A 72,089-nucleotide genomic window follows, 5' to 3' on the forward strand; every position below is an offset into this window, starting at 1 on the left:
CGGATGGACTCTCTGGAGCATCGGTCTGTGTGGTTAGATGTTTATGTTCTGCAATTAGGCTTCATGTTGCAGCTCTTGAGTTGTTGCACAAACACTGTTATTTACGCCGTGACACAGACCCAGTTCACACAGCAGTTGAAGAATGTGCTGAAATTTCCCTTTATTTCTATTCTTCAATTCATTCAATGCTGAGAAGCAAACCCACCAACACGGCATCTCTCGCCTTACACTGCCAGTGAAACTGCTCATCACCAGCCAGCCTCACCCTGATATGCCATCCTTGTATGACAAGGAGTGACGGTCGGCGGCCACCTTGTGTTATGTGTGTTTGTGTGTAGATAGGGTGAGGTGGGGGGGGGGGGGGGGAGGCCGGGCCGGGGGTGCGGGGCCAAGAGGTGACACCAGGAGGAGCAGCAGCCACCGCAGAGAGAACTGTTGCGGCGTCTGGCGACCGGGAGGAGGAGGAACGTCAGCAGCCAGGGTGGCGCAGTAGACTGGAAAAGGACTCAAAAGTAATAAATCCACTGACACAGCATTTGTTTTACTTTTATCAAAAATATTCAAACACCGAAGTTTACGATTTGGATTTGGATTTGTTTATTGTCACGTGTACCGAATGCAGTGAAAAGTATTTTTCTACGAGCAGCTCAACAGATCATTAAGTGCATGAAAAGAAAAGGAAATAAAAGAAAATAAATAATAGGGCAACACAAGGTACAGAATGGAACTACATAATTCCGGCATCGGGTGAAGCATACAGGGGTGTAGCGTTAATCGGGCCAGTCCAAAAGAGAGTCGTTTAGGAGTCTGGTATCTGCGGAGAAGAAGCTGTTTTTTAGTCTGTTTGTGCGTGTTCTCGGAGTTTTGTATCTCCTGCCCGATGGAAGAAGTTGGAAGAGTGAGTAAGCCGGATGGGAGGGGTCTTTGATTATGCAGCCCGCTTTCTCCAGGCAGCGGCAGGTGTAGACCGACTCAATGGATGGGAGGCAGATTCGTGTGGTGAACAGGGCGGTGTTCACGACTCTCTGAAGTGTCTTGCGGTCTTGGTCCGAGCAGTTACAATACCAGGCTGTGATGCAACAAGATAGGATGCTCTCTCTGGTGAATCTGTAAATGTTGGTAAGAGTTAATGTGGACATGCCGAATTTCGTTAACTTCCTGAGGAAGTATAGGCGCTGTTGTGCGTTATTCGTGGTAGCATCAACGGGGGTGGCCCAGGACAGATTTTTGGTGATGTGGACGTCTTGGAATTTGACACGGTTAACCATCTCCACCTCGGCCCCAGGGTGTGTACAGTACTTTGCTTCCTGAAGTCAATGACCAGCTCTTTAGTTTTGCTGGCATTGAGGGATAGATTATTGTCGCTTCACTACTCCATGAGGTTCTCTACGTCCCTGCGGTATTCTAATTCGTCATTGTTCGAGATTCTGCCCACTATGGCCGCATCGTCAGCAAAACTGTAGATGGAGTTGGAACCAAATTTTATTACGCAGTCATGTGTGTACAGGGAGTATAGTGCGGGCTAAGTACGCAGCCTTGCAGCGCCACGGTATTGAGTACTATTATGGAGGTGGTGTTGTTGTTCATTCTTACTGATTGTGGTCTGTGGGTCAGAAAGTCGAGGATCCAGGTGAAGAGTGAGGATCCAAGTCCTAGGTTTTGGAGCTTTAATATGAACTTGGCTGGGATTATGGTGTTAAAGGCGGAGCTGTCGTCAGTCAAAAGGAGTCTGATGTAGTAGTCCTTGTCAATATGCTCCAGGGATGAGTGTAGGGCTAGGGAGATGGCGTCAACTATGGACTCGTTGCGGTAGTATGCAAATTGCAGTCGATCAAGGCGTTCTGGGCATATAGAGGTGATGCGCTTCATGACCAACCACTCAAAGCACTTCATTACGACTTAAGTCAGCGCCACCAGACGGTAATCATTGAGGCACGTTGCCTGGTTCTTCTCTGGCACTGGTATGATGGTGGTCTTCTTGAAGCAGGTGTGGGATTCGGAGCAGCATAGGGACAGGTTAAAGATGTCCGCGAACACATCTGCCAGCTGGTCCATGCACGTTCTGAGTGCACGACCAAGGATCGCCTTCCGAGGGTTCACTTTCTGGAAGGCCGATCTGACTTCGGAAGCTATGATGGTGGCTATGGGTGTGTTATGGGCCGCTGGGGAACTCGACAGCGATCATTGGTTTCCTGGTCGAACTGAGCATCGAATGAATTGAGTTCATTGGGGAGGGGTGCGCTGCTCCTGGTGATACCGCTTCGCTTCGCTTTGTGTCCCGTTATGTTGTTTAGGCCAGGAGAGATGGAGAGATGGAGAAATGGATAGACGGAGAAATGGAGAGATGGAGAAATGGAGAAATGGAGAATTGAAGAAAGATGGAGAGAGATGGAGAGATGGAGAGAGAGGCGGGGCGAGGCGGTGCGAGGCGGGGAGTGGCGGGGAGAGGCGGGGCGAGGTGAGGAGTGGCGGGGAGACGCGGGGAGAGGCGGGGAGAGGCGGGAAGATGCTGGGAGAGGGGAGAGGCAGAACATCTGAACATCAGAACCAGCCGTGGTGCCACTGATATGGCTGATGTTGTTTTCCCCTGATAGGCTACACCCCCAACAGTATTCAAAGCGTTTACATGTTCGAGAGGGGGGCAACCACAGGGGCTTCCTGCACTGACTGTCTGCCCCTTCAGGTGGTCACCCATCTCTCTGCCTGTACCCTGGGTGTGACCACGTCTCTATAACTCCTATCTATGACACTTGCCGCCACCTGCATGACACTAAGTGCATCGAATTGCTGCTTCAACCAAACCACGCGGTCTGTGACGAGCTGACATTGGTTACACTCGCTGCAGAAGTAGTCGGCCGGAACGCTGGAAGCGTCACGTGTCTGCCACATGTCAAAGTCGGAGCACTGCACCCCGCTGAGTGACATTTAAGCACTAATTAATTCATTTAAAATAAATACTTGAATTATTGTTACAAATAACTATTTGGCCCTGCCGCTAGATGATCTTTACTGTAAACTTAAATGCTAAATATCGATCACTGCCCGCAGGTTTAGTTACTCCACTATCTAGTTAATCAATTAGATTTATTGGCGATCATTCTTTTTCAAATTTAACAGATTCCCAACCAGCCAATCAGGTCACAGCTTTACGTGATCCCACACAATTTGAAAAGGAAATAAGAATCACTTAGCTTCTCAGGATGCTCTCTGGTTCCCTCCCTGAAGATTAACAGTGACAAGCCAGGAGAAGGGGAACAAAACATAGAACATAGAACAATACAGCGCAGTACAGGCCCTTCAGTCCACAATGTTGCACCGAAACAAAAGCCATCTAACCTACACTATGCCATTATCATCCATATGTTTATCCAATAAACTTTTAAATGCCCTCAATGTTGGCGAGTAGGGAAAAAGCACCTTCTCCCACTCCGCACCGAATTACCTTACTGCACCAAATTACCAAGTTCCAATTCCCACTCTGGATGTGTCTCACTCACTCAGGAGATGTCTCCTTAGCCTGCGCAAAGCTTACTGAGTGCGCTTTCTGTCTGTCTTTTATACAGACCCCAGCTAACCAGGGTGACTCACATTGCTTAAGCTTCAAACAGAAGAATACAATGTATAACCTTGTGCCACTAAACAGGCCTCAGGTGACTGACAGAGAACTGCCTCTCAGCAATTAGGGTGAGGGCAGTTTCAGCCAATCAGACACTAAGCTACACACTGCACTTTAAATGAAATACAGCAAAATTAGACTTAACACTTACCTTTCCTGAGTCCCTCACTGCAGCAAATTATCAAGTTCCAATTACCACTCTGGGTGTGCCTCATTCAGGATGTGTCTCCTTCACCTGCGCAAAGCTTACTAAGTGAGCTTTCTGTCTGTCTTTTATCCAGACATCAGCTAACCAGGGTGACTCACACCGTACACTGCTGTAAACCGAGTAAATGTATACACTGCCCTACAGTAAGCAGTGATGATGTGAACCGTACACTGCTGTAAACAGGGTCTATGTAGACAGTGCCCGACAGTAAGCAGCGTTTATGGAAAACGTACTCTGCCGTCAATAGAGTTTATATAAATAGCGCTACAGTAAACAGTGTTTATGTAACACGTACACTGCTGTCAACAGAGTCTATGTAAACAGCGTCCTACAGTAAACACTGTTTTTTAAACCGTACACTGCTGTGAACAGAGTCTATGCAAAGAGTGCCCTAAAGTAAACAGTGTTGATATAAACCATAAACTGCTGTAAACAGAGTCTATATAAGCAGTGTCCTCCAGTAAACAGTGTTTATATAAACCGTACACAGTTGCAAACTTAATTTATGTAAACAGTGTCCTATAGTAGCAGTGCTTATGTAAATCGCGCACAACTATAAACAGATTCTATTTAAAAAGTGAGCTACAGTAAACAGTGTCTATGTCAACAGTGTCTTAGAGTAAACAATGTTTACGTGAACCGTACACTGCTGTAAATAGTGTCTATGTAAACAGTTTCCTACAGTGAACAGTGACTGTGTAAACATTACACTGCTGCATTGTCTCTGTAAACTGTAGCCTGCTGTAACAGAGTTTATGTAAACGGTACCCGACAGTAAACATATTTTTTAAAAACCGTGCACCACTGTCAACAAAGTTTTTGTAAACAATGCCCTGCAGTTAACAGTGTTTGTGTAAACCGATCCTCCTTTAAACTGAGTGTATGAAAACAGTGCCCGATAGTAAGCAGTCAACCATACTCTGCTGGTAATAGTGTTTATTTAAAAAGCGCTGTAGTAAGGAGTCTGTTTCATCAGTGCCCTCGTAATGAGTCTGTTAGAGTTGAAAATATTCACACGTACGCCTTTTTGAGTGAGTAAAGAAGCAGTTTATTATATCAGATCTGGGAGACAGGCCTGCGGCTCCGCATTATTTAGAAACCACTCTTCCTCACTATAGCTAAGTTCGCACGGGGTTAATACACAGATTCTAAAGCGAAATCAGATTGTAATCTCATTTTCATACAGCCAATCACCTTTATTCGCGTCACAATTCATTACATGCAACTAATTAATCCTCCATAATCTCAGCCCATGCCATAAATGGTTATTAGTATGTAATCTGCAGCCTTTTCCTGTTGTTCCTAATTCTTCAGCTTACATTTAGCCGGGCAGGCACAAATAACTTAAGGCATTCAGACCTTGGGCAAAGTTTGTTAATCGTCCATTATCTTTGAGTGTGCACCTGGCGATGAGTCATTTGTTTTGCACACAGGGCTGCTATTACAGCAGCAGACACAGAAAGTACACCGAACTGCAGGGTTAGATATAATGCGCAACATTGTTAAGAATTAGGTATATATTGTAAAAAGCTGAATTGTCCCACATGAATGTCCCACAATCATATAATGTGAGAGACAGAATTGTCAACCAAATTCCCTCCTGTTGGCCATGGAAGATGTTTACCAAATCGCACATGACCACAATGAGTCAATATGAGGGCTGCAGGGTGTGTTTTAAAGATATACGGCCTTTGGGGCATGTAACCTCCCAGTTGTTCCGGACATTCACCGTGTATGTGATTCAAAGATCACCCCTCAAACGAACCCATGTATGTCACATTTAATACCTTGATATCAATCATCCCTGCCTCCCTGATTAACTCTGCTGTCTGTCAGTAAATGCTGCCATTCATTCCAGTTTTCAAGTAAACTAATCTAACAGTCCCACACTCTCTGCCACCAACTTTCACTCCGAAGTAGATCCTCTGTGTGTTTTGTTTTCATAGCAGGTTACAAACTCAATCTGGGCAGAAGGGAGGCATTCCCAGTGAAACCCAAACCGGAGTGGGGGGGGGGGGGGGGGGGCTGGAGGGACCCGTTCAAAATAGCACAAAACTGATTCCGGAACCTGGGGATCCAGATAACAGTGCCACAAATGGAACACTACCAGCCTGGTGGAGGAGGAACTGTAAAAAGATGTACAGAGGTGGGACTCATTCTCACCCTACCTGGCAGGGAGAGTGCGGACGATGAAAATGAACGTGCTGTCGAGGTTCCCCTTCCTGCTTAGGTCCTTACACATTTTCATCCCCAAGGCCATCTTCCAGAACCTAGACAGCTTAATTAAAATCTTTTCTCTGTGTGTCTATGTTGAGGGTGGGAGTGGAGGAGGCAAAAATCCAAGAGTGTTCAAATCATTACTGCAAATTAAAGCCGAAAGAGTGCGGGGATGGTTGCACGAGCACAACTCGTAGTGGTTCCAGATGGAGGAGGCCTCCTGCAAGGGAACGATACTCCGGGACCTAACCACGGCAGCACTCCAATCCTCCTCGGCATAATAGACATCGAGCCCAGTGGTAGCAGCCATACTGAAAACGTGGGGCCCATTTCGGGCGAACTGGTATGTTCCTCCATGGCCCCCATCTGTGGCAACCACAGATTCCCACCAGCTATGCTGGACGCAACGTTTAAATAATGGAGACAGGAGGGAGGAACGCTGGCAGTTAGGGACTTCCACGTAGGGCACAGACTAGCGACGATAAATGAACTGACGGAGGAATGGTTGTTGACAAAACGACTGGATATTACAAATAAATCATTTTCTCGGCAGAAACAGTAGGATACCCCAGGCCTCCGGAGACTGCACTATCAGAGGACCTGATGACCACGGACAGTAAGGAGGGGGAATTGTGTGCGAAAATATACGGTCAGTTACTGGACAGAGCCCGAACACCACTGGTCGAGACCAGACGGAAATGGGAGGGCCAACTGGGAACAGACGCGGGGTCGGCACTCTGGAGTGAAGCACTGATAAGGGCAATCTTCACCTCCTCCTGCGCAAGGCTCAGCCTCATGCAGTTCAATGTCGCACACAGAGAACACTTGACCAGAACCCGAATGAACAGCTTCTTCCCGGTGGTGGTGGATAAATGTGAACTGTGCCAAAAGGGGCAGACCAACCATACCCACATGTTCTGGGTTTGTCCCGAAATTGCTGGGTTCTGGACAGCCTTCTCGGAGGCAATGTCCAATGTTGTGGGGGTAAGGGTGAAGCCATGCCCAATAGTGGCGATCTTCGGTGTATCAGAGCAGCCTGCGTTACACATGGGGAAGAAGGCCGACGCCCTCGCTTTTACTTCCCTAATCGCACGCCGGAGAATCCTGCTTGGCTGGCGATCAGCAGCACCACCCACAGCTGCAGACTGGCTCGCTGACCTCTCGGTATTTCTCCACCTGGAGAATATCAAATACGCCAACCGAGGGTCAGAGTAAGACTTCCTGACTGCATGGGGGCAATTTGTCTGTCTGTTCCAAAACGTGTTTGTGGCCAACAACAACCAAGAGAGTGAGAACTGGAAAGATTAGAGGGAAATGTTGCTAAATTTTGGTGGCTTAAATTTGGCGGTTAATAATGTCGCTCGTTGCATCTTTACTGAATTCGCTCTGTTTTATAACCTTTGCTCTAGAGTCGCCAGGTATCTTTATGATACCACCACGAGGTTCAAGTTCAAATGCTGATCAATAACTCAATACACCAGTTAGTAAGTTTCAAATCAAAACACATTTATTATACACAGGCAATCACTACTCATGCATAAAACTCTACTTACTAGACTATCTCTAACACTAAAGGACTATACTTATCTTTGGACCTGGCCCACCAGGTCAGGGGAACAAATGGCCTTTCGTTTGATTCTGAGGCTGCAGGCTTCCAAGCTGGTATAGACTGGTAGCTAGGAGCGCCTATCTCGTAGCGTGCGTTGACTGGAGACTTACTTGGCTGAAGCAGGTCACGTTCAAGGGTTGATTCGAGCTGCTGAGACACCCTGCCAAGAAGGGCGAATTGAACTTGGAGACTCTATTTTATAGTCCCCAGGGGCTTCGCGCCCTTTTGGGCGGACCCCGCACCTGGTTCCAAGTGATTGGACTGACTTCTGATCACTGGGATCGATTTCTCCAATACTGGAGCTGTTCCCTGATCACTGGGCTGTCCCTAAGTGTCCGTTGGCCTTCCCTTGTCTTGGCTTCTGCTGGCGCCGAGGAGCCTGGCTTGGCCTTGTTTACCTTAAATGTTTCCAATTGTTCCCGGAGATCGCTCATTAATATGTAGATGGTTGTTGGTTTCAGTGCTGTCTGGGTTCCTGCAGATTCTGATAAACCGGAAACTTTGCACCTGCTTGTTTTCCTGTGCCTGACTGAATTTTCCTGCATTCTTAGAGGATCTCCATTTTAAGTCGGGAAGTTGCCAACGCAGGTGGCTACACTTCATCCTTGTGATCCCTAACGCAAAGCGTGAAGGATCACAGAACTGCGTCGTCTTCACTCCCTGACCCAGCGAGCACTCTTCCATGGCCTCTACACTGACCATAAGTATGCACAATTTTTTTTAACTGACAGTTCTAAGTGGCGCTATGTCACAACAGAGACATGCACTACAACATAAAAAAACGGTACGTCTAACTATCGTCCATAAACTACACTCACTTAAACATCCAATCATAATAAATTCCTAACAATACAAACATAATAGCAGCATTCACATTTTCCTCTGGCTTGGCGGTCACGCATAGAGTTGTACAATCTTTCAGTTGCAAAATGAGACATAGTTCTTAATTTACAAATGACGCAAAACAAATGTCCTTCATTGTAGATCAAGGGGTTCGGGGGCCTGGTGGAAACCGAAAATAGGGGATCTCATCCTGTATACCGGGGTGTGAGAGCGGTAGGCTCTCCTTCGCCATTTTCTCATGCGGATAGTCTGCACGATGCTGCAGAATATCGCCAATGCTAAAAGGGATTCAATTACGTATGAAAGGGAGTACCACGTTATAAAGCTATCACACCATGATGGTGTGTTGTTACTTGTCACTGGGCTCTGGGTGCTATGGGGAAGTGAATCATTGACGGCCGGGGGGGGGGGGGGGGGGGTTGGGGGGGGGGGGGGGGGGTCAGGGGGTTCGCGTTCACGCATAACCGAATACAAATCACAATGATAACAAAAGGCACGTATGGTGTCTTCATTGTTCTCATCTTCCTTCTCTCTTCCTTTTTGTCTCTTCTCTCTTCCTGGAGCTTCTGGAATACAGTGAATCAAGCATAGTTTCTGTTACTATCTTGTTTAATATCTTGTACATTAGCATTTCTGTCTTTTAGTGCCAATTTCCCTTTATAATTGGTCACCATGTGTGACTCCCTCATTTTTTTTTTAACCGAATATTTGAACTAGACATCTAAGAAAATACTTCCGTACTGCGAGCCGTCTCGCCAGTGTTTGAGGATGTAAATAGCAGAGGGAAGCAACCATAGGTTGCCAAAACCAAACAAAATAATTTTGAACGTAAGAAGCCAAAATGGGGTCCCTACGGACCGCGGCGGGTAAGATTTGGATGGAATCCCCCGGCAGGATGGTGATCAATGCCGTATGTGCTCTACCCGAGCGTAGCTGACCAGAGTGGGGTCCTCAGGCAGGATCGGGACCAATGCCGTTTCTCCACTGCCAGAGCAACCGGCAAGAACGGGTGAGAATGTGGTCGTCATGGGTGGCTGCCTCTGGAATTTCGGAGAACAGCTAAGAGTCGAGTTCAGTGGACAGACTAGTTCCTCTGAACTATTGTCTGGGACAAACTAGATCCTCTAACAGTCATTGGCCGTCAAAGAGGGTGGTGACGTGGGGCCGTGAAAAAACTTTCCAAGTTTACACACAACATTTAACGATAACACTAACGAACAAACATTCAAAAAACATGGTGCAGTTCCATCAGAAAGGACACCGTATCTTTCCATCGGTTCCTTTTTTTCTCCATCACCAGGGCACCTCAGTTATCAGCTGCGAACAGGGTCGCAAAGGGGTTCTCGTTTTGGGAGTCAGACTCGATGTCATCATCTTCTCCCGGTTGCCATACTCTTGAATGGATGAGGATTGCTGAAGCTGCATGGTGTGACTTAGGGTCCATCTCGTCGTTTCGGACGAGCCTGTACGAATTGTCACGGTGCCAAATAGTGGTGTCTAATTCTGTGGGGAGGGAGTCGGGGTCGTCATCGTAGGGCGGTGGTCTTTGGTGAGGTTTGTTAAGGCATGTGATCAGGAAGGGATCACTCGAATCGTGTTCAGATTCGCTGGATCTGGGGCCTGTTGCATGGGGATAGTAGGGAGGCATGTGGCTACCGTCTGTGTCACAGTCACAGTCGCTGTCGCTGCTGTTGCTGTCTGTGGGCGTTCCGGGGCGGAGTCTAGATTTCGGGGGTGGAGTCGAGGACGAGTCCGTGGATGGGGTGGGCGTGTTGTGGGAGGGGTGGGATACGTTGACTGTGGGCGGGGCGTGGTCTGCTGCGTCGAGCATGACGTGGTGTGCGTGGTTGGACTGCGAGCCATATGCCTTGAGCTGGTTAATATGAAACCACGCGGTCTTCCCGTTGGGGTACTTAATCTTATAAACGGAGCGGCTTACTTTGTTCGCAATGGAGTACGGACCCGAATACTTAGGTGACAGGAACGTGCTAGGGTTGTAAATGGAGAGCACAACCAGCTGTCCTACATCAAACCCAGTCGCATGCACTGTCTTGTCAAAACAGACCCTGCTCTGTTTCTTCCTGGTGCCCAATTTTACTGCGGCTGCTAGCTGAGCCGTTTTTACATTCTTTACTAATTGATTCACTGCCTTCTCGTGTGTGAGGCCCGTCACTTCTGGGCTGGTCAAGTCAAGTCTTAATAAAACTTCTGTGCCTTTCATGGGGCGTCCGGTCATGAGAGCGTGTAGGGTGTATCCTGTGGATGTCGAAACAGTGTTACACAAAAAGATTAGTGCAAAAGGGAGGACTGAATCCCAAGTGGTGCTGTTTTGTTGGACCATCTTCCTGAGGGTTGCTTTTAGGGTCAGATTCATTCGCTCCACGATAGCACTTGACTGGGGGTGGTATGCGATGTGGAATTTTTGGGTAATAACAAATATCGTGAGGATGTTCTTTATGACACGTAAAATGGGAACCTTGGTCGGATTCAATGCTGCGGGGGAGTCCCCGTCTCGGAAAGATGTGGTGGGTTAAGATCTTGGTTATTGTCTTTGCCGTGTTAGTTCTGGATGGGAATGCCTCTACGCATTTCGTAAAAGTGTCTATGACGACTAATACGTACTTGTAACGATTCCTGCAAGGGGGCAATCGTCCTATAAAATCAATCTGGAGGTTAGTCCAGGGGCCATTAACGGGGCGGGTGTGGCTAAATTGAGATTTCTTTGCGGATTGTCCGGATTGTTTTGGGCACAGATAAGGCAATTCTCAACGTAGTGCGTTCCGTCTTCTTTTAAAATTGGCCACCAACAGAGCTGCCTGAGGTGGGCTGTAGTGGGATCAATTCCCTCATGCCCATGGCTGTCATGGAACAAACAAATAAGCTGATTCCTGTCCTGTTCAGGAACCACAGAAAGGGTGTATTTTAGGACCACACCGTCATGTGTTGTTAGTGCGTTTTTAAATCTATCTTCAGTTGCTGGAAATGTTTCTTTCAAAATCTCCCTGAGATTGCTATCTTGCTTCTGGGCCTGTACTAAATCCTCGACATTAGTCTGTGAGACCTGAACTGCATTCACTGGGGCGCTTTCGGGAGGTGTCCAAATATATACACGCCTGGAACCTGCTTTAGCCAGTGCGTCGGCTTTTACATGTCCAGGTGGGGAGGAACGCAGGTGACTTCGAACTTCAACAATTCCAAATGTCCTGTCCTGTGCTTTCTCGAAAATGTGGTGGAGCAATGGGGCTGAAGGGAGGGGTTTTCCATCTGCGGAAACAAATCCTCTTGCTTTACACACGGGTAGGAATTCTGTAAGGCTGTTGCAGACACGGAGGCTGTCCAAGTATATGTCTGCTGGGCTGGGGAAGGAATCTGGGTGATCCACAATGTATGCCGCCTGCGTGCCTAAATGTCCTCGTAGTTTTAATGAGACCTCTTCTAGGGCGCGTACCTGCGCGTCCTCAACATAGATGCCACGTCCTGTAATACGCTTCCCGTCTAATACAATGGAAGAACCATCCACATATATCATTAAGGATTCGCACATGTCTGTGCGCTGGGGGCTCTGGGGTGAACTACCTATTTTTTGGGGGCGTGTTGTTGCGATAAAGTGGCCTGTGTTGTGGTGCGGTGAGATGATTTCACATTCGTTGGGGGGGGGGGGGGGGGGGGGGGGGGGTTGGGGGGGGGGGTGCCTGGGTATTGAAGGTTGTCGGCTAGTAAAGTGTGGGTCTTGGTCCTTTTTACAGTGATGTCCCGTCCCTGCAAAAGCAGGGTCCACGTGGCTGCTCTAATCTGGCTTACGATACCGTCCTTAAGTCCGCCTAGTAAAAGTTGGGTGGGCGGGGGTGTTCCGTGAGGATTGTGATGGGGTTTAGTCCGGTTATGTAGGAAAAATACTGAACCGCCCAGAAAACTGTGAGCAGGTGCCTTTCACAGGCCGAAAATCCCTGCTCCACAGGATCTAAAACTCTGGAGGCATAGGCCACGGGTCTTAACTGTTCGTGCCGTTCCTGGAGGAGCACGGCCGAAAGGGTACGGTCTGTGCTAGCTATCTCTATAGCATAGGGAGAAAGCGGGTCTGCAACCTGTAGTGCGGGGGCTGCAATGAGGGCTCTTTTCAAAGCATCCACAGCATCCGTATGCTGCGGAAGCCATTCCCAAGGGGCTCCTTTCTTTAGGAGGTCTGAGAGGGGAGCTGCCTTGGTGGCGAAACCGTCAATATGGATTCGGCCGTAGCCAACCAGTCCTAAAATCGACCGGAGTGCTGAAACATTCTGGGGAAGGGGCAATTTGACAAGCGAGTCAATTATTTTATGCTCGATCTCACGTTTACCATGCGTGATAATCGTACCCAAATACTTCACTTTGTTTTCCAAAATGTGGGCCTTTTGGGGGTTCTCTTTGCATCCAATTTGCTGTTGGAGTTCCAGGAGTTCGGACAGAAGCTCGATGTGCTCTGCCTTGGTGGCTGTCTGCAGTAATAGGTCGTCCATATACTGGACCAGACGTTCGGGGAGAGAAAAGTTTGATAATCCATTTGCCAGCTGTCGGTGGAAAATGGAGGGGGAGTTGTGGAATCCTTGTGGAAGGCATGTCCACGTGTGCTGCTGACCTTAAAAGTGAACGCAAACTTGTATTGGCACGCTTTTGTCAATGGAATCGACCAGAATCCGTTACTGACGTCCAAAACCGTAAAACATCGTGAATTGAGTCCCTGTTTCAGCATGGTGGCGGGACTTGTGGCTACAGTGGGGGCTTGTGCGAGGGGGACTTTGTTGAGTTCCCGGTAATGGATGGTCAGTTGCCATGATCCATCGGGCTTTCTCACTGGCCAAATCGGGGCATTATTAATAGACGCTACCGATTTAAGTACGCCCGACTCGAATAAGCTTTCGATAACTTTGGAGATTTTCCCCTCTGCCTCTTCGGGAAATCCGTATTGCTTTTGGGGTCTAGGGTCAGGTCCTGTGATTTGAACGGAACCAGTCATCCGGTCACAGTCGTGTTTGTGGGTCGCAAATGCTGTCCTGTGCTTCTACAGAACTGCCCTAACCTCCTTGTCTCTGATAATCGTGGTCGGGTCAAACCAGAAATCGCCGACTGCGCGAATCTTGTTTGCATACTCACCTACTGTGAGCGTTGCGGGGGCTCTTGCGGATTTTTGCCATTTTCCAGACACATTGCTTTACTGGATCAAATGAAAGGTGTTGGGAGTTCATAAAATCAATGCCCAAAATGTGTTCTGCTGTGTGGGGTAGATCGACTAAAACTATGGGATGCCTTGTCGTAATATTGCCAATTTGAATGGGTACAGGCCTGTGATGTGTCCCTGCTGTGAGTGGCCTGTGAAGCCGCTGAGGTTGATTGTGGATGTAGTGGGCCACGTGTCTTTTTGGAATATGGTGGAGGAATTTATTGTGGTGCGGGACCCTCCTGTGTCCCAGAGAAATTCGATGGGCTGTCCCCGTACTTTTGTTGCAACTACTGGTTGGCCGGACCTATCCTAAAGTGTGTCGCAGACCCAGGTGGGGAAGCCCGAACACCGTCAGTCAGTCCCGTTCATGTCTGTCTGGTCTGAACGGGTGCTCAAACTATGTATGGGCTCTGTTCTATTCTTATTCAGAGTGACTGCCCGCTGGGCTCTCTGTGGCTTTCGTGGGGCATTGCATTCTCGTGCAAAGTGTCCTAATTGTCCACAGTTGTAACACTGCTGTGGCTTTTGTCGGGGGCTGTTCATGCCTTCGTTCACCCATGCGGGGTTCTGGTGCGTCTTAACTGCGTGGATATATGCCTCTGTCTGCTGTTCTTCGGGTTACTTAATTACGGGTTTGTTTTGGACAGATTGGTCCCAGGCACGGGATAGTCTTTTTAAAACCCACTTTTCGTTGTGCGCTTCTTCTGAGGGGTCATAGTTTGTATAGGCCTTTTGTCCTGCTTCTGTGGCATGGGAGATAAGGGCGCGGGTCCATTTGGCCATACCGTCTTGGGACAAATGGACGCGGTCTAAATTGCCGAAAACTGCTGTAAAATGGATCTTCAGGCGACCAGCAAACGCTGTGGGGTGTTCTGTCCTTTTTCTGCCTGCACTTATTCAGGCCTTCAATAGGGTCACCTCTGTTGTAACCGATCGGTTCTAGGATCGCTGTGTGCATCTCTGCAAGGGTGCCTCCTCCTACATTCTGTGGGTCGCGAAGGGCTGCTACGACCGAAGGGTCTAAACTCAAAACTGTGAGCTTCACTTGCTCACGCTCATCCTGGCCGTACATGGTCGCCTGCTGCTTCACTCTAGCAAAGAAGTGGTGGGGGTCTGAGGTGGGGAGGAACGGTGTGATCTTTTTGCACACGTCCCGTAATTGGGTCACGGTTAAGGGGGTGGTGTAAAGGAATTCTGCGTCTCCTTCCGATGTGACTGTGCGGTGGATAGTGACTGGATTCATGGGTGCCTGATCTATCTGTTCTGTAAGGGGTTGGGGTGCTTTTCTCTTTTGGGGCTTTCCTTGTGCACATGTTCCCTGAACATACCTATGCGCGGTTTCATTTAATTCTTGCCAATCAGGGCCGTCTTCCTCATCTAATTGGGATCCAAAGGTGCTCTGAAACCCATTTTGCACTGAAAGCAAAGACTGCAGTTCTGCAATCTGCTTCCTGCATTTAGCATGATCTAATGAGCTTTGCCTGTGCGCCGTGTTGGCATCATGGAGTGCTGTTAACGCTGCTTTTAAATCGTTGCACTGCCTTTGCAATGCCTCTACCTGTTTCTCTGTCTCTTCTCTCACCAGGACTGCACGTTGCGTGTCCTGATAGGCCTTCTCATATTGGGTTTGGCAGTTGCTTAGATGCGCTAGACAAGACTGGTGTTCCCACTTGGCATCATCCACCTCTCCGTCCTTTGCTGCCAACTTACTTTTTAATTCTATATTCTCTTTCTCGCTCTCGCTAACATCGACCTTGCTCATTCGATGTGTCTCCTCTATCTCTTTGCGGAGTGTCCGAACTGTGCCTCGCAATTGTGCCAGACAGGACACAATTGCCATCGGCTTGCGAGCTTTTCCCAAGCTTTTCTTATGGATCTCAGATAGGTTCTCCCACCAAGTATGTCCGAGACTCCCGGGTCCTGTTTCCTTGTTATCACAGAATTCACTCCATAGGGGCCATCCTTTCCCTTTGAGATATTTCCTGATCACTTCTTCCCAAACGGGGCACTGTCCTACTCTGCTGCTGGTCGCTCCGACCACGAATTCTTTAGGGTTCATGAGGCGTTGCATTGCCTCATTGCCATCTTTCCTCTCTTAAAATTTGGAACGAGGGGCACTAAGGCGGTGCTGTAATTACGGGTACGGCTTTTGCTATTTTCCGGAATACAAACTCCCGACAGTTTCTTCGCAACAAAAATCTATCAGTTTTACCGTATAGCCCTGTTAGTTACGCAAGCATTAACACGCTTCCGAATTACGAGGATTGAGCAGAACTGCTTGAACACTTGTGGTTTTTCTGTTCCCAATTGGATTCTAATTCAAATTTTGGGTTCTCCCGGAGTGGTTATGCCACTTCTAAGTCGGGTCCCGTCAGGCTGTCGCCAGTAAATGTTGCTAACTTTTGGTTGGCTCTTAAATGTTGCCCGTTGTATCTTTACTTAATTTGCTCTGTTTTTATGACCTTTGCTCTAGAGTCGCCAGGTATCTTTCTGATACCGCCACGAGGTTCAAGTTCAAGTACTGATCAATAACTGAACACACCAATTAGTAAGATTCAAACCAAAACACATTTATTATCCACAGTCAATCACTACTCATGCATAAACTACTTACTAGACTATTCTCTATCACTAAAGGCCTATACTTAGCTTCGGAAATTGCCCACCAGGTCAGGGGAACAAATGGCCTTTCGTTCGATCTGAGTCTGCAGGATTCAAAAGCTGGTATGGACAGGTAGATAGGCGCGCCTATCTCGTAGCGTGCGTTGACTGGAGACTTACTTGGTTGATGCGATAGCTTGTCAGTTCACTCTCAAGGGCTGATTCGCTGCTGAGTGACCCTGCCAAGATGGGCGATTTGAACTTGGGGACTTTACTTTATAGTCCCCAGGGGATTCACGCCACTTTGGGTCGGACCCCGTATCTGGTTCCAAGTGATTGGACTACGTTCCTATCACTTGGATCTATTTCTCCAATAATGGAGCCGGTCCCTGATCGCTGGGTGGACCCTAGGTGTCCGTTGTCCTTCCTTTGTCTTGGCTCCTGCTGGCGCCGAGGAGTCTCGCTCGGCCTTATTCACCTTAAATGTTTCGATTGTTCCCGGGGATCGCTTATTAGTATGCAGATGGCTGTGAGTTTCAGTGCTGTCTGGGCTTTTGCAAGTTCTAATACACATGATATTTGCACTTGTTAGTTTTTGCCTGTGTTGGCTGAATTTCCCTGAGGAGGTCCATTTTAAGTGGGAAAGAGGCCAACCCAGATGGCTACAAGGTTCACTGCACCGACCCTGCCCAGCACCCTCGCTGGGGAGAGCCCTGAGGGTTCCCTGCACATACACTGCCCAGCACACTCGCTGGGGAGAGCCCTGAGGGTTCACTGCACAGACTCTGCCCAGCACACTCGCTGGGGAGAGCCCTGAGGGTTCGCTGCACGTACCCTGCCCAGCACACTCGCTGGGGAGAGCCCTGAGGGTTCACTGCACAGACACTGACCGGCACACTCGCTGGGGAGAGCCCTGAGGGTTCACTGCACAGACCCTGCACAGCACACTCGCTGATCAGAGCCCTGAGGGTTCACTGCACAGACACTGCCCAGCACACTCGCTGGGGAGAGCCCTGAGGATTCACTGCACAGATCCTGCCCGGCATACTCACTGGGGAGAGCCCTGAGGTTTCACTGCACAGACCCTACCCAGCACACTCGCTGGGGGGGAGCCCTGAGGGTTCACTGCACAGACCCTGCCCAGCACACTCGCTGGGGAGAGCCCTGAGGGTTCACTGCACAGATCGTGCCCAGCACATTCGCTGGGGAGAGCCCTGAGAGTTCACTGCACAGACCCTGCCCAGCACACTCGCTGATCAGAGCCCTGAGGCTTCTCTGCACAGGAACGACCAGCAGACCAATGGAAGCCCTACATTTCCAGTGCCTTCTGCTTTCTCGCGAGGGCTCACCTAGTGTCTCCTTGTTCGGTTATGTCTTTCTCTGAGCTACCTGTCGGGCAGGCACGATGGCTCAGTGGTTACCACTGCTGCCTCACAGCGCCAAGGACCAGGGTTCAATTCCGACCCAGGATGAGACCGCTTGTATGTTTTCCAGATGCTCTGGTTTCCTCCCACAGTCCAAGGATGTGAAGGTTCTGCCTCTGGATTGGCCGCTCTTTCGATGTCAACAAATAGTGAAAGAAACAAACTTAGGCATAACGCCACAACGTGCCTCTCCTGTTAGGGGTACTGCCCGAACGTAACGAATATCAATGGGAACATATAAAAATTAAAGACGAGGGCAGCTAAAGTGCTCAATAGAGCACCCCAACAGCTGTGGAGCCCACGGGCCATGAAAGGCCTCGATGGTGCCCGTGGACACCGCATGCTCCCTTTCTAGGACACGTGACCGTCAATTAAGCCGCGGAAGAGGTAAAGGCAGTCTGGATGGGCGACCCCCTCTGTCGCCCGGTGCCTGGACCAATACATGGCGAGCTTGCCCAGGCCCAGGAATAGGTTCACAAGGAGGACCCCACCTTCCCTAGCCCCCTCCGCAAAGGTTCCCATAGATCAGGAGCGTGGGGCTGAAGTGCGAACAAAACTTCGGTAAATGTTTTGTTGTGGGCAAGGCGTTTTCAGAACCCCAAAATGTATCATGGAGTTCAACCAACCTCTCCCTTTAATGGATTTGTTGCTTTTCCGAGCACGCGGCTTTTTCCCTCGGTGTGGGATTACAATTATGGACACGTGGGTTTTTAAACACAAAACTGTTTATTCCATGAACTCAACTTAACATCTTAAATAAACATTGGATCTCTTAACACCCCTTACTTCAAAGATAACTCAGAAAATATTGCCACAGTAAATAATTCCCAAAAATGTTCCTTCAAACTTCCAAGAGACTTAACACCTTTAAACAGGATCACATCAGGTTAAAGGACATATATATACTCTGTACAATGGCAGAGCCATATTAGCTTGGTTAACTTCAGGTCGATTACCTTGCTTTCTTGCTGCAAACTGCAAAACACAGACACACACACAGCTCTTTTCAAAACTGGCTTCTCCCTTCAGGCTACTCACAGCAAACCAGAACTTCTCAAGCTGCTGTCTCAAACTGACTTTCTCCTTTTAAACAGCTCACAGCAAAACAGCCAGGCACTTTGAAGCTGCTCTCAGCAAAACCAGCCGGGCACTTTTTTAAACTGAAACTACAAAACTAAACTGCAAAACCAAACTACAAAATGGCTGAACTGAGCTGAGCTCCACCCACTCTCTGACATTACTATTTTCTTAAAGGTACATTGCTTACACATCCATTTCTTAAAGGGACTCTCACATGACAGTTTGGTCAGAAAGCGAAGGAGTGTGCAGCTGAAGTGGGAAATGGTTCAGAAGGGCACTTGGCACAGAAGATGGTAGCCTGACTCATAAGATGGAGACACAGAGAATAAAGCAGACATAACTGATGCCTGGAGCCCAGCGGGGTGCCAGTGGGACAGATAGGAACAGATCCAGGACAAAGGGAGCCAGACAGGAAGATTAAGAAATACATAAATGCGGGACACCGCTTGAATAAAGCTGACTTCAGCCAAGGTGTACACAATGATATGCTAATACGAATGGCTTGGGCCATTTCCTAAAACAAAGGGACAATCGATACTACCTTCCTGCTGCTGCCTGTAACCTGTAAAACCTCTTTGACTATAACCATGTGTAAATGGCAAAACGCTTACAAATAGCGATGTACAATCTATAAAATGTATAAAGATAACAAGGTGATAATTGTTTTGTATCTGGACTCATTGTGAACCCAAAGTATAAAATGAATGAATGCCATTCAAACCACGAGAAAGGTTGGCTACCGTACCGCGGGGGTACGTACGCTTTCTCCCGAAGCTTCGTGTAACAATAAACTGCACTGATTGAACACAGCAAGTCTGACTCCCGAAGTGGTTGATTTTCCCACAACACACCCTATAACACAGAGACACGGTTAATGGACTCCACATTGCCGCAACAATGGCAGTGTTCCGGGGAGTCGGAGAACATGTACAATCAATGGCTGTACAACACTGCCGCATGCAACACCCTCCACCCCAGGATCCGTATGATGTGTGAGGGTAAGGAATGACGTTCTTGCAGCAGCAGCCGGTCCATGAAACCACTTCGTGCAGGCCAGAAACCATGGAGGGCATTTCTGCGAGACAGCCAGGATTGTGGAGCACCAGCCCCGAGGGAGGAGGGAAGTGGTATTCCCTACTCTCCACCCAGAAAGTTAGCGGAGTAGCGAGGACAGGGAGGGGAGACAGAGCAAGGAACACGGCGGGAGGAGGAGGATGGCTCACAGGAGGGTGGGACATGTGGCTGGGATAGAGCCGGTGACTGGAGACTCCTGTCCAGCTGGTGGACGGGAGGATAGGGGAACAAAAGTAGATGTTCAGCAAGGAAGGGGCCGAGCAGATAGACGGTCCGGACTTCCTCTCTAGGACGTCTACACCAATGAAAAGCATAGGCCCTCACCATGCACAGGAGCACCTGGGGTGCGAGGTCCTCAGCCCGGAAGGGAATCAGAAAACACACTGTCTACCAGATCCCCACCCGGGAGCAAGCACATCTGACAGAATAACAACAAATGCTTCCTCCTCGCTGAAAGGCAGTTGTTGATTGTTGGGTGGTGGGGGGGGGGGGGGGGCTGGGGGGGTGCGGGCCGTGCAGGACCATCAGCTGGGAGGTTCCCATCAAATAAGCAGTTCCGCGGGCTTGCTCCCTTCACGGCCTTGAAAGTATCCCTCTTCTACTTCTCTCTTTCCATCTCTCCTCCCCCATTCTGCAGTCAGGCAGTCAGCACAGCACCAAACATGTTATGGGAACAGGCACCACCAATATGAGCAGGAGCAGTCAGAGACAGAGTGACTGAGAGAGAGAAAGGGAGAGAAAGAAAGAGAGATAGAGAGCGCGCGCGAGAGAGAGAAGCATAACAGAGGGGGAGAGAGAGACAGTAACAGAGGGAGAGAGAGCGAGAAACAGTAACAGAGGGAGAGAGAGAGAGAGAAAACAGTAACAGAGGGAGAGAGAGAGACAAAGAGAGAGGGGAGAAGCAGTAACAGAGGGACAAATAGAGAAACAGAGAGAAAGAGAGAGAGAAGTAGTAACCAGTGGGCAGCACGGTAGCACAGTGGTTAGCACAGTTGCTTCACAGCTCAAGGGTCCAGGGATTGATTCCAGGCTTGGGTCACTGTCTGTGCGGAGTCTGCACGTTCTCCCCGTGTCTGCGTGGCTTTCCTCCGGGTGCTCAGGTTTCCTCCCACAGTCCAAAGCTGTGCAGGTTAGGTGGATTGGCTATGCAAAACTTGCCCTTATGGTCCAAAAAAGGTTAGGTGGGGTGACAGGAATAGGGTGGAGGTGTGGGGATAAGGAGAAGGTATGGGCTTAGGTAAGGTGCTCTTTCAAAGGACCGGTGCAGACTCTATGGGCCGAATGGCCTCCTTCTGCACTGTAAATTCTATGGTAACATAGAGAGAGGAACAGAGAAAGAGGTAACCAATTCTTATATTTATCACAGTAGTAAATTTCACGATGCATGTTTTGTAAATGTAGCCATTCTGCCAATACCCAGTTGAAGGGTGGCATTTATGCTACTCACTGCTGAGTTCGAATTAGCGTTTGCTAAGTTTATATTGTGGAACAATGTGACATAATGCAGAGAAAAAGACAGACGCACCAATAGGACGTGCTTGCATGTGTCCGTCATTTGCTAACAGAAACCTCGTCCATTATTCAATGGCAATATGTGGGGCCTGGTTCGTAAGTCCAGCTACCTGCTCAATCAGATATCTGTTATTCCTCTCTATTAAATAAAAATAATTATCAATCGAAGATTTGAAAATGGCAATCATCCTCGCGTCAAGAGCCAGTGAGGAAATAATTTCCAATCCTCCACCATCCATTCTGTGTAAAAGCTTTATTGTAGCTTCATTTATGGAAGATCCAACGCAACAACATTAGGATGTTCATCTCGTCCAATTGGAGAAACTGCGGTAGTTCTCCTGAGAGCCGAGATAGTTAAGGGTGGATTTGATGGTGGAGTCGAAAATCAGGAAGTGTTTGAATAGAGAAAATAATTAAAGTCTGTCTCCAGTCGCTGAATGTTTCTGAGCTACCAGCGGGCGTTGATTTATTTAATTTTAATTGCGGGGCAATTTAGAGTGGCCAATCCACCGACCCTGCACATCTTTGGGTTGTGGGGCCGAAACCCATGCAGACACGGGGAGAATGTGCAAACTCCACACGGGCAGTGACCCAGAGCCGGGATCGAACCTGGGACCTTGGCGCAGTGAGTCAGCAGCACTATCCACTGGGCCACCGTGCCGGCCTAGATGATGTTGAATTCAGGATTGGTGCAAGGATCGAATTAAATGTTTCTGTGAATCTGGACCGCTCTCTGATATGCAAGTGGGAGCAGCTTAAATTGCAATATTCTATTTGATTTGGATAAATGCTTGTTTGGGGGTGAACAGACTACATCGGAAATAGTTATGATGGACCAGAAGGTCTCTGGTCTGCATCATTCTACAACACAATAAATTATATCAAGACCTATTTATGTACAATTATCGTATTCACATGTTCTTTTCTCTGTGATTTTTGAGTTCGACAAAGCATTTCACAAGTTTAGAACTGATACTTCTCTGGCCCTGTGTAAGTTAATGAATTCGGATAGGCCATAATTAAGCTATGAAATCACAGAGTTTAATGTTATGAACATTAATTTGATTGATTTAACCCGTCGTGCTGTGCCATTGATCGGTGCAATGCAGTTTTATATCCGAGTCGGGTGAAGACATGAAATTTAGTTTATATTTTGTAATTCTGTCCACTTCAAATCACTGTTGAGGCTGTTGAAGGTACATTCGGTTTTAAAGGTGGTCCCGAACCAATTGTCGATTCAGTGGCACAATTTATTTTCTTTCATGGGATTAGCTGTTAGCCCTTCTTGACTGCCCGCATGTTCCCAGGAACTGCAATTGTAATGGCCAATGCAATGCCAATTAAAATTGCGTGGACACGGAGTCACTGGTAGAACAGAGCAACCAAACGTGGCAGAATCCACCTCCATTCTGCGGCTAATCCTCTCCCCCCCTCCCCCGCCATCTGTCAAATCGCTATCTGAGGACAAACGATGCTCGTTGCCATCGTAACTCTTATTGAGACTCGCTTTCAATTCCACATTTATTAATTTAATGTATATTACACAGGCTGCCATATTCCCCATGGCATTTACCTGGACCGCTGGATCTGTGTGATATGAAATAAAATGAAAATCGCTCGTTGTCATGAGTAGACTTCAATTAAGTAATGTTACCCTTAATCGCCACATTCCGGCGCCTGTTCGGGGAGGCTTGGACGGGAATTGAACCGTGCTCCTGGCCTGATTTGGTCTGCTTTAAAAGCCAGAGATTTAGCCCAGTGAGCGAAACCAGCTCCTAACCAGCCCATATTTCCTCCTCTACACCATCTAGACGTCTAGACATCTCTATTTTAGCAACAAAGGTTTTTGTTTCCGACACAAGCTCACTGTGGCACATACGCCATTCGATTTAAAAATGGCTGACTGTTCTGTATCTTCATCCCATTGATACAAATTGTATCATATATTTTAACACAGTTTCGATGGTGGAGGCGGAGCGTGGGTGAACGGGATCGATGCGTATGAGATAGAGGTGGGATGGAGGGGGATGGAATTGGATAGAATCGAAGGGGATAGGATGGGAAGTGTCACTCCTCTGTCAGCATGGAGTGTGGATGTTCGCAGTGACATCACCACTGACAGTTTATCTCTCTCTAGCCTGAGTAATTGTTCAGTGCGAATCTCATTGTGAATCTGTGTGTTATGCGCGCCAAAGCCAACATATCCGTCTTGAGCTGCATTTACCCGCATTGTTTTCAGAGTCACAATCATACAGGCAAGCGGTGAATATTCCTCAAACACTTGGTGTGTGTCCATGAAGCTGATCGACAGGGTTTGGCGAGCCAGAAAATGTGAAACTCTCTCCAGATTTCATTATATCTGGCCTGCTTTTTTTCAACTACAGTGTTGATACGGCTGGTCCAATGAAGCCTTTAGTCAATTGGAGCCCGGGAGATGTTCATGAAATCTGACTGGGACAATCGTGCCATTTATTACGATCATGATGTGCAGATGCAGGTGTTGGACTGTGGTGAAAACAGTGAGAAGTCTGACAACACCAGGTTAAAGTCCAACAGGTTTGTTTGGAATCAGTAGCTTTCATAGCATAGCTCCTTCATCAGACCTTCCATTACGATCATGGATTAGACACAAACAATGGCTAAGATACTGGACACGAACGCCAATAATTTGTTTTAATTTTCTAAGACTGTAAGGAAAGTCTACCTGTCCTCGGGGGCTATCTCAGCAAACGGAGGACGTGGCACATTGGAATAATAATCCAGAAGCCGAGGGGAGTTCTCTGGGGCCCAAGTGCGAATCTCACCACGGCAGATGGTGATATTTGATTTCAATAATAATCTGCCATTAAAAGTCTAATGATGACAATTAAACCATTGACGATTGTCGCAAAACCCCCATTTGGTTCACTAATATCGTTTAGGGAAGAAAATCTGCCGTCCTCACATGGTGTGGCCTACATGTGACTCCAGAGTAACAGCAATGTGGTTGACTCTAACAATACTCTTTGAAATAGCCGAGCAGATTACTCAGTGAAAGGGCAATTCGCGATGGTCAATCAATACTTGTCCAACCAGCGAAGTCCAGATCCCATGAAAGAATAAATAAAGAATAAAATGTATTACCAACACAATTTATTTCATATAACACAAGAAAATAAAGTACAATTCCCGTTTAAACATTGCTAATTAATACAGTGACACAAGGACTTCCGGGTGCGGCTATGCAGAGCTAGGTCGCATATTCGGCAGCTCCTGCTTGGAACGGACTTTTGGGCTCTTTTACAGGGCCCCCACGGCATTTGTTTGACATTTCCCGGTGTGGGAAGAAGGCGGCAATATTCCCCCGACAGTGTCCCCCAGGAAGGGTATGTCTCTTGGTTGCCAGACACACGCAGAAACAGTGAAAGATTTGGCTGCAACTACAGGATAAACAGGGCCTCTTCCAGCATGCAGGCGGGGGAAGGGCAAGCTGAAAGCTGCAAGCTGACCTGAGGGCCTGTATCAAAGGTGAATTCTAGCAGCAGAGGGAACAACTGTGAAAAGACCTCATCAAGGCCACTGAAGGGACTTCCGGTTGCGGTGATGCCTAGCTAGCCGCACGCTTCGGCGGCTCCAGCTCCGACGGACCTTCGGGCTCTTTTAAGAGCCTCAACGGGGAATTTTTCGACGACGCAACCCGGTGTGGGGCGTGTGAGAAGGGAGTCCCCCCCAAACGAAGGAGGAAAAAACCGGCGGCGGCGGCTGCAGCGCGAGGAATCGTCGACCAAAGGGTCAGAAAGAGAGAAGTACAAGATGGCGGCGGAGAAAGCGCAGGCGACATGGGGGCCTGAGCATGAAATTGTGAGACGGTGCGTGGAGCTGCTGAAGAGGGAGGTGCTGACCCCGTTGCTACAGGCAATTGAGGGGCTCAAGGAGACATTAAAGACCCAGGAGACAGAGTTCCGTGTGGTGGAGCAGAAGGTGACAGATATTGAGGACGAGATCCTGGGCCTGGCGGTTAAGACACAGACGCACGAGGCACTTCATAAAAAGTGTACTGAAAGGATCGAAGCCCTAGAAAATGGAGCGCGAAGGAAGAACCTTCGGATACTGGGTCTCCCTGAGGGTGTGGAAGGAGTGGACTGTGGAGCGTACGCAAGTACGATGCTGAGCTCACTGATGGGTGCTGAGGCCCCTACGGGCCCCTTGGAGGTGGAGTGGGCAAATCGGATTCCGGCGAGAAGACCAAAAGCGGGAGAACCACCCAGGGCGATAATCGTGCGATTTTACCGCCTTAAGGATAGAGAAGAGGTCCTGAGATGGGCTAAAAAGGTGCGGAGTAGCAGATGGGAGAATGCAGTGGTACGGGTATACCAGGATTGGAGTGCGGAGGTGGCGAGAAGGAGGGCGAGCTTCAACCGAGCCAAAGAGGTGTTGCATAAAAGGAAGGTGAAGTTCGGGATGCTGCAGCCGGCAAGACTATGGGTCACGTATCAGGAGAGACACCATTATTTCGAGACGGCGGAGGAAGCATGGACCTTCATCAAAGAAGAGAAATTGGATCGGAACTGAGGGACTGATGCTGCAGGAAATGTTATTGTTAATGTTACGGTGGAAGTTAATTGAGAAGTAAACAGGGAAGGGGGGAGACATTGGGGAAATGTGGGCGCCGGTGAGGGGGGAAAGACGGGACATAGTTGGAGAATGGGGAAGGGGAGGGGGAGGGGAAAGGGAGCTGCGCCATAAGAGGCGGGTCAGGTAAAGGGATGTTCCCGCACCAGGAAGAATAAGGCGGGAAGACAGGCGCAAGGCGGATGGGAGTTCCCCACATGGGGAGGTCGAGGAGTGAGCAGGAGTAGCCGGGGTCAGTTGAAGTCAGCTGACTTACGGAAGTAATATGGGGGGAGCAATCAAGCTAGAAAGAGATCTAGCGGGGAGGGGAGGAGGGAGGGAGAAGGGGGGGGGGGACAACTGGGTTGCTGCTGCGGAAATCCAAAAGGAAATGGCTAAAGAGTGGGTGGGCGGGGATGGTGTGCGACGCTGGGGGAGCGAGCGGGAGCGCGGAGGCAGGATATGGGACTGGCCTAGAAAAGGTAATGGCTAGTCGACACGGGAAGGGGGCAGGTAGCCCCCTAGTGAGGCTGATCACGTGGAACGTGAGAGGCCTGAACGGACCGATAAAAAGGGCCCGAGTGCTCGCGCATTTGAAAGGACTAAGGGCAGACGTGGTTATGCTCCAAGAGACGCACCTAAAGGTGGCGGACCAAGTTAGGCTAAGGAAAGGATGGGTGGGACAGGTGTTCCACTCAGGACTGGACGCAAAGAATAGAGGGGTGGCCATTTTGGTGGGGAAACAGGTTGCATTTGAAGCAAAGAACATCGTAGCAGATAGCGGAGGTAGATATGTAATGGTGAGTGGCAGGCTGGAGGGAATGGAGGTCGTGTTGGTTAACGTGTATGCCCCAAACTGGGACGATGCGGGATTTATGAGACGGATGCTGGGGCGTATACCGGACCTGGAGGTAGGAAACTTGATTTTAGGAGGGGACTTTAATACGGTGCTGGACCCGGGGCTAGATAGATCCAGCTCAAGGACCGGAAGAAGGCCGGCAGCGGCCAAGGTACTTAAGGGGTTTATGGACCAAATGGGGGGAGTGGATCCATGGCGATTTCTTAGACCTAGGGCTAGGGAGTATTCCTTCTTCTCCCATGTCCATAAAGTGTACTCCCGGATAGATTTTTTTGTTTTGGGAAGGTCGTTGATCTCTAGGGTGGAAGAAGCTGAGTACTCAGCCATAGCGGTTTCGGATCATGCCCCACATTGGGTGGACCTGGAATTAGGAGAGGAAAGGGAGCAGAGAACACTCTGGCGATTAGATGTGGGACTGATGGCGGATGAGGGAGTGTGTGCAAGAGTGCGGGGGTGTATTGAGAGATACCTGGAGGTCAATGACGACGGCGAGGTCCCTGTGGGAGTGGTATGGGAAGCACTAAAAGCGGTGGTCAGAGGAGAGCTGATCTCCATTGGGGCCCACAAAAGGAAAACAGAGGCCAAGGAAAGGGAAAGATTACTGGGGGAGATTTTAAGGGTGGATAGGGAATTTGCAGAGACCCCGGAGGAGGAATTGTACAGGGAGAGGAGACGACTCCAGACGGAATTTGACCTCTGACCACCAGAAAGGCGGAGGTACTGTGGAGGAAGGCACAGGGGAGGAGGTATGAATATGGGGAAAAGGCGAGTCGCCTGTTGGCTCATCAATTGCGAAAGAGGGCAGCAGCGAGGGAAATAGGAGGAATTAGAGACGAAAGGGGAGACACGGTGCGAAGGGCAGGAAAGATAAATGAGGTGTTCAAGACCTTCTATGAGGAACTGTATAGGTCTCAACCCCCAGAGGGAGAGGAGGGGATGCGGCAGTTCCTGGACCAATTGAGGTTCCCGAAAGTGGAGGAGCGGGGGGTGGTAGGCCTGGGGGCACCGATTGGGGTGGACGAGGTTATTAAGGGACTGGGAAGCATGCAAGCAGGGAAGGCCCCAGGACCAGACGGGTTCCCGGTGGAGTATTACAGAAAATATGTGGACTTGTTGGCCCCGTTGATGGTGAGGACGTTCAATGAGGCCAGGAAAGGGGGGACTCTACCCCCGACGATGTCGGAGGCGACGATATCGTTAATTTTGAAGAGGGATAAAGATCCGTTGCAGTGCGGGTCCTATAGACCCATTTCATTGTTGAACGTGGACGCCAAATTGTTGGCAAAGGTACTGGCATCGAGGATAGAGGACTGTGTCCCGGGGGTGGTGCACGAAGACCAGACAGGGTTCGTAAAAGGGAGACAACTGAATGTTAACGTGCGACGACTATTAGGGGTGATAATGATGCCCCCAGTGGAGGGGGAGGCAGAGATAGTGGCGGCAATGGACGCAGAGAAGGCATTTGATAGGGTGGAGTGGGAGTATTTATGGGAAGTGTTAAGGAGGTTTGGGTTTGGGAACGGGTTTATTAGCTGGGTTAGACTTCTTTATGGGGCTCCAACGGCAAGCGTAGTTACAGGTCGACATAGATCGGAGTATTTCCGACTATATAGGGGAACAAGACAGGGATGCCCGCTGTCTCCATTGTTGTTCGCGTTGGCAATTGAACCTCTGGCCATGGCGTTGAGAGACTCCAGGAAATGGAGAGGGGTGATTAGAGGGGGAGAAGAACACCGAGTCTCGTTATATGCGGATGACCTATTGTTATACGTGTCGGACCCAGCGGGGGGAATGATAGAGGTTATGCGAATTTTGAGGGGGTTCGGGGATTTCTCGGGGTATAGGCTAAACATGGGAAAGAGTGAATTATTTGTGATACATCCAGGGGACCAGAGTAGAGAGATAGAAGGCTTGCCTCTAAGGAAAGTGGAAAGAAACTTCCGATACCTGGGGATTCAGATCGCTAGGAGCTGGGGAACCTTGCACAGACTTAATCTGACACGGTTGGTAGAACAAATGGAGGAGGACTTCAAGAGGTGGGACATGCAGCCTCTATCGCTGGCGGGCAGGGTGCAAGCAATTAAGATGATGGTCCTCCCGAGGTTCTTATTTGTATTTCAATGTCTCCCTATACTAATCACTAAGACCTTTTTTAATAAAATAGACAGGAGCATCACGAGCTTCGTGTGGGCAGGGAAAGTTCCGAGAGTAAGGAGGGGGTTCCTTCAGCGTAGTAGGGACAGAGGAGGATTGGCACTACCGAACTTGGGCGATTACTATTGGGCCGCCAATGTGGCAATGATACGTAAATGGATGATGGAGGGTGAGGGAGCGGCGTGGGAAAGACTGGAGAGAAAGTCCTGTAAAGGGACGAGTTTAGAGGCGCTGGTGACGGCGCCGCTACCGATCTCACCTAAAAAGTTTACCACGAACCCGGTGGTGGCGGCAACATTGAATATCTGGGGACAGTGGAGGCGACAGAGAGGGGTGCGGGGAGCCCTGGTGGGGTCCCCAATCAGGAACAACCATAGGTTCGCCCCAGGAAGAATGGATGGAGGATTTCAGAGCTGGTTCCAGTTGGGAATTAGGAGGGTGGGAGATTTATTTATAGATGGGACTTTTGCGAGCTTGGGAGCATTGGAGGAAAAGTATAAGTTGCCCCGGGGAAATTTCTTGAGATATATGCAGGTGAGGGCATTTACTAGACAACAGGTGAGGGAATTTCCATTGCTCCCGACACAGGGGATACAGGACAGGGTGCTTTCAGGGGTGTGGGTCGGAGAGGGCAAGGTGTCAGAGATTTACCGAGAGATGAGGGAAGAGGGGGAGGAGTCGGTGGGCGAACTAAAAGGAAAGTGGGAAGAAGAACTAGGGGAGGAGATAGAGGAGGGTATGTGGGCTGATGCCCTAAGCAGGGTAAATTCCTCTTCCTCATGCGCCAGGCTTAGCCTGATTCAATTTAAGGTGCTACATAGAGCACACATAACGGGAGCAAGATTGAGCAGGTTCTTTGGAGTGGAGGACAAATGTGGGAGGTGTGGCGGGAGCCCGGCAAACCACGCACATATGTTTTGGGCATGCCCGGCACTGGAAGGGTATTGGAAGGGAGTGACGGGAGTGATTTCGCGGGTGGTGAAGGCCCGGGTCAAACCAGGCTGGGGGTTAGCTCTATTTGGAGTTGCGGAAGAGCCGAGAGTGCAGGAGGCGAAAGAGGCCGACGTTGTGGCCTTTGCGTCCCTAGTAGCCCGGCGCAGGATCCTACTCATGTGGAAGGAGGCGAAACCCCCCGGACTGGAGGCCTGGGTAAATGATATGGCGGGGTTCATTAAACTGGAGCAGATAAAGTTTGCCCTGAGAGGATCGGCTCAAGGGTTCACCAGGCGGTGGCAGCCATTTCTCGACTACCTAGGGGAACGTTAGAGGGAAGACAGATGACCAGCAGCAGCAACCCAGGGGGAGGGGGGGGGGGTTTAGTTTAGGTCAAAGATAAAGGGGTTTTGTTACTTGTGTATTGTTTAAAATTTCTGTATTGTTATTGTTGCGTTTGCTTTGTAAGAGGGGAAAAATTGTTGTTTGGGAAAAAATTTTCAATAAAACATTTATAAAAAAAAAAAAAAAAAAAATACAGTGACACAATAATCCTGAACTATGATCTTTATTTTCACTCAAGCAGCAAGAGCATCTCAGATTCCAAAGGACATTAAACTGCAGTTAGCGTTCAGGAACATTAATGTGTTGAGATATATCGAACACCCCACTTTGAAGAGATCTTTTGAGACTGTGGAAAGAAATGATCTGACACCCTGCCAGAATAATGCAGAATATCTGAATGTTCAAATATTCAAATATTCAGAAACCTTACCAACTCACCTTCCAGCTAAAAGTAACTTTCTTGAAGCCGGTAACAACTGACTGCTTCAACTCTTGGGTTGAACTTTATAACATTATTAAAGTCAACACCTTGTCTCTATTTAACTGCTCCACGGGGAACGCTTTTAAAATACATAAAACCCATTAGCCCAAACCTATACAATGTTTTAATTAGACTTTCGGAGCAACAAGCTTAGCTGCCATGCATCCAGGGTGTTTAAAACACTACTGCAGCAATCAAGCAAACACTAACCCAGACATTTACCCCTTACTGCACCAAATGCCTATAATACAATGCGGGTGAAATGTCTACGTTCACCACATCTTCCCTTAACAATGATCTAGCAATATAAAACGTTGACTTCATTTTTTAAAGTCTTTCAACTGAATATATTTCCCATTACTTAACACAACTAATGCTCGTTAAGGCGCATATATTACATTTAAGCATGCAAGTATCTCAATTTCATTCTTTGTTCTCCTCCTTCGAACATTCCAATCTTCTCCATATCAGATTCGTGATGCAGCATCTGCAATCCCATTTTCTCTTCCTGATTAATGTATAGAACATAGAACATCACAGATTATCATAGAATTTACAGTGCAGAAGGAGGCCATTCGGCCCATCGAGTCTGCACCGGCTCTTGGAAAGAGCACCCTCCACAAGGTCAACACCTCCATCCTATCCCCATAACCCAGTAACCCCACCCAACACTAAGGGCAATTTTGGACACTAAGGGCAATTTCGCATGGCCAATCCACCAAACCTGCACATCTTTGGACTGTGGGAGGAACCCGGAGCACCCGCAGGAAACCCACGCAGACACGGGAGGAACTTGCAGACTCCGCACAGACAGTGATCGAACGGGGAATCGAAACTGGGGCCCTGGCGCTGTGAAGCCACAGTGCTACCCAGTTGTGCTACCGTGCTGCCCTTTTCAAGTGTTAAAATATAATTTGTCAGTTAAATGATTGCAGCAATAATCTCTATCTAAACAGTCTTGGATTTCTATTCTTTAATTTTCCAAACATTTTCATGGATACTGTACGTACATTGTACCTGTATGTCCCAAAAGTATTTATTCTGGCCACAGCTGTAACCTAGTTCGGAAGCCGGCAGAGAGGCAATGCAGCCCCCCCTCCCCCCCCTCCCCCCCTCCTCCACCATCTCCACCTCCCCGCACCCCGCTCCCACCACCGGAGCTAATTCAAGATGCTGGACTTTAGGACGGAGATGAATGTTTTAACGAGTTGGCACTAAACATGTAAAGGGAGGCTTTCAGGAATGAGGAGGTTCAATTATGTGGGTAAGTTTGATTTTATTTATTGGAGGGATGTGGGCTGCGCTCGGCGGAGCAAACTATGATGTCGCGCCCGTATCTCTGTTTTACGTTATTTCCAGTTAAGAGGCAAGTTTATTGATATATTAGATAATGTGTTCCTGTCCAAATCAAAGCTGACCGGACCTCCGAATGTCATGTCCCGCTTCAATGAATTGATTCTGCATACACCACGTAAATGGTGCCAGGACTAATCCTAACGAGACACTTTGACCGTGTTCTGGTAAACAGAACCACACCAGACCATGACATTGTGAAAGTTTGGGGCATTTATTGAGAACCTCAACGATAAGTGTCGTTTCAAAACATAGTTGCAGCAAATTACAAATCTTCAAATCACCTCAAGTAAGTATAACTGTAAAAAAAAGCTTCCGCCGCAATAGACATGAGCAAATGTCTACTCAGAAACAATGAATCGATCAAAGCACCTTAAATAACTATAACTGGAAAACATAGGCGTCCCCAAAAATAAACAATGAGTGCGATTGTAATGGACATTGGCTCTTAAACTTCAATGTGCTTAGAACAGCCTGGTCTTTCAACAGAAAGGACTATCTTGTGGAGGAAGGGAGCAATCCCATAATTCTCAAAGGACAGAAACTCATTGCAATCAGTGGAAGGGATTAATTCCCAGTCCGTATGTATCATCTGATTACACTCTCCAGATTTGCCTTCTGCCATTCAGCTAAGGTGTGACTCAGCATTGTATTGGAGTGAAATCTATCAGCAAAAGGAGGACATCAATGTTCCTGTAACTTCCTAAATCCATTTTAATTCCCACAACACAATGAGAGAAATAGTCCTTGAGAAGAAGCTTCCTTTTCCCACAATCTCCGCTTTTACTACCTGAGTGCATGATGGGCTCCGTGCCGACTCTGTCAATTGTGCAGACAATAATATGCTGATTAGCAGAGAGGTCACATTCTCGGACCCGGTAGAAGGCAGAATGCTACGACACGGAGGCAGTGACACAGTCCCAATGCTCTCAGAGTTGTAAATTGGAAAGAGCTGTCCGCTCCAGCTCCAGGTCCGCAGAAGCATAGTACGATCCAACCTGTGATGCACGTGTTGTGTTCTGGTCAGTGCACCTCAGTAGAGACACATTGCTCTTACAGTTGGAAGAGCACAGCTGCTCCTTTGCTCTGAATGTAAAGTAATGAGAATAGCTATGATTCAGTTGAGGAGAGAAAATTGATAGGTGATCAGTTTGTGGTGGTTACAATGTTAAATCTATTTCATAAGGTAGAGGCAGATACGCCATTAGCTCTGATTGGAGAATCTATACAGCAGAAGACATTACTCTAACGATAGGCAGTTCGGAAATTAAGTTAAGAAACTTAAAATTGGGAACTCGTTGACCTAAAGGACTCTTGATGGAGGAGGACAATTGGAGACAATTTTGGATGTTTCAATATTCTTAGCTACTGCCATTAATATTTATGGAGCAGAGGAAGTTAGACAGAACAGATTGAATTCAATATCAGCAACACAGAGACGCGGAATGTCCCCAGGCCCCTAATAGATTCAATAATGGAGTGGAGATGAACGTCTCGAGAAGTTTGATCTCTCTCTGAATACAACCCGGTAAACAACGAGTTTCCTTTGACAATATTGAATTGGGTGACATGTTGCTTGTCATTGGGTAGCTAAGTCCTGGATTTCTTGCGGAGGGTCCAGGGTCCCTGCCAAAGCTCTACAGTTTCACCGTTGCGTAGAGTGTTGACTCGTCGCCCTGAGCTTGCGCGATGCCTCGCTGACGCTGGGCCTGAAATAAAGAAGTTCTGTCAATTGTTTGAAAGTCTTAGGTAAGTTCCACAGAATTCTGTTCGGATACCAAGGTGGCACAAGAGTGTCAAACATTCAACAGCAAGGTGGAACAGTTGTTACTGGGGAAATTGGCTCAATGCTAAATATTCACAACTGGAGAAACAGCAACACATCTTCCGACTTGCCAATTACCACACTCTGAACTCAACATTGACTTCAACGACTTCACACTGTGAACTTTCGCCCTCCATCTTTGAATTTAACCGGGAAAAGTGTGAGATGCTGCACTCTGGGAGGACTCACAAGGAATGGGAATGCAAAATGTATAGTACAGCTCTAGAAAGTACAAAGGGCCAGAAGAGTCTTGGTGTGCAGGTAGATGTATTGCTGAAGGCAAAACAACGGGTAGGTGAGGTGGGTAATAGCAGATATGGGATACTTGTCTTTATTAGCCGAGGCAGAAAATATACGAGCAGGGAGATCCTGATGGGCCTGGACAAAATGCTCATTAGGCCACAGCTGCAGTACTGCGTGCAGTTCCGGTCGTCACACGATCGGAAGGCTGTGAAGACCAAAACAGGAGGATCTTTCCTCGGCCGAAACGTTTGAACTTTGTAGAGAGAGTGTTTAGGCTTGGGCTGTGCTCCTTAGAGTAGAGAATGCTGGGCGGATGGCGAGGGGGGTGCGCCACACGTGTATCGCTATAAGGGCAGAGATGGAGTAGGTAAGAAGAATAATTACCCCTAGTAGAGGGTTCAAGAGCCTGGAGCAGGAGATGTAAGTTTAGAAACAGGAGATTTAGTGCGTATTTGAGGCAAGTCGTTTTTCGTCCAAAGGGAAGTGAATCTGAAAGTACGGTAAAGGCACAGTACGAAGTCTTACAACACCAGGTTAAAGTCCAACAGGTTTGTTTCGATGTCACTAGCTTTCGGAGCGCTGCTCCTTCCTCAGGTGAATGAAGAGGCATGTTCCAGAAACACATATATAGACAAATTCAAAGATGCCAAACAATGCTTGGAATGCGACCATTAGCAGGTGGTTAAATCTTTACAGATCCAGAGATGGGGTAACCCCAGGTTAAAGAGGTGTGAATTGCATCAAGCCAGGACAGTTGGTAGGATTTCGCAGGCCAGAGAGGGTGCATAACAGAACAGCAGGGGATCGAACCTGGGACTCTGGCGCTGTGAAGCCACAGTGCTAATCACTTGTGCTGCCGTGCTGACTCGACAGAGAAAGAACATTACTCGACGTGATAAGTGGTGGTAAGAAGCCACATCCCGCCGTCCAGGCCTCAAAGGGACACATCCTGATAGAGGGAAACGGGGCTCGAGAATCAATCGTCACAAGGTCATGACGGTGGAAGACACCAGTGGGATGCCAGAGCTCCAGGAGTCCAGGGGGCAGAGGTGAGTGCAGTGACCATTACTAAGGAGAAGGTTCTGGGGAATGTGAAAGGTCTAAAGTTGGATAAGTCACCTGGGCTGGATGGACTACACCCCACGGTTCTCAAAGAGATAGCTGAGGAGATTGTGGAGGCATTGGTGATGATCTTTCAGGAATCACTGGAGGCAGAAAGGGTCCCAGAGGACTGGAAGGTGGCTAATATAACACCACTGTTTAAGGAGGGAGCGAGGTAGAAGATGGGAAATTATAGGCCGGTTAGCCTGACTTCGGTCATTGGTAAGATTTTGGAGTCTGTTATTAAAGCTGAAACCACAGAGTACTTAGAAGTGCATGGTAAAATAGGACTGAGGCAACACGGCTTTGTCAAAGGGAGTTCGTGTCCGACAAATCTGTTAGCGTTCTTTGAGGAGGTAACAAGCAAGTTAGACAAAGGAGAATCAGGGACGTCACTTATTTAGATTTCCAGAAGGCCTTTGACAAGGTGCCGCACATGAGACTGTTAAATAAGTTAAAAGCCCATGGTGTTAAGGGTAATATGCTGGCGTAGATAGAGAATTGGCTGACTGGCAGAAGGCAGAGAGTGTGGATAAAGGGGCCTTTTTCAGAATGGCAGCCGGTGACTAGTGGTGTGCCTCAGGGGTCTGTACTGGGACCACTACCTTTTACAATTTACATTAATGATCTGGGAGAAGATAGTGATCAGTGTTGCTCAGTTTGCAGATGATACAAAGATCTGTAGAGGGACAGGTAGTATTGAGGAAGCAATGGGGCTGCTGAAGGACTTGGACCAGCAAGGACAGTGGGCAATGAAGTGGCAAATGAAATACCATGTGGAAAGGTGTGAGGTTATGCGCATTGGAAGGAGTAATCTAGGGATAGACTATTTTCTAAATGGGAAGATGCTTAGGAAAGCAGAAGCACAAAGGGACTTGGGAGTCCTTTTTCAAGATTCTCGTAAGGTTAACGTGCAGGTTCAGTCGGCAGTTAAGAAGGCAAATGCAATGTTAGCATTCATGTCAAGAGGAGTAGAATATAAGACCAGGGCTGTACTTCTGAAGCTGTATAAGGCTCTGGTCAGACCCCAGTTGGAGTATTGTGAGCAGTGTGGGGCCCCATATCTAGGGAAGGATGTGCTGGGCCTTGGAAAGGGTCCAGAGGAGGTTCACAAGAATGATCCCTGGAATGAAGAACTTGACGTTTGAGGAACGTTTGAGGTCTCTGGGTCTGTACGCGTTGAAGTTTAGAAGGATGAGAGGGGATTTTATTGAAACGTACCAGATACTGCGAGGCGAGGATAGAGTGGACGTGGTGAGGATATTTCCACTTGTAGGAAAAACTAGAACCTGAGCACCCCTTCTCAGATTAAAGGGACGATCCTTTAAAATAGAGATGAGGAGGAATTTCCTCAGCCAGAGGGTGGTGAATCTGCGGAACTCTTTGCCGCAGAAGGCTGTGGAGGCCAAATCACTGAGTGTCTCTAAGACAGAGATAGATAGGTTCTTGATCAATAAGGGGATCAGGGGTTATGGAGAGAAGGCAGGAGAATGGGAATTAGAAAAATATCAGCCATGATTGAATGGCGGAGCAGACTCGATGGGCCGAGTGGCCTAATTCTGCTCCTATGTCTTGTGGTCTTATGACAACGAATGGAATAGGATCAGGAATAGGCCATTCGGTTCCTCCAGCCTGCTCCTCCATTCGATAGGACCGGGGTGATCTGATTGCCCCCTTACCTCCACTTCCTGACTGCCCCCGCCCCCGCCCCACCACCCCTCGACTCTCTTGTCTTTCAGAAATATATGTAACTCAGCCGCGAATATATTCAATATCCAAATGTCTACTGCTCTCTGGGGGAGAACATTCCAGTTTCTAATGACCCTGTGAGAGACAGCATTCCTCCTTATCTCCGGATACAGTGGTGGACTCCTTATTATGAACCTGTGCATCCAACCTCCGACCCCCAGAATTTAGATACCACACTAGTTGAAGCACAGTCTTGCAGCCACCCTATCACGCTGCACCTCATCCATACACAGCGCACCCCTGCACGCAGACAGTTCGATGCTTTTTTAAATATAAATTTAGAGTACCCAATTATTTGTTTCCAATTAAGGGGCAACTTAGCGTGGCCAATCCACCTACCCTGCACATCTTTAGGTTATGGGGGCGAAACCCATCCAAATACGGGGTGAATGTGCAAACTGCATCTGGCCAGCGACCTGGAGCCGGAATCGAACCTGGGACCTCAGCGCCGTGAGACAAAAGGGCTAACCTACTGCGCCACCGTGTTAGCCCAGACATTGTATGTTAAAGACACCTCGCAATTCTGTAAACACACTGGGTACAGGCCTGATTTGGTTAACCGGTCCTCATCAGCCTTATCCCCTTTACCCCAGAGTTGTGTTCGTGAACGTTCCCTGAACTGCCTCCCATACAATTATGTCCATCCTGAAGTTAGGTACAAGAAACTGGGCAGGTGTGATCTTGAGCGGCATGGTATCACAGTGGTTAGCATCTTGCTTCACAACGCCTGGGCCCCAGTTTCGATTCCCGATTTGTGTCACTGTCTGTGCGGACCTGTGCGGAGTCTGCACGTTCTGCCCGTGGCTGCGAGGTTTCCTCCGGGTGATCCGGTTTCCTCCCACACGTCCCGAAAGACGTGCTTGTTAGGAGAATTCGACATTCTGATTTCTCCCTGTTTACCCGAAGGGGCGCCGGAATGTGCCGACTAGGGGCTTGTCACAGTAACTTCATTGCAGTGTTGATGTAAGCCTACTTGTAAAAATAAAGAGTATTATTATTGCCAATGCACAGTACAATTAGAATTCTGCTTCAAGGTTAATGGTCGGGAGAACTTGACATTCAAGGTGGGCTCAATGATTGTTGGTGCAGGACATTAGATGTTCACACCTGCTCAATGAAAACAATAGAAACATGCATGTCCAGATGATAATGTTTTCTGTTCTCTACACACAGCTGCAATAATTAGAAATACACGTTCAATCCACTCCATGCCCTGTAAAGGGTAGCTGAACACATCACTGCTCGATAATTCTCTATTTACTGAGGATCAGCTGTCTAACATATTTAGACAAATTCATATCCGTTCGATTCTCTTAGCTCCATAAAGTTCGGTGGCATGTTGAAGACAAATCAAAATATGATGGACACACCATGTATTGTAATGAACATCTATTGAGGGGAAAGAGAATTGTTGTGTGCAAACGCAAGAAAAGGTTCAGTGATGCAAGGCAGCACGTTATTTGATAAAGAATGAACGAAATAAAAAGAGCATCAAAGAATACACTTTGCAAACACTCACATATTGTCTTTTACAGACACAGAAACAGATACATACTAAGTTACATACGAAAACACAAACACATTCTCCCGCAGGTGCACACAAAGACACGCACATTCAACTCCTTATGAAGTTGAAAAACAGTAATGTCGCCACTGTGCCAGTTCACTTCAGGCTGCTGTCCCCTTTGAGGTGGCTGGCTGGTGGTGATGTAACCTGAACTTCACCACGCCTCAGCGGAGGGCGAGGTTGAGAATGTGGTGCCTTCATGAATGGCGTCAGTCTGAACTGGAATTCAACGAACGCTGTTGGCCTTGCTCCCTAAATACACACTCAAGCATGTGCACACCATATCTCACACACACTCTTCAATGGACACACACTCCCACAAATACACATTCAAGCACACACACACACTCACTCTTACCCTCTCGCACACAAACATTCTCCCACAAATACACACTGAACCACATGCACTTTCCCTTGGGCACACAGGTAAACTACACACACTCTCTATTACACACAGACAAACAGACACCACCAGTCAAACACACAGTAATCCTCACGAACACTCAGACACACCCACGTAGACACACTGAAACATACACATATTTACCCTGTCACACACTCAAGCACGCACAATATCACTCGCATACAGACTCAAGCACACACACTCATGCACTCACAAACCCTCCCTCGCAAACACACATGCAAGCACACACACTGCCCCTAACACGCACCTGCAGACACAGACACTCCCTTACACACTCAAAAAACATACTCTCCCTAGCACACAAACCAAACATACTCTCCCTGACACGTCCAGATGCAAACTCAGACACCCCCACTCATACACTCGAACGCACATACAGGCTCCCTCCTCCACACACACACAACTCAAACATACCCACTCAGACATACTACACTATCCCTCACGCACACACTAAGGCACACATATACCCGAACATCCACCCCCACCAGGTGCACAATCTCGCGCGCACATACTCTCCCACACACACAAGTCACATGCATCCCCCCTCACATACACTCTCAGAGCCAAGTAGAACTTACCTTATTACTCTCCGGTTCAGATTGTAGGTTAAGAACAGCATCTAAACGAAACAAAACAATTTGAAAACAACACATTGACGATTCAACTCTCAGAATATTTGACCATTCATTAATGAGTTGCATGTGACCTGTTGTGTGACTATTTTTTTTTAAAATGTTAAATACAGCGATTTGTGACCAATTACCTTTCCAAATAATATATAAATGAAATTCGTTGTTTTTTTCTTTTAAATAATCTCATTTTTAATTCACACTTAGTTTATTTGTGACATTAATTTTAATGTTCTCTGGGTTTGCTCTGATCCACAATCAGCCACATCCTTCTGTGATTTCTCCATGAAAATACTCTCAAAAAGTTGAAGAACTGTGGTCATTAACCCTTCAGCCTTCCATTACCACTAATAGAATTATGCAGCAACGCGAACCTGCCATGACCATCCATGCACAGATTTTAGATTCACTCAATTGTTCAGATATATTTAGTTTGACCATTTTGCCATCTGTTGACCAACATTGAAGTCAACACTCCATTCCTGCCCAAGGCTGGTTGTTTATTTAGCTTCACTTTCTATGTTTTTCAGTTCCACCCTTTCAGAATAAAACCACTTTCGAGTTTATTTTCAGAAATGTTAACTTTTGTTGCTACATTTAATGATACACTGCTCTCCAAGGACCCTTCACATGCATGATCCAATTACACCACAATATACTATTGTATATTGATGTGAATCAGAGACCCAGCTGAATTGATCACTAGCACATTCAATGCTTTTTCTTGATCACCTATACTAACTGGGACTTAGAGAAAGATGGCCAATGTCAATTAGAACAGTGCGGCTGATCCATTAGCTTATACCTGAAAACGGTGCTACAATTGTGCCGGGAATCTCTGCACTTACATATTCATGAGGTGATAACAGATATCCGAACACAAAGGACAATTCTGGCTGTAAGAATGGAAATCTGAACTCACATGTAACAGGTTCATCGCTTTGGTCGGCAGGAGACACTGTGTCCCTTCAAGTAACAGAAAAAAAACATTCAGTCCTCTTCATCTGGTATCACCCCAGGTGATAGATTCTTTGTTACTGAATGGGCTGCAGGGATTATTCCGGTGTATTGTGTAAATACTTTACAATTGGAATGGCCAAGAAATGTTTCTGTGTCACGGCTTCAGCCCATAACTGAAATTTAAATACATCTGTTAAGGGTTGTGTTTGGACATGTGTGCGCGAAAACATTTTTGAATGTGCAAGTGTGTCGGTGCTTGAGGGTGTGCATGTTGTGTGCATATAAGAGTTTCAGTGTGAGTGAGAGCCTGAGGTTCTATTTAATTGTGTGTGTGTGTGTGTGTTTGTGCACGCGCACGCGCACTGGCGGGTTTGTGTGTCTTGTGGTGAGTCTGAGTGCTACTGTGTCTGCATGTGCGTGTTTCCGTGGGTGTGTCCCTGTGTCAGTATTTAAGTACGGGTGTTTATGTGAAAGTTTTGTGCGTTTTTGAAGCTCTGCCTGCGATTATGTTGACGGTCTGTTTATGTGTGTATAGGTATGCGTGTATGTGAGAAATAGAGTGTGTGTTTGAGTGGTGTGTGCGTGTCGCTATGTCAGTGGTCTGTGCGTTTGGGTCCTGTGCGGATGTGGGACTGGTGTGTGACTGCGCATGTGCGTGTGTGTATGTGCGTGACAGTGATTTGTGAGTGTGTGAGTGGTGTATGAGTGTGCATAGCCATAGAAGCATGAAGTTATACAGTACAGAAAGGCCTTTCAGCCTCTCTCATCTGCGGTGGCCAAACCTATCTTTTCGAATCAGATTTTCCACCACTTGGCCCATAACCTTGTCTCCTTGAATCGCAAGTGTTCATCTAAATATTCATTTTCTGTTCCATTTGTCTTTGCCACCAACACAAATTCAGGCAATGAGTTCAAAACTCCGACCACCCCCTGGGTAAAAACGTTTTTCCCCTCTCATCCCCTATAAACCACATGCCCCTTACTTTAAACTATACCCCATCGCAATTGATGCCTTAACCAAGGGGGAACGTTTCTTCCTGTCTACACTATATGCACCCCTCATAATTCTATACATTCACATGCCCTTCCTTAGCCTGCTGCAATGTCCACTGAAGCCCAGCGCAAACTGGAGGAACAACACCATCTTATGATTAGGCACGTTGCAGCCTTCTGGACTTAACATCTTCTGACTGTGAGCTCTTTCTTGCAACTTCATTCACGTTTATTTTGATTTATATCAACGTATTTACATTTATTCCTCCCTCAGTCCAATCAGTTCCATGGAACACGACCCACGTCTCTCGCTCTTCATAACTAAAACTCCCCAGCCCAAGCAACAGCCTGGTAAATCCCCTCCCTCCCAGAAAAATGACAAGTTTCCTTTGTCCTCACTCCCCCCTCCAGTCCGCCACCCTCCACATTCAAAGGATCATCATCAGCCAGTTCTGCTAACTCCAGCATTATGCCACCGCCAGACACATCTTCCGTTACTCCCCATGTCAGCATTTCGGAGGGCCCGTTCCATCCGAGAGACCGGAGTCTACTCCCCCAACCCCTAAATATCTCACTCTCTTCCCACTGCACCTCTGCATGCACACAAATGGCTAAACGCTCTTTTCAAGTGATGCAGCGCTCACGTGTAACTGGCCAATTGTTTTTGCTGCCCCCAATGCAACCTACCCTACATTGGATATACTGAACGCAGACTGGGTGACCGCTTTGCAGAACACCATGGGTCCGCCAACAAGCAGGACCCAGACCTTCCTATCGCTGCCATTTGAACTCACCGTCCTGCGCTCACGTCCACATGTCCGTCCTTGGCCTGCTGCTATGTTCCAGTGAAGCCCCGCGCCAACAGGCGGAACAACATATCTTCTGATCAGGAACGTTACAGCCTCCCGGACTTAGCACTCAGTTTAACATCTTAAGACTACGACCTCTCTCCTGCACCTTCAACTACTTAAAAACAAATTATATAACGTATTTTCGATTTTTCCATCGATATGTTTTTTCCTCACCATTGTTCCCCCCCCCCCCCATTGCCTATCCAACTTGGGCCTATGCAACGTGTTCCTAATTGCGCTTTCACACGCCACATACCTGTGTTCTACCATTAATGTATTCTAATCTCTCAGTGTGTCACTGTCAGCATCATTATTAACCTTGGTCAACCCTTTTACATTCTTTGATATTACTTCCCATGACATCTCTCTCAATCTCCACATAAAGCTGGGGCTCTGTCCAGCTCAAATACCACCGCCCCTCCACTAATACGAGTATAAATCTGACCCTATCCCCAGTTCCCCACAGCTTTGACAAAGAGTCATCCAGACTCAAAACATCAACTTGCTTCTCTCTCAACAGAGGCTGTCAGACCTGCTGAGAGTGTCACTAAATTTTCTATTTATGTCTCCGGTCCCAGAATCCGCAGTAATTTGCTTTCATCATGGTCAATTTCCTCCACACCATTTTCAGTTCATTCACATCCCTCCTATCATGCGCATGAGTCTGCGTGTCAATGGATGCCTGTGTGAGTGAGTATGTGGTGCGTTTGATGGTCTGAGTGTGTGAATGTGAGTGTGTGGATCGTGTCTGAGTCTGCAATTGTGAGTGTGTGCGTGAGAGAATTTATGTGTGTGATAGTGCACTTGCGAGATTGGTGTGAGTGTGTATGTAGGAGTGTGGATTGTATTTACATCCTGCATGTATGAGTGTGAGTATCTGATTTGTGAGTGCGTGTGTAAATGTGTGTGAGCGAATTTGAGATGCTGAAAGCGTGTGTGTCATGTCGGTACGTGTGGGTGAATGTGACTGTGCATGGGAATGTGTTAGGGTGTGCGCGAGTGTGTGCATGTGTGAATGTAGGCGTGCTTGTGCTTTTGTGTGTCTGAGTGACTGTGTCACATGTCCGCCCTTCGCCATGGATGGTTGACAGTGAATTAGTGCGAAGGTTTCATTTCGAATGTTTGCACGTGTGTGGGTGCATCTATGATTTGTGAATCGTGTCTCTTTGTGTTTCTGCATGTGTATTTGTGTTTTCCAGTGTGCGTGTGTCTGATAGATGCTTATTTACATGTAAGTTGCTAAATCTCGTATCTTAAAGACACAATTCACACTGCACCCAGACAGCACACATTCTTCTAATCATCGAATCGTTCTGAGCATTAGGCTGACCCATGTCACTGAGTATTAGCGGGAATGGTCTCACCTGGTTTGACTGTTCTCTTTTCTTTTCTCTGTGAAGGAAACACACGGGTTAGAAACCGCGAACCAATTCTGCGTCTGCAGGAATGGAAGTTTCATGGAATTTCAAAGAGCAGTGAGGCTCTTTGAGACGCCAGTGCCAATCTAAACATGAATGGAGAATTTCAGGTTGTTTGACTGCTGATTCTGAATCTTAGCGGCATTGTAGCACAGTGGTTAGCACTGCTGCCACCCAGCGCCAGGGACCCAGGTTCAATTCCGGCTTCGAGGACTGCCTGCATGGGGTTTCCATTTTATCCTCGTTTTGCGTGGGCTGTTCCGGATATTCCGCTTTTCCTCCTACCGTCCAAAGCTGTGCAGGTCAGGTGGGTTTGCCATGCTAAATTGCCCCTTACTATCCAAAAGGTTAGATAGGATGAATGGGTTACAGAGATGGGGTGGAGGCATGGGCTTAAGTAGCGTGCTCTTCCTACGGGCCGAAGTAGATTTGATGGGCCCAATGGTCTCTTTCCGCACTGCAGTGTCATGTGAAAGTACCTTTAAGACATGGATGTTTAAGCAATGTACCTTTAATAAAACAGCGATGTCAGAGAGTGGGTGGAGCTGAGCAGTTCAGCCATTTTGCAGTTTAGTTTTGCAGTTTGAAAAGAGATTGGGAGTGTCTGTGTTTGCAGTGAGCTGGATCTCTGCCATGAAATACTATCTCTGGATCATTTGGGTGATTTAAACTCATAAGAGTAAAGCCTTTAACCTGATGTGATTCTGTTTAAAGGTGTTAAGTCTCTTGGAAGTTTGAAGGAACATTTAGAGGAATTGTTTACTGTTGCAATATTTTCGGAGATATCTTTGAAGTAAGGGGTGTTAAGAGATCCAATATTTATTTAAGATGTTAAGTTGAGTTCATGGAATAAACATTGTTTTGTGTTTAAAACCCCACGTGTCCATAATTGTAATCCTACTTCTAGGGAACAAGTCGTGTGCTCGGAAAAGCCAAAAATACATTAAAGGGGGAGGTTGTTTGAACTCTATGATACATTTTGGTGTTCTGAAAACGCCTAGCCCATAACAGTAGGGATGCTATAAAAAGTGCCCTGAAGAATTAGTTCACGTCCCATCCAGAGTGATTCCCACTGTCGTGTTAGTGGATGGCACTGTGTGTGATTATTACGACGGTGTAAGCTGAATTTACACGACTAAACAGTTTCGTTTGGAGTTTGGGTGAGGGTAATGAAAATGAAGGTGTTGACGGACTGAATTCAGAACTTGGCAGAGGTGGTTATGCAGACAAGGGCGAGCAAGTCATTGGATTCAAAGCTATGTCGAGGGTGCGATTGGAAGTGGGGATGAGAACAATAGTTCCTGTTTGGAAGTCCATTTAGGTCAGCGGTATGAGGAATGAATAAAGAATTAATGGAATTGAGAGATGTCGGGTTTAAAAAAATGATAACATCCCGGCTAGCATTCAGCGAAGAAAACTCTGGTATATTTGTTGGGATGGTAGATTGTTTAAGAGACTTTGAGCAGTAAGATCTATGAGCAATAGAAAACATTCAAGGAGAAGACCTTTAATTAAACACTTGCAAAAGAATATAGTCTTGATATGTGGGGAAGTTTGCAAAGTGAGGGAATTTCTTCCCGACAGAGGTGTTGGCATGAGCGTCCACTGTGCGAACTGAAACCAATGTGTGACTCAGTGGAATGACCTGGAAAATTCCAGTGTGGTGGGGGTTTCTATGGGCAAGTGTCCATTGAGCAGTTGGTGCGTCTAATGTAGTGGATGGGTCTAAACGTGGGGCGTGTGGTGATATCAAACTCAATGTCCATTTCAATTGATGTGAGTTACACAATGGCCGATGGCAGTGGGGTTGGAATCAGTGGATTGAAGAATCGTGTGGAGAAGCTGTACCTTAGACAAGGAAGTCAATTTCACACATCCCCCAGATTGTCGCTGCGGTGCCCTGAGCCCATTGCAACATCCAGATATTGGGTGAATGATGCCAAACCATTCGTCACCAGTATAGTCCATGGCAGTCATTCCTTAGTCTGAACACTGATTGAACAATTTGCATATATATGTACAAGATTATATTTTACCAACTTGTTGCTGTCTTCCTTTGTCTTTTCTGTCATGTTGCAGATTCCATATCATGTCTTCTTTGAACACCGTGTTTAAAATCACCTCTCTGAACCCAGGCTCCATTGTTCGTAATCTGACAGTGCTGGGGTAGTCATTTGCTTTTTTTGTAATCCTCCAAAGCGATACTGCACGTTCTGTCGCAAGTGATAGCAAAGTAATACCTGTGCAAAATCAGCTGTATGGTTGTGAGTCACAAGCCCAGCCACTCGTTTAGCTCTTGTGAACACAGTGCCACTGAATTTTCGAGTAACAGTTGATATTTACTCATCTGCCCAAGGTTATTTTCTGCCTATGATTCTTCAAGATTCGTCATTGGCTATCTCATCCTTTATGTGATGTTCGACATGCACTACGTGTCAGAGACAATTATATAGAACATAGAACATACAGTGCAGAAGGAGGCCATTCGGCCCATCGAGTTTGCACAGATCCACTTAAGCCCTCACTTCTACCCTATCCCCGTAACCCAATAACCCCTTGGAACCTTTTTGGGTCACTAAGGGCAAATTATCATGGCCAATCCATCTAATCTGCACGTCTTTGACCTGTAGGAGGAAACCAGAGCAACCGGAGGAAACCTCGCAGACACGGGGAGAACGTGCAGACTCTGCACAGACTGTGACCCAGCGGGGGAATCGAACCTGGGACCCTGGCACTGCAAAGCCACAGTGCTATCCACTTGTGCTACCGTGGTGCCTAATTGGCTGGATTGTTTACCGAATTGGGTCATAGTGTTCACGAAGAGGCGACATTCACCTTGGTCGGTGCATGTACGATGACCTGTTGTTATACCGAGTATGACCTACCTTTCCGCCAGAGGCAGGCGCCCAGGAGAGCCAGGATGAGAATTAGACCCGCAGCAGAACCAACACCAGCCGCTAGGGGAGCAATAGACTTACTTTCTGAATGAGACAATGGGAGAAAGAACAGAACATTGTGAATGAGCATCTTCTACCCAAGGTCAACAATGTGGTACTGCTGTTGGGACACTAATTGAGACGGGAATACTGCAGGCACAAACGGTTTCTCCAGGCCAGAGGGAGAGAAAATAAACAGAAGTTGAAAACTAGATGTAGGAACACACAAGTATCCAAACGAGGAGGAGATCCTTCGATCCATAACATCTGTGCTGTCACATTTAATCTCATATTCAATTAGTCTCTATCTCCCACCAAACCTTTTCGTTCTTCATCCTCCATTAACTTTTAATTCAGTATATATTCCAGTTACCATTTGAAAGTTACTGAATATGCTTCTACCAAGATTTCAATCTGCATTCGCCACGTCATAAAAAATGCCTACAGAGAAGACACTATAATAATCTCAGCTCTGTTCGTTTCGTCAATGATGTTCAACCAACATCTCCTGTTTAGACATTCCCTCGCCACTGCACAGATCTATTGCTTCTGTAACCAATCAAAGCTCATCATTATTTTGAAAACTTCCAGTTAAAACGCCATTTGGCCGTTTCACTTCTGCATGTAACATGATACAGCATTTTCCGACCTTGTGGTATATTTTATAATGTTTTTATTTTGGTTTAACATTGTTTGGATAATTTGATTGTATCAGTCCGTTTTTCCGAGTTTTTAAAAAGTGGTCCACAGTGAAAACTGCTAATCAGCAATGGGGTTCAAATCAATCCATTGATTTTAAGAAGTCTTACCTTTCATTTACACCAGACCGATTGCTCATTTTGGCTGTAAGTCATGAGAATTTTCATGAGATACCACCGTGTGCCAACTATCAGACAGATGTTCCATTATTCCCACCTCTATGTGTGTTACACCTGTGATGCTCACAATCCATTGGATCAATACTGGAAACCTGCGGAGGGGAAAAATCTGTCCCATGCCCACATACGTTTGAATTGTTAATTACAGTAGTTAGTGTCACCAGGATCGCTGATTGAAATTAATGTGGGGAAAACCTTCAGTAAAATTGAATGGATATATTGATAGCCAATCTCACTTACCTCTAACAGTGATCCTGACAGCGTCACTGTGAGGCGAGGATAGGTTTCTTCCATTGATGTTTGCTTCATACTGACAGGTATAGTTTCCTATTTTCGAGTGGTCGATATTCTTGATGGCGAAGGTGACAGCATGTCTGTCTTCATCAGGGGGTTTGACACTGACTAAAGGAGGTTCTTCTTGCCTGTATAAGTAAAATGCAATGCCAGGACGCTCCAGGGGGCTTGTACAATTGAAAGTGATATCTCCACCCTCACTAACACCATCCAAATCAACTGAGAGATGTGGTTTATGTAAATCTGCAATTAGAAACAAAGGAACAGTGACGACTGATTGCAAACTCACTACTGACTTGTCGGGAGTGGATTATAATCTGAAAAAACGGCACAATTAAAATGAATACAATCACAGATGCGAGGAAGCAGGAGAGTGTAATGAGGAGCGAGGAGGGATGCTCTTACAGACGACACAGAGATGTATAATGCGAAGGAAACACAACTGATTAATTTTAATGCAGGAGAACATGAATTGAGTCGTTTCTGTTGGAAGGATGAGGAGAACAAGAGTTTTTTTCATTCATTCATGCGATGTGGGTGTCGCTGGCTCGGCTCCTTACCAGCCCTTATTACCCCTTGACAAGATGGTGGTGAGCTGACGTCTTGAACTAGCATTCATTACCCATCCCGAATTACCCCTTGAGAAGGTGGTGGAGAGCTAACTTATTGAACTAGTGCAGTCTATGTGGTGTACGTACACCCACAGTTCTGTGTGTGCGGGGGTTTCCTCCGGGTGCTCCGATTTTCTCCCACAGTCCACAGATGTGCCGGTTAGGTGGATTGGCCATGATACATTGCCCTTCGTGTCCAAAATTGCCCTTAGTATTGGGTGGAGGTGTTGACCTTGGGTAGGGTGCTCTTTCCGGGGGCCGGTGCGTACTCGGTGGGCTGGATGGCCTCCTTCTGCACTGTGGATTCGGTGATAATCTATGCTTAATCTAGGACAACGTTTCGACACAACATCGTGGGCCGAAGGGCCTGTTCTGTGCTGTATTTTTCTATGTTCTATGTTCTAGAGGCAGGAATGGGCCATATGGCCGCTCGAGCCTGCTCCGCAATTCAATAAGATAACGGCTAATCTTTTTGTGGACTTAGTTCCACTTAGCCGTCCGCTCATCATAACCCTGAGTTCCTCTACTGTTCAAAAACCTACCTATCGTTTCCTTCACAACATTCAATAAGGTATCCTCATCTGTTGAACTGGACAGGGAATTGGCAAGTTTACAGTGTTTTGAATGTAAAGTAAATGGAGTAGAAAAATGAGGCGCAGAAGGAGTTGGACCTTAAAGCGCGTTGGCAAGACATCCTCGAAAGAGACAGATAACTGATATGTGTTCTTGTAATAAGTACATGGACTAACAAAGGGAGTTCTGCTGAATATTTGTGCACCAATAGTTCTAACTTGTCTCCAATGCTGTGCACCAGACTGTTAAGGAATGCCAGGCCTTGGAAATAGCCTTGGAGTACATCAATCGAATGGTCGCAGTGATGAGGGAAATGCGTTATATATAGAGACTGGAGAATCTGGGATTTTTCTGGACAGTGCAAGAAAGGTTAGGGCAACATTTACAGGAAATATAACACACCACTTATTTGTTTCGATGAAGTAATTGGGGAGTCGGTGACGATACAGTCATAGAGCAGGCAAACTGACCCTTCCGTCCAACACGTCTATGTCGACCATGACATATCATTAAAAAATATATATGTAGCGTACTCAATTCATTTGTTTAAATTAATTGGCAATTTAGCGTGGTTAATCCACCTACCCTGCACATCTGTGGGTTGTGGGGGCGAAACACACGCAACACGGGGAGAATGTGCAAACTCCATACGGACAGTGACCCAGATCCTGGGACCTCGGCGCCGTGAGGCAGCAGTGATAACCACTGTGCCACCGTGCTGCCCCTAAATATCACTATTATTTTTAGATACATTTAGAGTACCCTATTTTTTTTCCTCCAATTAATGGGCAATTTGGCGTGGCCAACTCACCTGCCCTGCACATCTTTTGGTTGAAGGGGTAAAACCTACACAGACACGGGGAGAATGTGCAAACTCCACTCGGACAGTGATCCAGGGCAGTGATCCAGGCGGCATCATTCTAAATTTCCTCTGCACCCTCGCCAGTGCATTAGTGCCCTTCCAATCGTGTGGCAACCAGAACTGCACACGGTATTTCATCTGTGGCCAAAGCAATGTTATATACATTTGGACAATACCTCCTTGCTCCTTTACTCTATACGCCGCGTAATGAAGGAAGTCGTTCAGTGTGCATTGTGCACTGCCCTATCTAGCCACATTTCGGGATCCATCGACTTTTCAACCAAATTCCCCTTGCTCCTCCATACTCCCTAGGAAACTACCGTACATTCTGTCTATCCTATCATTATTAGACCTCGTAAAATGCATCCCCGCAGATTATCAGGAGTAAATTCCGTCTGCTGTTGTTGTGCCCAACTACGAGTTGATCCGTATCATTCCCAGTCCAATACTGCCCTCCTCACTGTCAGGGATATCCCCAGTGTTCCTGTACCCTGCAAAACTACCAATTGCGCCTGCGACATTAACATGCACGTCATTGATGTATGTAAAAAACATTCATCCCTGTGGGACGTTGCTGGCCAAAGGCTTCTTATCAGAAAAACAACAATCCCATCAATGTAGCCAATTGTGAGGTTATTTGGTCGAAGAAAGATGGCAAGACAATATAGGCTCAACGGTGCAACTTTTCGCAGATACAGGAGCCGACGGACCTCGGGGCTCAAGTGCATAATTCTCTAAAGGTGGACTGGCATTGAAACTGTGTAAAGAATACTGATAACATCCTCGGGGTCATAAAGACTCATAGAGTATAAAAGCAAGGAAGTGATGCTACACCTCTATATATCATTGGTCAGACTCCATTTGGTGTATTGTGTTCCGTTTTGGGCACCTTATTTAAGGATGTTGAAGGCATGGAGAGGGTGCGGAGAGCATTTACTAGAATTATACCAGCAATAAAGGATTTTAGATACAGTGAAAGATCGGAGAAACTGGGCTTGTTCTCCATAAGACTAAGAACAAGAACAGAAGTAGGCCACTCGGCCCATCGAGTCTGCTCGGCTATTCAATCATGGCTGATAATGTTCTCAACCATTCTCCGGCCTTCTCCCCTTAACCCCTGATCCCATTATTGATCAGGACCCTATCAATCTCTGTTTTAAAGACACTCAGTGACTTGGTCTCCGCAGCATCCCCACCATCGAGCTGAAGAAAATTCTCCTATCTCTTTTTTCATAATATTATTCTTTATTATCACAAATAGGCGTACATTAGCACTGCAGTGAAATTACCGTGAAAATCCCATAGTTGCCACATTCCGTCGCCTGTTCGGGTACACAGAGGTTGAATTCATAATGGACAGTTTCCCTAACAGCACACCTTTCGGGACTTGTGGGAGCAAACCGGAGTACCCGGAGGAAACCAACGCAGACCCCACACGGACAGTGACCCAAGCCGAACCTGGGACCCTGGAGCTGTGAAGGAACACTGCTTTCCATTGTCCTATCGTGCTGCCTATGCCGTTAGTCTGAAATTGAGTCTTCTGGATCTTGTTTTTCCTACAAGTGGAAACATCCACTCTATCCAGGCCTCGCAGTATCCTGTGTTTCAATAAGATCCCCCCTAATCCTTCTAAACTCCAACGACTTCATACCCAGAGACCTAAACCGTTTCTCGTACGACAACTCCTCATTCCAGGGATCATTCTTGTGAACCTCCACTGGACCCTTTCCAAGGCCCATCACATCCTTCCTTAGATGCGGGGCCCACAGTTGCTCACAATCCTCCAATGGGGGTCTCATCAGAGCCTTTTACAGCCTCAGAAGTGCATTCCTGGGCTTGAATCCTAGCCCTCACCATATGAATGCTTACATTGCATTTGCGTTCCTAACTGCCGAATGACCCTGCACGTTAAACGTACGAACATCGTGAAAACGGACTCCCAAGTGGCTTGCTGCTTCTGATTTGCGATGCTTTTCCCATGTGGAAAGTAGTCGACCCTCCAGTCCTTCTTCCAAGTTGCATACCTTCACACTTTTCCACATTGTACACCTTCTGCCACTTCATTGCCCACTCTCCTAGCCTGTCTACGTCTTTAAGCAGCCCCCTTCTTCCTCAATACTACCTGTCCCTTTGCAGATCTTTGCATATCTGCAAACTTAGCAACAGTTCATTCTTCCAGATTGTCAATGTATCGTGTGAAAAGCTGTGCTCCCAGCTCTGATCCCTGAGGCACACGAGTCACTGGAAGCCATCCCGAAAAATATCCCTTTTGCCTGACCCTCAGCCTTCTGCCAGTCTGCCAATCCCCTATCCATGCCGGGTTCGTATCCTTAACACCATGAGCTCTTAACTTATTGAAGAGTCTGCTATGCGGCACCTTGTTAAAGGCGTTCTAGAAATCTAAATAAATCGCGACCACTGGTTCTCCTTTGCCTAACTTCCTTGTTACATCCTCAAAGAACAGTATTTTCAGCCATGACTTCCTTTTGACAAAGCCGTGCTCACTCAGTCCTATTTTATCATGCACTTCCAAGTACTCCGCTATCTCATCTTAAATAATGGACTATTAAATCATACCAATTACCGAAGTCAGGTTAACCGGCCTATAGTTGCCCGTCTTTGCCTCCATCCCTTCTTAAACAGTGGTATCACAATAGCCATTTTACAGTCCTCTGGGACCGTTCCTGACTCCAGTGATGCCTGAAAGATCACCAGCAATGCCTGCACAATATCCTCAGCTATCTCTTTTAGGACCCTAGGGAGTAATCTAACCGGTCCAGGGGACTTATCCACTTTCAGACCTTTCAGTTTCCCCAGAACATTATCTTTAGTAATGGCCACTGCACTCACCCCTTCACCCTGATTCCCCTGAAGCTCTGACATCCCACTGGCGCCTACCACCGTGATGACTGATGCAAATTGTCAGGTGGATGTGCCTTTAAGAAATGGGTGTTTATCAAATAGCTGCAGCGATGTCAGTGTGTGGTGGAGCTGGGCTGTCTTTCTGTCTCTCACTTTTATTTTGAGCTATAAAGCTGCATTTTGACTCTGTTTAGTTTGGCTTTGAGTTGTAGGGCTGTATTCAAAGCAAGCAGATGTGTAATTATGTCTCTCTCTACAAGTTAAAACATGTCTTCAGCTCACTTGATGATTTGTAACTTGGTTCTTAGAATAAACATTGTTTTGTTTCAAAAAATACTTATGGTCTCTGTTGCATAGCACCTGGAAAGTGGATCCGTCTGCTCCCCATAACCAAAATCTATTAAAAGTCGTGGCTCAGGTGAACTCCATGACATACTTTTAAGTTTTCTAAACCCTGGGCCATAATAAATTGTGGGCTCGTCCGGGATGAAGATCTATCTTTCGTGATTGGGTTGACTTAGTAAACTTAAAGACAGTGAGGGGTGACCATATTTGAGTTTGCTTTTCAGGTGTGGTATTCCAGTTTAAGAAGGCAGTGTGTGTTAGACAATGGCTCATTCAGAGGCTCGGGTGTTTTGGGGGTTGGAGAAGGTCACACGCAGTACCTGACGAACAGAGAGTAAAAAAAGGCTTTTAGATTGGCAAAGACATTGCAGTTAATGTTGCCTGACAGCGTACGAAAAGGCGAGGTACATACGGCCGTAGCTGAACATTTAAACTAGCCTGAGATACAGTCGGACGTATTAGAACTGGCAAAATTTCAGTTATAGTTTAAGCAACTGGAACATGAGAAAGAATGAAAGCAGCTTGAAAACGCAATGATGGGAAAAGAAAAATAGAGAGAAAGAGATAGAGAGGAAAAATGAAATGACAGAGAAAGAGATAGAGAGGAAAAAGGAAATGTGAGAGAAAGAGAGAGAGAGGAAAGGGAAAAAGAGAGAGAGTTTGAACTTCGGAAAATGGCCATGAAACACCAGTCAGTGAAAATTGGCAGATGTAAAGGGACACGTACAGTTTCAGGATCGTACTGAGGATAATAAGCTTGAGCGTCATAGTCGAAGGCTCGGTGTGGATCTATTTAAATATGTCCACGCATTGCCAAGGTTTGATGAGAAGTAGATAAAAGCCTTTTTCATTTCATTTGAGAAGGCAGCTAAACAACTGAAATGGCCACAGGACATGTGGGTATTACTGATTCAAACGAAGTTGGTAGGTAGAGCTAGTGAAGTGTTTGCATCATACCGGAGGAGGTATCGGGAACGTATGAGGAGGTGACAAAACCCATCTTATGTGGATATGAACTAGTGCCTGAAGCCAGACAAAGGTTTAGAAATTTAAGGAGGTAACCTGGTCAAACATATGTGCAGTTTGAAATGATCAAACAGAGTACTTTTGATAGGTGGATAGGGGCTTTGAAAACAGATCAAACGTATGACGCTCTCAAAGAAATAATACATTTAGAGAAGTTAAATCTTCAATTCCGGATGTAGTGCGAACTCACGTGGAAGAACAGAAGGTTAAAATTGTAATTTTAGCAGCAGAAATGTAAGATGATTATGAATTAGTTCATCAATCAATGTTTGGTTTCCGACATCAGTTTCAGCCTCTGAGGGATAGAAACTGGGGAAAAGATAAATACTCAAGCGGTAAAGGTAAAGGTAATCTGACGGGAGATAATAAGGAGAGTGTACCTCAGATTAAGAAATAAATCCAGGAGGTTGGAAGAGTCAGGAAACGTTTCAAATGTTTTCACTGTAATAAGCTAGGCCATATAAAGTCACATTGTTGGTTGTTGAAGAAAAGCACTGGGGAGACTGGTGTGGTAAAACAGGATAAGAGAATGAGGTGTGTTAACGTGGGAAAGAACAGCCCCAGTGAAGCGAAGGATGTGCCTGATCAAGAGGTAGTTGATAAGAAGGTGCCAGATCTCTTTAAATAATTTACTTGTGTGATTAAAATTTACTCATGTGTATCAGTAGAAGCAGGTAAACGAAGCCACATTTTTAAGAGATACGGGAGCTAGTCAAACTTTGATGGTAAGAGATGTGGAATTATGTAGTTTGCGAGGAATATTGCAAGACAAGGTGGTAATATGTGGAATTCAGGGTGAGAGAAGTAGTGTTCCATTATATAAGGTAAGGTTGGAAAGCACAGCGATGAGTGGTGAAGTGGTCGTAGGAGTAATAGCCAAACTATCGTGTCCAGGAACATAGTTAAACTTAGGTAATGATAAAGCTGGATCGCAGGTGGGAGTGATGTCTACTGTGGTTGATAAACCAGTGGAAAATCAGACAACTGACGTGTTGAAGGACGAATACCCTGTGATGTTTCCGGATTGTGTAGTAACAAGGTCGCAAAGTCATAGGATAAGACAAGAGGAGAAATCAAAGAGTAAAGATGAAGTTGAAGTGCAATTATCAGAAACGAATTTTGATCAGATGGTTGGATAAGAACAGGTGGAGGATGAGGCGGATATTTTTAGTTCAGGAAAATTGGCGGAGTTACAACAGAAAGATAAAGAAATAAAACGGATGTATCAGAAAGCATACGCGGAAGAGGAATCTGAGTGTATATCAGAATGTTATTACAGTATAAATGATGTCTTGATGAGAAAATGGAGACTTTTGCATATGCAGGCGGATGAAAAGTGGGCAGGAGTTCAGCAAGTGGTATTGCCGGAAGTGTATAGAAAGAAGGTGTTGCGAGTTGCACATGAGGTCCCAGTGGGAGGGCATTTGGGAGTAAGGAAAACTCAAGCTAAAATTCAAAAATATTTTTATTGGCCTGGACTACATAAAAATGTAGCTACATTTTGACGGTCATGTCACACATGTCAAGTGATAGGGAAACCTCAAGCAGTGATAAAACCAGCGCCTTTGATACCCATTCCAGCATTTGAGGAACCTTTTACAAGGGTCTTAATTGATTGCGTAGGACGGCTTCCTAAAACGAAAAGTGGGAATCAATATATTTTGACTATAATGGATGTGCCTCCTAGGTTTCCATAGGCCATTGCAGTACGCAATATTACAGCTAGAACGAATGTGAAGGAGTTACTTAAATTCTTTACCGTAGATGGACAACCCACAGAATTACAATCGGATCAAGGATCACGTTTTACCCAAAGGGTATTCAAAGAAGTTATGGATAGCTTATGAATAAAACAATTTAAGTCAACTGCGTACCATCCAGAATCGCCGGGAGCGTTAGGAAGGTGGCATCAGACATTAAAGACGGCTTATTGTCAAGATTATACAGAGGATTGGGATAAAGGAATTCCATTCATACTGTTCGCAATTAGGGATGCACCTAATGAGTCAAACAAATTCAGTCCTTTTGAACTAATGCTTGGTCATGAGGTAAGAAGACCACTTAAATTGATTAAGGAAAAATTGGTGAGTAAGCAGTCGGAACTTATATTATTGGACTGCGTGTCAAATTGTCCTGAACGATTAAATAGAACAGGGGAATTGGCTCGACAATCTTTAAAGGTTGCACAACATGTGATGAAACGGGTAGCGGACAAGAAAGCAAAAGTTCGCAGTTTTCCCAGTGGAGACAACGATTTAGTATTATTGCCAGTGGTAGGTGAACCTTTAAAAGCTAGGTTTTGTGGACCTTATCAGATTGAAAGGAAATTAAGTGAGGTGAATTATGTGGTAGGAACGCCAGATAGAAGGAATACTCACCGAGTGTGTCATCTGAATATGCTTAAAAGGTACTTTGAAAGGGAAGGAGAGCAAAAGGAGGAGGTTTTAAAGTGAAGAACTGAATCCAGATACTTTGAATTTGACATTCCTCCAATTAAATTGGAAAACGAGGATGCTCTTAAAAATTCGGATAAATTGTTGAGCTAAGTTCCAGAGGAAAAACTAACTGACCTGAAAGAGTTATTGATATCACATGGGCAGGTTTGTGGAGATAGGTCAGCAAGTACTAAAATGGCTATACATGATGTAGATGTGGGAAATGCTTTTCCAATTAAACAACATCCGTGTCCACTTAATCGTTTAAAATACGCACTGCATAACAGAGAGATTGAAAGTATGCTTTAAAATGGCACAACTGAAGTGGGCTGCAGCCAATGTACCTCACCCATAGTGATAGTACCGAAACCGGACGGTACCCAACGGTTGTGTGTGGACGAGAGAAAGGTGAATGCAGTTGCAAGAACGGACTCTTATCCTATCCCACGCTCAGAGGAATGCGAAAGTGGGACAATCAGCTTTTATTTCCAAACACTTAAAGGTTACTGGCAGGTATCTTTATCCGAAAGGGCGAAGGAGATTTCAGGTTTTGTGACTCCAGATGGTATATACCAATTCAAGGTTATGCCATTTGGCATGAAAAACGCCCAAGCCACATTTCAACGATTACCTCACAAAGTTGTTTCAGGATTACCCAATTGTGCGGTGTACATCGACGATCTGGTAGTTTTCAGCCAGACATGCAGAGACCATTTTGAAGCGTCTGTTGGGGTTATTCGATCGAATTCAGGAGCCGTGTTTGGTTGTAAACATAGCTAAACGTGAACTTGGAAAACCCAAGTCACTTTCCTTGGCCACACAATCGGAGAGGGTCGAATGGTGCCACGGGCTGTGAAAACAAACGTTATTGGGGAGTTTCCAGTATCCTCAGCACGAAGGGAAATGATGCGATTTCTTGGCATGAGTGGAATTTACCGGTAAATTATGCCGAATTTTAGCAGTGTGGTCGCTCCACTGACGGATTTGCCAAAGAAACGTAGCAAATTTCTTTTGTCAGTGGAGTGTGAACTGGCATTTGACGGCTTGAAGTCTGTGTTAGCCACTGCTCCTGTGTTAGCCATCTCAAATTATACCAAACCATTCAAAGTCGCTGTTGATGCGAGTGATGTGGAATAATATGTGTGGCAGGACGAGAACACGTGATAGCCGATGCTTTGTCACGAATGTGATGAAGAGAAACAGATTCGGTGGATGAAGAAGAAGTAAAGTGGACTATGTTGTTATACCTGTTTGCGTCTTTTGTTTTGTGAAACGTAAAGATATTTTACTGTCAGTATATCTTAAACGGAAAATAAAAAGGTGAAAAATGAAACCGTCCTAAAGTTGATGGTTTATTTTTTTATTCTTGGTGTGAGGTGTCAGGTGGATGTACCTTTAGGAAATGGGTGTTTAGCAAATAGCTCCAGTGATGTCAGTGTGTGGCTGGAGCTGTGCTGTCTTTCAGTCTTTTACTTCGTTTTGAGCTGAAAATATGCTTTGTGGCTCTGTTTTTGGTTTCGTTGTCAGACGTGTACATAAGAACATAAGAACTTGGAGCAGGAGTAGGCCATATAGCCCCTCGAGCCTGCTGCACCATTCAATGAGGTCATGGCTGATCTTTTGTGGACTCAGCTCCACTTTCTGCCCCGAACACCATAACCCTTAATCCCTTTATTCTTCAAAAAACTATCTATCTTTAACTTAAAAACATTTAATGAAGGAGCCTCTACTGATTCACTGGGCAAGGAATTCCACAGAGCTATCTTCAGAGCAAACAAATGTGTAATGACCTCTCTCGACCAGCTAAAGCGTCTTCAGCTCAGTTGATAATTTCAAAGTAATACCTGTTTATGGAGAGAATTCAAACCTGTTGTCGTTGTTAAAAGGGTTAACTTATGGATGTTGCTCGGAAAGGCATTAAGGGCTATCTATAGAGTATTGTATCTCTGGGGTTACGTATGTTTGTAGTTGATAAGATGTTTCCAGTGTATTTTATAAAATGTTAACTGGGTTAATAGAATAAACATTGTTTTGTTTTTTAAAAAATACTTATGGTCTCTGTTGCATAATTCCTGGAGAGTGGACCCTTGTGCTCCCCATAAGCAAAACTATTAAACGTCGTGGATCAGCTGAACTCCATGATATAATTTGGAGTTGTCTAAACCCTGGCCCATAATAAATGTAAGTATTCAGTTCTTCTGTCATTTCTCTATTTCCTATTATTACTTCTCCAGCCACATTTTCCAATGGCCCAATATCTATTTTTGCCTCTCTTACCTTTTTTTATGTATTTTATATTGCTAGTTAACTTGTCCTCATATTTCATGTTCTCCCCCGTTTCTGTTTTTTTTTAGTAGTCCTCTGCTTGCTTTTAAAGGCTTCCCATCCCCTGGGTTCCCACTAATCCTCGCCACTTTGCAACCTTTTTTCTTTTGTTTTTATCTGGTCCTTGACTTCCCTCGTCAGCCATGGATTCCTTGTCCTCCCCTGAGCATGTTTCCTCCTCATGGGAAGAATTTCTGTTGTGCCTCCCGAATAATCCCCCAAAGCTCCTGCCATTGCTGATCCATTGTCTTCCCTGCTAGGCTTCTTTTCCAATGAGCACTGGTCAGCCCCTTCCTCGTGTCCTTGTCGTCTCCCGTATTTAATATTAATACCGTTACATCTGATTCCAACTTCTTCCTATCAAACTGCAGGGTAAATTCTGACATATTGTGGTCACTGCTCCCTCAGGGTTCCTTCACCTTAAGTTCCTAATCAAGTTACCTCATTACACATCACCAAATCCAGAATTGCCTGTCTCCGAGCAGGCTCTGTCACAACCTGCTCTTAAAAAAAATCTGTTCGGCATTCCATAAATTCCTTTTCTTGGGATCCACAACGGAATTGATTTTCCCAGTGCATCAGCATATTGAAGTCGCCCATAATTATTGCAATTGTCATGCGAGAGTGCCTTTAAGAACTGGATGTTTAAGCAATGTGCCCTTAAGAAAACAGTGATGTCATAGAGTGGGTGGAGCTCAGTTCAGTTCAGCCATTTGGCAGTTTGGTTTTGCAGTTTGAAAAGTGACTGGCTGGTTTTGCTGTGAGCTGATTAAAAGGAGAAAGCCAGTGTGAGACTGGAGGTTGTGTGTGTCTGTGTGTTTCCAGAGAGTTTGCAGGAAGAAAGCAAGGTGCTGGAGCTGAAGTCAACCGAACAACTATATCTCTGCCATTCTACAGAAATAATATATATCCTTTAACCTTATGTCATACTGTTTAAAGGTGTTAAGTCTCTTGAAAGTTGAAGGAACATTTTAAGGAGTTATTGACTGTTGCAATATTTTCTGAGTTATCTTTGAAATAAGGGGTGTTAAGAGATCCAATGTTTATTTCAGATGTTAAGTTCAGTTCATGGAATAAACATTGTTTTGTGTTTAAAAACTCACGTGTCCATAATTGTAATCCCACACCAAAGGAAAAAGCCGTGTGCTAGGAAAAGCAACACATCCATTAAAGGAAGAGGTTGGTTGAACTCCATGATACATTTTGGGTTCTGAAAACGCCTCGCCCATAACACGATATTGCCTTTTTGACTTGCCTTTTCTGTCTCCTGATTTATTATCTGCCACACATCCTGGCCAGTGCCAGGGGGCCTGTACATAACTCCCATCAGGTACTTTTACCTTTGCGATTCCTCAGCCTACCTGGAGATTCTATGCCTTCTGATCCCATACCGCTCCTTGCTATCGATTTATCTTCATTCTTACCAACAATGCAACCCCGCCCTATTGACCACCTGCCTGCCCTTTTCATAGGACACATCCTTGTATATGGAGATTCCAGTCCTGATTCCCCCTGCAGCCCCATCTCTGTGATGCCCACATCATCGTACCGGCCAATTTCAATGCGTACAACAAGCTCATTTACCTTGTTCCGTACAATGTGTGCATTAACATACAACATCCTGAGTCCTGCATTGACTCCGCCCTTCCCAAACTTGTCACCTTCTTTGCTCTGCCTGCGGGTAATGTCGTTCTCTTATTTTGTTCTATGTTTCCCCTTCAGCTATTACACTTTCTACGCTAACGTTGAGGGGTTTCCAACCCCTGACATACTACGGTAAATCCTCCCTAGTGATTCTAGCAAACCTACCAGCCAAGATATTAGTGCCCCTGCAGGTGAGATGCGGCCCCTCCTCCTTGGACAGGTTTCCTTGGATCAGAGAACATTAAGCGGCGAATATTCTGAACAATTTTGACAGGGTCAAGAGAATATTCCTTTTCCACTAATTGGTATGTCAGTGACTAGCGGTCACAATTACAAGACGGCAATCAAGAGAGCTATGAGTGATATGTTTTTGGGGTTTTGAATGCGCTGCCTACTGTTGGAGGTGGATTGCATAGGACTTTGCCGAAGAGAGCTGGATATATATTTGCAATTGATGAACATAAACATGGAGCATGCAGTGCAGAAGGAGGCCATTCGGCCCATCGGGTCTGCACAGCAGGATACTGATCGGTTGGAGACTTCGGCAGAGAGATGCCAGATGGAGTCTGATGTGGACAAATGTGAGGTAATGCATTTTGAAACATCTAATACGAGTGCGAAATAAGCAATAAATATCAGAACTTCCGAGGTAGTGAAAGGCACAGGGACCTGAGTGTACAGGTCGACAGGTAACTAAAAGTGAAAACGCAGGTAGAGAAACTCGGAAAGAAGGAATGTGTCAGGTTCTCCTTCATCCACGGCATTGAGCCTGAAGGATATGGATGCTTTGGAGGGGGTACAGTGAGTTTACGATTATGTTGCTTGATATTGAGGATATTACCGGGGCAGCACGGTAGCATTGTGGATAGGAGAATTGCTTCACAGCTCCAGGGTCCCGGGTATGATTCCGGCTTGGGTCACTGTCTGTGCGGAGTCTGCACGTCTCCCCCGTGTCTGCTTGGGTTTCCTCCGGGTGCTCCGGTTTCCTCCCACAGTCCAAAGATGTGCAGGTTAGGTGGATTGGCCATGATAAATTGCCCTTAGTGTCCAAAATTGCCCTTAGTGTTGGTGAGGTTACTGGGTTATGGGGATAGGGTGGAGGTGTTGACCTTTGGTAGGGTGCTCTTTCCAAGAGCCGGTGCAGACACGATGGGCCGAATGGCCTCCTTCTGCCCTGTAAATTCTATGATATGACAACATGCCGATCTCCGAGACAAAGCTACAATTATCGGTCCGGAGATCTCAACTGGAGATCACCCAAATGAAGTCGAACTGCTGGTCATACGAACAAGGGGAATGAATGACGCGGTGGGTGCAGGTTGTGGGGTGATATTTGACAGTATATGCAGTAGATACCACTCCAGGGGGAAGGGGGTACGGAATTGGGCATTCATTGATATAGGAAATCAATGGCACAGTCCGGTACTTTATGCCTGTAATAAACCCCCACCGCCACAGGACTATGGTTTCACCTTAGCATATCAATTTCGCCCCCGAATGGATGAATCTTTCCCTACTAACATACCCATCACACCTTACCACCAATATCACCACGACCCGCTCCCCCGACCGGCTCCGAGTCCCCACGACCACAGTTGATGCACCGTCGGTGAAATCATGTGACATTCGGTCATTTACAGAATCAATCGTTGAGGAATGATATGGACACTCATTCAGAAATACTGTTCGCTTCTACCGTGCCACCTCGGTGATAGGGAGCCGCCCCAAATGAAAGTTACATTGTTATTGCCGTGAACCGGAGCTGAAATAATCAATACGTAAAGCACATAAAATAAACATAGAAGTTTCATTTAAATGTTATTTAACTGATATGGTCACCTCCACAGTCTCGCTCATTGGGGATATTAGCTGCCTACCACTGACGGAAATTTCATATTGACAGGCATATCGCCCTTCACTTCTTCTATCAGTGGCCCCGAATGTTCCAAAATTGTCGTTTCTGACAATTTGACGGGAGGACAAACGTTGTTTATCTTTGTAAAAATTGAAGTATTTTTCTCGATTATCTCCAGTAACTGTGCAGGTAATAGTGAGAGTCTCTCCTCTTACATATACACCGGTTGATTGATCAAGGACTGCCCTTGGCTTTTTTAGGGGATCTATGGTTCAGAGAAAGTGGATAGAATAGTTATAAATGTATCAGAAGAATACATATTAGGGCCATTGTTCGGACAAAAACCTCCATTGATCTGTCTGAAAGCACCCTGAGTCTCTGAGGATCACAGGCCACCATCTCCTTTTTTAGAGAGAGCTGATTGTTGGGATTTAACCTGCCGTTCACCACACCGCAGGCAGGGGGGACAGCTGACAGTGTGAGGTCACATGGACTGTAGGTTGCCCGAGGGATACAACCCACTGTTGGCGTCTCTCCGCAAAACAAAACGGCCTCACAGTCCACTGAGCTGCTCCCTGACTAAATCCACAGGTTTGTTACAGGTGGTATTTTCAGCCTGAATTATGAAGCACAAGTCCCAGTGTGTATATAGCCACCTCCAATAGTGAAATGCACCCTCAATACTGGCACCGGGGGATGTGTCAGTCTAGATTATAGAGATCTGGTACAGGACTATCTGTATCTAGCTCCAATAGTGTAGCAATCAATACTGGCAACGTCTGGAGTGTCAGTCTGGTTTAATCTAGATAATATATACATGCGTGTCTGTCTCGATTAACCGGGTGAATATACATATCGAGACAAGGCCAAAATTATATGCACGGTGAATTTGCATGGAGACAATCCAAAAGAAGTTGAACTATTGGTCATACCAAGAAAGAGAGTGAATGACCAGTTGGATGGCTGGAGGTTGGAGAGTGGTCTTCTGGGCCAGGGTTTAGAGAACCCCAAAGTGCATCATGGAGTTCACCAGACCAACAACTTTTTGATTTTCATTTAGTGTACCCAATTCATTTTTCCAATGAATGGGCAATTTAGCGTGACCAATTCACCGACCCTGCACATCTTTGAGTTGTGGGGGAGAAACCCACGCAAACACGGGGAGAATATCCAAACTCCACACGGACAGTGACCCAGAGCTGGGATTGAACCTGGGACCTCGGGGCCATGAGGCAGCAATGCGCCACGGTGCTGCCCTACCTGACCCACAAATTTCAATAGATTGTGGTAAGGGGAGCACACGGCCCACTCAACAGGAGCGGTACAGCAGAAATGGAAAAGGAATTTGAAAGCAAAACAATATTTATTCCATGAACACAAGTTAACATTTATAAAACATAGCGAACATCTTAGCAACCAGTCATTCATATACAACCCCCAAACAATACAACACTAAGTAATCCATGCTTTCCTTTTAACATCCATAAGACTTTTTAAAAAACTTAACAGAAGCACATCAGGTTTAAATTCACTACTGAAAGCAGTTACCACTTTGAAAACCCCAAATGAACATTCATATGCTTGCAGGGATTCATACACATCCTGGTGTCATTTTAGCTTCTCCAAAATTAAAATGAAACCAAACCCACCCTTCATTAAAAGCCTGAAGCGAAAGAAAAAGCTGACAGACAGCCCAGCTCGACCCACTCTCTGACATAACTGCAGTAATCAACATCCATTTCAGAAAGGTACTCTCACATGACAGTGGCGTTTAACTAAGCAACATATAGCTCTCCATGGGGGCTGTAGGATCGGAATGTTCATTCGTTGGTACAGAAAATCAATGGCAGAGTCCGCTCCTTTCAAGCAATATTATGTAATCAACTCCTAAATCACAGGACTGTGATTTCACCGGAGCTAGCTAAATATCTCCCACTGAATGCACCTTTCCCTACTAATATACCCCTCAAACCCTGCATCAAATTTGACAACCACCCACTCCCCATACCGGCTCTCTGAGTCCCCAAATCCACAGCCGATGCACCATTGGTGAATTCATGCCACATTCTGTCATTTAGAGAATCAATCGTTGATGAATGAAATGGACACTCATTTAGAAATACTGTCGCTTCTACCGTGCCAGCCCGGTGACACGGAGCCACCCCAAATGAAAGTTAAATTGTTATTGCCCGGAACCGGAGCTGAAATAATCAATACGTAAAGCCCACAGAATAAATATAGAATTTTCTATTCCATGTTATTTACCTGATATGGTCACATCCACAGTCTCGCTCATTGGGGATATTAACTGCCTACCACCGGCGGAAATTCCATATTGACAGGCATATCGCCCTTCATTTCTTCTATCAGTGACCCGGAATGGTCCAATTTTGTTCTTTCTGTCAATTTGACGGAAGGACAAACGTTGTTTATCTTTGTAAAAATTGAAGTATTTTTCTCGATGATCTCCAGTCACTGTGCAGGTAACAGTGAGAGTCTCTCCTCTTACATACACTCCGGTCCATTGATCAAGGACTGCCCTTGGCTTTGCCAGCGGATCTATGGTAAAGGGAAAGTGGGTAGATTAGTTCTAAATGTATCAGAAAAATATATATTAGGGCCATTGTTAGGACAAAAATCTCCATTGATCTGCCTGAAAGCACCCTGAGTCTCCGAGGATCACAGGCCACCATCTCCTTTTTTAGAGAGTGCTGATTGTTGGGATTTAACCTGCCGTTCACCACACCGCCGGCAGGGGGAACAGCTGACAGGGTGAGGTCACATGGATACCGTAGGTTGCCCGAGGGGTACAACCCACTGATGGCGTCTCTCCGGAAAACAAACCGGCCTCACAGTCCACTGAGCTGCTCCCTGACTAAAGCCACAGGGTTGTTACAGGTAGTATTTATGAAGCACAAGTCCCAGTGTGTTTCTAGCCACCTCCAATAGTGAAATGCACCCTCAGTACTGGCACAGGGCGATGTGTCAGACTAGATTGTAGAGCTCTGGTCGAAGACTATCTGTGTCTAACTCCAATAGTGTAGCATTCAATATGGCAACGTCTGGTGTGTCAGTCTGGATTAACCTTGATAATATATATATGCGTGTCTGTCTGGATAAACCTGGTGAATATACATATATTTATATATATATCCGAGACAACGCCAAAATTATATGTCCGGTGAATTTGCATGGAGACAATCCAAAAGAAGTTGAACTATTGGTCATACCAAGAAAGAGAGTGAATGACGAGTTGGATGGCTGGAGGTTGGAGAGTGGTCTTCTGGGCATGGTTTAGAGAACCCCAAAGTGCATCATGGAGTTCACCTGACCAACACCTTTTTGTTTTTCATTTAGTGTACCCAATTCATTTTTTCAATTAAGGGGCAATTTAGCGTGACCAATTCACCGACACTGCACATCTTTGGGTTGTGGGGGCGAAACCCACGCAAACATGGGGAGAATGTGCAAACTCCACACGGACAGTGACCCAGAGCCGGGATTAAACCTGGGACCTCGGGGCCATGAGGCAGCAATGCGCCACGGTGCTACCCTACCAGACCCACAATTTTAATAGATTGTGGTAAGGGAAGCACACGGCCCACTCGACAGGAGCGGTACAGCAGAAATGGAAAAGAAATTTGAAAGCAAAACAATGTTTATTCTATGAACTCAAGTTAAGCTTCTAAAACATAGTGAACATCTTAGCAACCATTAATTCAAATACAACCCGCAAAGAATACAACACTAAGTAATCCATGCTTTCCTTTCAACACGCATACGATTTAAAAAAACTTTTAACAGAATCACATCAGGTTTAAATTCAGTACTGAGAGCAGTTACCACTTTGAAAACCCCAAATAAACATTCATAAGCTTGCAGGGATTCATACACATCCTGGTGTTATTTCAGCTTCTCCAAAACTAAAATTAAACCAAACCCACCCTGCAGCAAAAGCCTGAAGCGAAAGAAAAAGCTGACAGACAGCCCAGCTCCACCCACTTTCTGACATCACTGCAGTAATAAACATCCATTTCAGAAAGGTACTCTCACATGTCAGTGGCGTTTAACGAAGCAACATATAGCTCTCAATGGGGGCTGTAGGATCGGAATTGGTCATTCGTTGGTACAGAAAATCAATGGCAGCGTCCACTCCTTTCAAGCAATATTATGTAATAAACTCCTAACTCACAGGAATGTGAATTAATCGGAGCTAGCTAAATATCTTCCAGTGAATGCACCTTTTCCCACTAATATACTCCTCACACCATGCATCAAATTTGACAACCACCCACTCCCCATACCGGCTCTCTGAGTCCCCAAATCCACAGCCGATGCTCCATTGGTGAATTCATGCCACATTCTGTCATTTAGAGAATCAATCGTTGAGGAATGAAATGGACACTCATTTAGAAATACTGTCGCTTCTACCGTCCCACCCCGGTGACACGGAGCCACCCCAAATGAAAGTTAAATTTTTATTACCCGGAACCTGAGCTGAAATAATCAATATCTCAAGGCGACAGAATAAACATAGAATTTTCTATTCTATGTTATTTACCTGAAATGGTCACCTCCACAGTCTCGCTCATTGGGGATATTAACTGCCTACCACTGAGGGAAATTCCATATTGACAGGCATATCGCCCTTCACTTCTTCTACCAGTGGCCTGGAATTGTCCAATTTTGTCGTTTCTGTCAATTCGACGGGAGGACAAACGTTGTTTATCTTTGTAAAAACGGAAGTATTTTTCTCGATTATCTCCAGTCACTGTGCAGGTAATAGTGAGCGTCTCTCCTCTTACATACACTCCGGTCCATTGATCAAGGACTGCCCTTGGCTTTGCCAGCGGATCTATGGTAAAGAGAAAGTGGACAGAATAGTAATAAATGTATCAGAAGAATACATATTAGGGCCATTGTTAGGACAAAAATCTCCACTGATCTGTCTGAAAGCACCCTGAGTCTCTGAGGATCACAGGCCACCATCTCCTTTTTTAGAGAGAGCTGATTGTTGGGATTTAACCTACCGTTTACCACACCGCAGGCAGGGGGAACAGCTGACAGGGTGAGTTCACATGGATACCGTAGGTTGCCCGAGGGGTACAACCCACTGATGGCGTCTCTCCGGAAAACAACCCGGTCTCACAGTCCACTGAGCTGCTCCCTGACTAAAGCCACAGGGTTGTTACAGGTAGTATTTATGAAGCACAAGTCCCAGTGTGTTTGTAGCCACCTCCAATAGTGAAATGCACCCTCAGTACTGGCACAGGGCGATGTGTCAGACTAGATTATAGAGCTCTGGTCGAAGACTATCTGTGTCTAGCTCCAATAGTGTCGCATTCAATACTGGCAACGTCTGGAGTGTCAGTCTGGATTAACTTGATAATATATATATGCGTGTCTGTCTGGATTAACCTGGTGAATATACATATATATATATATATATAGCCGAGACAACGCCAAAATTATATGTCCGGTGAATTTGCATGGAGACAATCCAAAAGAAGTTGAACTATTGGTCATACCAAGAAAGAGAGTGAATGACGAGTTGGATGGCTGGAGGTTGGAGAGTGGTCTTCTGGGCATGGTTTAGAGAACCCCAAAGTGCATCATGGAGTTCACCTGACCAACAACTTTTTGTATTTCATTTAGTGTACCCAATTCATTTTTCCAATTAAGGGGCAATTTAGCGAGACAAATTCACCGACACTGCACATCTTTGGGTTGTGGGGGCGAAACCCACGCAAACATGGGGAGAATGTGCAAACTCCACACGGACAGTGACCCAGAGCCGGTATTAAACCTGGGACCTCGGGGCCATGAGGCAGCAATGCGCCACGGTGCTGCCCTACCAGACCCACAACTTTTAATAGATTGTGGTAAGGGAAGCACACGGCCCACTCGACAGGAGCGGTACAGCAGAAATGGAAAAGGAATTTGAAAGCAAAACAATGTTTATTCTATGAACACAAGTTAAGCTTTCTAAAACATAGTGAACATCTTAGCAACCATTAATTCAAATACAACCCGCAAAGAATACAACACTAAGTAATCCATGCTTTCCTTTCAACACCCATACGACTTAAAAAAACTTTTAACAGAAGCACATCATGTTTAAATTCAGTACTGAGAGCTGTTACCACTTTGAAAACCCCAAATAAACATTCATAAGCTTGCAGGGATTCATACGCATCCTGGTGTGATTTCAGTGTCTCCAAAACTAAAATTAAACCAAATCCACCCTGCAGCAAAAGCCTCAAGCGAAAGTAAAAAGCTGACAGACAGGCCATCTCCACCCACTCTCTGACATCACTGCAGTAATAAACATCCATTTCATAAAGGTACTCTCACATGACAGTGGCGTTTAACTAAGCAACATATCGATCTCCATGGGGGCTGTAGGATCGGAATTGGTCATTCGTTGGTACAGAAAATCAATGGCAGCGTCCGCTCCTTTCAAGCAATATTATGTAATCAACTCCGAAATCACAGGACTGTGAATTCATCGGAGCTAGCAAAATATCTCCCAGTGAATGCACCTTTCCCTACTAATATACTCCTCACACCATGCATCAAATTTGACAACCACCCACTACCCATATCAGCTCTCTGAGTCCCCAAATCCACAGCCGATGCTCCATTGGTGAATTCATGCCACATTCTGTCATTTAGAGAATCAATCGTTGATGAATGAAATGGACACTCATTTAGAAATACTGTCGCTTCTACCGTGCCAGCCCGGTGACACGGAGCCACCCCAAATGAAAGTTAAACTGTTATTGCCCTGAACCGGAGCTGAAATAATCAATACGTAAAGCCCACAGAATAAACATAGAATTTTCTATTCTATGTTATTTACCCGATATTGTCACCTCCACAGCCTCGCTCATTGGGGATATTAGCTGCCTACCACCTACGGAAATTTCATATTGACAGGCATATCGCCCTTCACTTCTTCTGTCAGTGGCCCCGAATCGTCCAGTTTTGTCGTTTCTGACAATTTGATAGGAGGACAAACGTTGTTGATCTTTGTAAAAATTGAAGTATTTTTCTCGATTATCTCCAGTCACTGTGCAGGTAATAGTGAGAGTCTCTCCTCTTACATATACTCCGGTCGATTGATCAAGTGCTGCCCTTGGCGTTGCCAGCGGATCTATGGTGAAGAGAAAGTGGATATAATAGTTACAAATGTATCAGAAGAACATATTTTAGGGCCTTTGTTATAAAAAAATCTCCATTGATCTGTCTGAAAGCTCCCTGAGTCTCTGAGGATCACAGGCCACCATCTCCTTTTTTAGAGAGAGCTGATTGATGGGATTTAACCTGCCGTTCACCACACCGCAGGCAGGGGGAATGGGTGACAGGGTGAGGTCACATGGATACCGTAGGCTGCCCGTGTGGTAACACCCACTGTTGGCGTCTCTCCGTACCATAAACTGGCCTCACATCCAACTGAGCTGCTCCCTCACTCAAGCTGTTACAGGCGCTATTGTCAGCCTGAGAAAGACGAGCTGGAACCCAAATTCCATATTGACAGGCATATCGCCCTTCACTTCTTCTACCAGTGGCCCGGATTGGTCCAATTTTGACGTTTCTGTCAATTCCACGGGTGGACAAACGTTGTTTATCTTTGTAAAATTTGAAGTATTTTTCTCGATTATCTCCAGTCACTGTGCAGGTAACAGTGAGAGTCTCTCCTCTTACATACACTCCGGTCCATTGATCAAGGACTGCCCTTGGCTTTGCCGGCGGATCTATGGTAAAGAGAAAGTGGATAGATTAGTTCTAAATGTATCAGAAGAATACATATTAGGGCCATTGTTAGGACAAAAACCTCCATTGATCTGTCTCAAAGCACCCTGAGTCTCTGAGGATCACAGCCACAGATCAAAGAGAGAGCTGATTGTTGGGATTTAACCTGCCGATCACCACACCGCAGGCAGGGGGAACAACTGACAGGGAGAGGTCACATGGATACCGTAGGTTGCCCGAGGAGTACAACCCACTGATGGCGTCTCTCCGGAAAACAAACCGGTCTCACAGTCCACTGAGCTGCTCCCTGACTAAATCAACAGTGCTATCAAGCGGAATTTACTAAGCCATAACTTGCTCACTGCCGCTTAGATCCGGTTTACCACGGTTACTCATCTGCTGGCATCATTACAGCCTAGGGTCAAACAAGGAAAGACGAGCTGGAACCCAAACGATAGCTAACACTTTCATTGATATCGAAGGTCGAATATGGCTTCAAGGAGCCTTAGCAAAACTGGAGTCAATGGGAATGAGTTCTGAAACTGTCCTCTGTTTCGAGTCATACAAAGCGCAGTGTATGATGGTTGTGGTTGTTGAAGGTCACTCACATAATTGTCTGGACATCACTGCAGCAGTTCCTCAGGGTAGAGTACTAAGCCCAGAAACGGAACTGGACGAGCCTTACAAACACTGTGGCGACTAGGAATCCTGTGGCAAATAACTCAGAGTTGGACATATATCGCTGTTTCTTCACTGTCCCAGTGTGAAGACCGGGGTATTTCCTCTCTAACGGTGTGTGCAGCACAAGGGACTGTGCTTCAAGAAGGCAACTCACCAACACATTCTGCAGCGATATTAGGGATTTGGAATAGATTGTGGCCCAGCCAGCGAAACCAACATCTGGGAAATAAGAATTTAAAAAGGGGTTGCATGGAGTGGGAGTTAAATGTGCTTTCCTCTGCCTCATGAGAGTGCGATCAAATCTGCTTAAATCGGCTCATTCACGTATTACCTCCGACAGTGCAGCCCTCCCTCATTCTTTCCACGGGTTTGGGGTGGGGGCTAGTGTCGGCGTGGATTATGAAGCTCAAGCCTGAAAGCATATACATCTACCCCGCCCAGTGCAGCCTTCTTCAGTACAGGCATCGAGGTTCGTGTCAGCCTGTGTTATGGATCTCAGTTCCTGAATTATTTACATCTACCTCCAAGAGTGCAGCACCTCCGCAGTAGCGGAAACGGACGGGCTGTAGAAGGAGTTCTGCTCCGGATTATCGACCTCAAACCCTAAATTCTTTATATCTAGCCCCTGACAGTGCAGCACTCTCTAAATACTCACGCAGCGTGGGAGTGACTGCGCCATCATGTGGCAATGATCACAGTCTGCAGTTCAGTTCCAGACCACATCATCTGTGGACTGGATACTTCACACCTCCTCCTGATTGGCTCGTGTGGTCTTCTCTGGCTCATAGTTATAGATCAAGTATCCAGGCCCCAAACGTTCATGGATTCTGTCAGGATTTTATTCAATTAAAATGCTCCCTCTCAGTATCTGACCGAAAATGTTCTTACATTAGATGAAACAGGCTTTGTAAAATAACAATGAACTGAAGCAGTTATCTTAAAAAAAACACTGTTTTCAGTCCCTCACCTGCTATTGTCACAATCACAGATTCGCTCACTGCGGATGTTTTCTGATCATGCACACAATAAGAATAACACGCAAAATGTCCTCTATTGCCGATTGCAGCAAATCAGAAAGTTGCAGAGATGTCCTGTGTGGTAATTCCAGCACCGTTAAAATGTTGACCATCTTTGTAAACGGAGAAGGTTTTATC

At 46.2% G+C, this 72,089-nt stretch overlaps 1 long non-coding RNA gene across 1 annotated transcript; it reads right to left on the reverse strand.

Annotated features, from left to right (window-relative positions):
* Positions 1-33,594: 33,594 nt before the first annotated feature.
* LOC140399771 (uncharacterized) lies at positions 33,595-46,830 on the reverse strand. Its single transcript, XR_011937864.1, has 5 exons — positions 46,739-46,830; positions 43,800-43,827; positions 40,554-40,597; positions 39,581-39,621; positions 33,595-33,802 (listed from the first exon to the last, which is right to left on the reverse strand). It is a non-coding gene; the product is annotated as an uncharacterized lncRNA (long non-coding RNA).
* Between the last annotated feature and the right edge of the window lie 25,259 nt (positions 46,831-72,089).

The sequence above is a fragment of the Scyliorhinus torazame genome, chromosome 23, assembly GCF_047496885.1.
Source record: "Scyliorhinus torazame isolate Kashiwa2021f chromosome 23, sScyTor2.1, whole genome shotgun sequence".
Lineage (NCBI taxonomy): Eukaryota > Metazoa > Chordata > Chondrichthyes > Carcharhiniformes > Scyliorhinidae > Scyliorhinus > Scyliorhinus torazame.